The sequence below is a fragment of the Rhamphochromis sp. 'chilingali' genome (genome assembly GCF_963969265.1).
Source record: "Rhamphochromis sp. 'chilingali' genome assembly, chromosome: 21".
NCBI classification, from domain to species: Eukaryota; Metazoa; Chordata; class Actinopteri; order Cichliformes; family Cichlidae; genus Rhamphochromis; species Rhamphochromis sp. 'chilingali'.
In genome coordinates this window covers 27254588-27326676 of record NC_137949.1, presented here as the reverse complement: position 1 = coordinate 27326676, position 72089 = coordinate 27254588, and the positions used below count along the sequence as shown (strand labels likewise).

Below are 72089 nucleotides of genomic sequence, written 5' to 3'. Positions count from 1 at the left end.
GGGTTACTGCGAATTTAATATGAACCACTGCCAAAAAAAAGAAGAGAGGACTGCATTGTTTATAGGATTTATTCCTGCACTACATCACAGGTCAGTTACTTTTTAGGCCATGTTTCAAATCAGATGCTACAGGGTGAAACTAGCAAGGATATGCTAAAACGTTAAATATAAGTAAAAAAAACAGAATGCATTGAGGTAAGTTAGTTTCTACATGTTGGCATAAAACTAAAATCTAAAACAGCACAAATCAGTTTTTGCTCCAGTGCTGTCAAGTTGGCCTCAGGTTTCCACGAGGTAGGCGCACGTTAATTATCTGCATGAAAAATAAACTTTAAAGATAGACTCACAGGCTGCTGGCCAAAAGAAAGTGATCACACCACTATGAAATGAAAAAACAAAACAACATACACATCATAAAAACAGATCTCCATCACAAGTTTTAAATATTTGGTGTCGGTTTTATATGAGCTTATTTCTCAGGTACACACGTTTGAAAAAAAAATGTGTGCAGAGAGTAATTTCCTGATATGTAGATAGTCGTAGAATATTTAAGAGCAGAATCGAGAAGAGAGCACTGGGGTTATATGTGGACAATGTGGTGGCCAATGAGGTCATACGCCACTTATGTTCATCAATGGTGCCTTTGTTTAGCCATCCCCCACAACTACCTTAAAGACCACCCCCCCACACACACACTCAAGTTTTAAGCATACTTAGATATACTTAGATTGGAAGATGGGACATTTCAACATTTCTTAAAATCCTAATGGGTTTCGTGCTGGAGGGGAAGAGGGTGAAACTTAATTGGAATAGACTTTTCCACCTCTAAATTTTAATGAACTGCTAGGCTGAATGTCTCTTATTAGGTGAAATATCCCATTAGCATTTTAAATGACCAGCTATCTTCATTATAATCAGGGTGAGACGCATTTCTGTGCTGAAGATCTATTGATTGCTTGGCAATGTCAAAGTCTGCATGAAGACATAGAGGCAGACTGCATGTGACAGGTTTCGGCCACAGATGAGAGCGAGTCGGCGGAGCAGTCGGAGCAGTCAGGCGGAGGGAAAAAGGGATCCGTTTTGAACACTTTCAAATAATTACAGTCACGCAAAGATAATTACAGTGGTGGCAATGTTACTTTATCTTGAGACAAACATATCCTATACAGTGATTCAGTTTAAGCTTCCTGTGAAAACAATCAGTCATGATGATTGTGCACAGTTGAGATGACACATTTGTAACGGTGTTCTGTTCCACTGTACAAGACGCATGACTTTTAAATTCGTGTGCTATATATTTTACTTTGGCAAACGAATTCTATGCGTTATGTGAAGATTCAGCATAACGTACTTTTTATTTTGCATATTAATTACATTCTAGCAGTCTGGAGTGCTATTATTAAGCATTTTCACAAGAGAAGCTGTGATGAGAGTGGAATACGTGCATCAAAAGCTTTTTGCTAATTACTTTGAATTTATGATGATGTACTGCAGTCTGTGCCTCACGCTATACATTTAAGCTCAGTTAATATTTGACAAGGGCCCTTTATAATTGCTTCCCTTTGAAAGGAAGAAAATCTTTTAAAATTCAGCTGCGCATACACATCTGCTCTTTGAGTCCTGTTGCCACTTTCTAATAGCTATAATGGGGAAAAAGTGCGAGTTATTTCAGACAGCTTTCAAAGCACTAATGATAAGAGGATAATTATAATGTTATAATGAATAAATGTTAAACAGTAATTTCATGAAAGCCTCTGTTTAATAATCACTGATGATTTCTTATTAGGGCAGTTTGAGGTTTCCTGCTTCTCAACATTACCCAGTTTCTTTGACAGTTTTTCAATTTTTGACTGAAAGCACCCTGAGCAAATATTTGAAAGCCTTTCCAGACGAATGCAAACTTGAGACCAAAGTTGGCAAACATTTGCAGTGTATATCGCACAGACCTCATATACAGCCACAATTGCATGTGCCCTAACTCATTATCAACCTCAGAGCCCCAAATATGATCACAATAATCTCATTTTAATTTGATTTATATTGCACAAGGTTTTTTGGGGGGGTGGGGACTGAATAATCAGATTGTCCCAGCTAGGGTGGGGAGAGTTGGGCAGTCTTTGAGAATAGTTCCAGATGGTGTTGAGCTGGCAGACTGGTAGTGAGAAAAAAACTGGGGACCACTTCCCTCAACCCTCCTCATTTTCCTTCTCAATACTCAGTATCGTTGTCCCTCGGTGCCCTCCTGATTTCCTTCCCCTATCTCTCACTCCCCATCTTCTGTTCACCTCTCACCTCATTCTTTCACCCCCCAACCCACCCAGCCCCTCCCCGATGTCATTGCCTATTTCCCCAGATCGTTTTGCTTATCTAAACAGGTCTCGCAATGTGTTGGCCCAACATAAGGCCAAAGCCAATCCACCACTGCCCCTCCCTTTTCCCCAACCTCCTCATTCTCCTAAGGGGGGCGACAGAGCCCTGCCCTCCGATTACACTGTGGGCGAGGGGTTAGACTACAGCCCTGAGGGCCGGCAGCTGTCAATTAGTGATAACTGCAGAGAAAGAGACACACACGCGTGTGTGCGCACACACCCTCCCTTTCTTACCCTCTTGCTCCTTCGTTAATCGGGGGCCCATCACCTAGCAACCAAGCTGAGGAAGTCCTCAATGGGAATGCCTGGTGAGAGGCACACACAAAAAATGAAGATGGGGTGGAGAAAGAGGGATGGAGGGAACAGGAGGGACAGAGTGTGATGAAAAATAGAGGGGGGTAGATGGAAGGAGGTTAATGAAACCTTTCCAGAGGACATTTTAACATGAGACAGCCGTTGTCCACAAGATATATCCACAGGTGTGGGTTATTGTTCCAATAAACTTTGAATGCTTTTTGTTTTCCCTCCCCCTTGTTATTTCCACACATGATGTGTAGTAAAATAAAAATTGGACGTGACTCAATCACTGCAGACTTTTGAAGGATGCGCACATCAAAACTGCTTCACTGAAAGAAAGTGACACTCTGCTCCTTAATATATTCACTTCATCAGCCAACCTCATTGCCTCGTTCCTCCAGGCGAGTTTGGTGCTCTTGCAAACACATTAATATGAGGTGAATATGACTGCTGCATGCCAGAGCTCTCCACCCCCCCCCCCCCCCCCCCCCCCCCCCCCCGCCACACACACACGTACAACCTCTGTCTGACAGAGTGGCAGCACATTGAGCCGTGAACAGGTGATAAATCCTTGTCAGCTTTTATTAAAACCTAGCCAGGCCAAACAGAACACCTCATATTGAGCTGTAACACCCAAGGAGACACTGTATGAGAGAAAAGAAGGGGCTTCCTGTTTGGTATGCTCTCCAGCAGTGAACAACTGTCTGTTTTCTGATGTAATTAAGTGAATGAGTGAAAACCATCCAAAACCTTTGCACACACTCACCCACACACATCTGCCCCCTGCTGGTCTGCCAGACCACAGGGCAGGTTATCATTACCTTTTCCTAAATAGAACAGTGAATTGAAGGCTTTTCCACTGCAAAGAGAAGGAGAGGGAAGATGACAAAGCATGCACCTAAAGAGTGCTTTAAATATTTATATGCAGATATGCATACACAAAGCCAAAAACACATACACCATAAAAATTACAGGGCAATTTATTTATTTTCATATAATATTCTATTTTTTTTCCCCTCTTCCTGACAAATGTTTTTTTTACAGTTGACCTCTGAGCAGGTCAACCTGCTGACTGGACAACAATAGAAATCATTGCTTTGCTCATTATTTATTTACCTGGCACTAGAGCACTTTTGAGACAATTAATCAAGCCGGTGAAAGATTTATAAGCAGCTTCACTTGAGTGCTCAGACAGTAAATGGGGCAGGTTGTCAAATACAGGGAGTGATCTGTGCAAACCAATTACTTTGTCATGTCATGACGACCCAAATAACCCAAGCAGGAGTTGCTGAAAAATATGAAGCTGAAAGTATGTCTGTGATGGCTGCGCTGTTAGCTCAGTGTTTAAGCAGACTGGACCCTGTCATCACTCTGCAAGGAGAACAAACAACCCACTCTCCTGAAAAATGTCTTTCCTTAATGCCGACTTGCACTTGTGTACTTCTTTGTACACCTCATAGCAGTCAGATGCATAAAATCACACACTAACATTATAAGGGACAATACTTTAAGTATGCTGACAGTACATGTGTCTTCACAGCTGAGTGCACACATGTATGTAAATGCTTGTGTCATCTCAGCACATTTTAGCAGGACAGTCTGAAAGGAGACAGCCAAGCTCCTGTCCTCCCTCCCTCATTTTCTCGTTCCCTCGTTCTCCCTCCTTCACCCTCCTCCGTGTCTTTGTCCTTGATGACCAAGCTGTTGGGTGGTCCGTCTGACCGCTCTGACCCTTGCGCTTGGGCTGACGTAAATTCTCTAATGGTTAGTGTCTTGCTCCCCCTGCGACAGGCCTTTCTGTGCTCAGCTGATGTGAGCCATTACTCCTGCAGAGGTAGAGTCGACTGAGGGAAGCTGGTGTGTGTTGGCGAAGAGGTGAAATATTTGGAATATCTGGGGATATTTCTGTGCTTCCAGTGATGCCTGAAGACCAGTGGGCAGAAGTGTTGAAATTACAGGTGATCAGCAGGGGAGCAAACATGTACAGATGACACTTTAGTGCTCACTGAAAAGTGAAGTCAATGTCAAAGTGTCTTAAAGGGTAATATCGCTGAGGGATGGTAGGTGCAGGCTCCAAAACCCTGATGATTTTATTCATTTCCGCATTGCTTCTCTCATGAATTAGGAAAAAAATATCAGTAATATTCCCTGTTTTGTTTTTTTTAAATCAAGAAGCATACTTGATAAAAAACAGAGATAATACAAACTTAGTTAAAAAAGCACAGAGACAGCTAAACAATAACTAAAATGTGTCAAATCAAAGCTTTATTATTCAAACAATGAATTAAGGAAAATCTAATATCATACATAATAAAATTGTGTAAACTGAATTTGATGAGATTTCATGAATTTTATTTTTTTTTTGTTGCACATAACAAAAGTACATGGAAAATTTTACGCACAATAACTTAAATTACATAAATACTTAAAAGTCATTGTTTCGGACATGAATATCTTTTTTTCTTTTAATCTAGTGGTGAGCAGGTTGGTTTGACGCAACTGAAACTCACTAAATGTATGACTTTGGTAAAAAGATTATGGTCAAAATCACTAGTTTCAAATCTTCTTTAAAAATACATTAAGTCAATTTTGGAAATTATACTTTCACTTACATTAAAACAGACAAGAAAGTAAGGTTACGTTTTTAGGTTGTGACTGACAAGTCATTAAAATTCATCATGGTGTTCAGGATTTCAGATCACCACCACCAAGCCTTCACGAACCCACGGGTGACATCACAGCCCTGTTTTTTTTTTACTTTTATATACACCCCACGGTCACTCAATGAGCTCCACCAACTCATCTAAAAAGTTTCAGCTTCACAGCAACACTCCACAAACCCGGTGAGTTGTGGCGATGTTCAGTCAAATACAATCAGTGAATGAAACACAAAGACTATTTCTGTTTTGATTCATGGCATTTCTTATTCATGGCATCAGCCAACACAAAGAAATTGTTACTCTGTGTTATTAGTTGTCCACTAAAGCTCTCACTCACAGCTGGAAGATTTTGAAAATCTTGGAATAGCTTTGTTAGTTTGCCTTTGTTATCAGATGAGAAAACACTTTACCCTCCACCTAAAACTAACAGAGTGTAAGAGAGAGAGCAGCACTTGATTCACTTCTCCTTGTTGTAATTCAGTCAGCCATTTACTGTAAATATACAACTGGAAAATGGCAAAGCTCTGGGCAAATGATGATGTTTGGATTGCCAAATTAAAAAGAAATCTGCAATATGGTTCCTATGATAAGCCAGAGAGTATACACTCTTCATGATTACTCTTTCAAACTCTTCTTATACTTTACCCTCTCTTTATAAACACTGCAATCAGTGCATCTCTCTTCCTTGCCATGTTAACCCCACAAACCAAAAACAGATCATGTAAAACTATGGTTTAGAGCCAGGGTTCAAATACAGAAGTGTAAGCAGTGGAGCCTCCTGCCTATTTATTGGCACTAGTCAGAGAAAATGGGCTTGCTGGAGAAAGGGTAAAAAGGATCCATCAGAAATCCTGGAATGGATCAATGGTGAAGTAGATTATAAACAGGGGATCCCTAAAACCCTGGACACACCTGCCACTGTCTGCCTACTGAGGAGAGGCTGCAGAGTCTTCTTAGCCCTCTGTATACAGTAACCAGTAAGAGAAAGAAAGGAACTGAAGAGTGTCTTCAAAGACAACCTGACTCTCTGTAATCACTGCTGTTTCAGCTTTGATCTCAGGGAGAGGAGAGAGAAAATAATTACATGTTTCTGGGTGCCCTTTACAACGTATGAAAGATGATGTTTGATTTGAATCGTAGGGTAATGGGAGGTTGTCTGTGCAAATGTGATGGGGAGGTGTTGAATGCTACTTGAGGGAAATAAAACAAGGCCCAGCAAGGCGTTTTGTTCTATGAGCACTGAAAGCATTTGGCGGCCTGCCTCATTCTGCTTCCACAGAACACATAGGAGGGGTCAAAAAAATGGCGTGGGGATGACATTAGAGAGCCCCCACTGCACTGTGTGAGGTGTGGAGGACAACACAGACTAACTGACTGATGGGTCTGCATTTCAAAGTGGCTCCACTTATATGTGCCATCGTCCACTTGGGAAAATGCTTTTTATTTTGAGCCCGGCCTTTTATGAGTGTCTTCCTATGATCTAAGTGATAACAGAGCAGGCAGGCCGAGAATGGTATTAGGATTCTGTTTTGCAGGTATTTTAGTTTCCTTTCATCTTCTATCACTATGAAAGCCTCAGATTTCAAGTAGCGTGGAGCACAGAGAGAGGTATCCTTACTTTGAAATAATGAATGTGGCACAGACAAGAGAACACAAAGCCACCTTTAAGAAGATCCTGTAGTAGGAACTAAACGTTCACTGAGCTGAATATGAATCATAACATAGCGAAGTGGTACGTTATTAATGTGGTCAATTTTTCACCATGATGATATCTCAGACTTGATAAAGCATCTCTATCTGTATTGAGTTTTGAGTATATGCTTCATAATAGATGAAAAGTGATTGAATGATCTGGTCAGAAACGAGGCTTGCCTTGAGTCTTGTGCAATTACAAGCTAGATGTGAGGACGCGTAATCAATTTAGAAATCCGTGACAGTTTTTCCATTCAGAACACACAGGAAGACAGCCAGTCATCCTTCACGTCCCCTTTGAGACTGATGCATCTACGTCCCGTCTACAACATGTATGACCATATTGCACGCACGCACAAAATCACATGCAGCATAATTTATTGAGGTTGTCTAAACATGATGATGGGGAAACCATCAATAAGTATCAGTCATCTTGCTGAAGCTTGCATTTCAGGTGATTGGGCTTTGAGAAGGCAGACCATGCTTGAAGTCTTGATGGAGCCAACAGCTTTAGGTTTTGACCCTACACCCCTGGCTCTGAAGGAGGAGGGCTGATGAATAGTATACTACGCGATGTTTAGACACATCAGTGACTCAGGTTTTCCTTCTGATTCTTAGAAGCAGTTTTCATTTATTACTTCATTTTATTTGGGGGAGGGGCTAATAAACAAATGAAAAAAAGCTTGATGTTTTGGGACGTACTCGTATTTGCTGTCTTAATGGGAACAAATAGATTAACGCAATGTACACATGCTTATCAGAATCAGAATCAGAATACTTTATTGATCCCTGGGGGAAATTATTTTTTGTTACAGTGCTCCATTTTAAACCAACATTAAGACAAGACAGACAATACGCTAACTAAGAATAGTACAATATATACATATATATACATACATACATACATAAGTCACTTATAAATAAATATTTGGAAAAGAAACATGTGTAGTTGTAGCAGCAAACAGTGTGTTAAGTGGATGCGTTGTACAGGGAGATGGCCACAGGCAGGAATGATTTCCTGTGTCGTTCAGTGGTGCTTTTCGGTAATCTCAGTCTCTCACTGAACGAGCTCCTGTGACTGACCAACATGTCATGGAGTGGGTGGGAGGTGTTATCCAACATTGTCTTTATCTTGGACAGCATCCGCCTCTCCGACACCACCTTGAGGGAGTCCAGCTCCATCCCCACAACATTGCTGGCCTTACGGATCAGTTTATTAAGTCTGTTGGCATCTGCGACCCTCAGCCTGCTCCCCCAGCATGCAACAGCATAGAGGATCGCACTGGCCACCACAGACTCATAGAAAATCCTCAGCATTTTCTGGCAGATGTTGAAGGACCTCAGTCGCCTCAAAAAATAGAGACGACTCTGGCCCTTCCTGTAAAGTGCTGTGGTGTTTTTAGCCCAGTCCAGTTTATTGTCAATGTGTACTCCAAGGTATTTATAGTCCTCCACAATGTCAACACTGACCCCCTGGATTGAAACAGGGGTCAAGTGTTTCCTGGTCTTCCTGAAGTCCACGATCAGTTCCTTGGCGAAGTGGATATGACGAAGTGGATAAACATATTTATGATTTATCCCATCTATTTTTTTACAGTTGACCATAATGCTTTAGTTTAGACATTACTGGTGTAACTTTGCTCTACATACTATCCTGGGTTTGTTTGTGGTAGCATTATGTTACAGTTTACATCCATGCATATGCTTTTAAAGCAAATACTACTAAACCATCAGGCGATTTGAATCTTCTTTTGATAACAGGTACATTTCTGGTAAATTATGTGAGCTTATGTTGCTTTGGTTATACTTACCATGGTCCTATATCCAAAACAGGTGTGTGGGAGGGGCCAACTCAGCACTTCCTGTTTATATAGGGTCATGATGTCATCGACTGCATCACTGGGTACAACCAAATGAAGGGTTTTTCCTTTTTCATAGTATTGTTTATTTTCCTTAAAGTAACCTTTTGAGTAGTACTGTATGCAGTGTTTTACTTTTCAAACCATTTAGCTGTGTAAATGAGATTGTCAACTGGATGAATAATCTTATTCCTGTGTCTTTGTTTAGATTGCATTGTTTGGTCTAACCCATTTCTTAATGTTTCTTAATATGTGTAAAATTCTGTATAAAACAAGTGAGATTTCGACAGCTGTTGATGGTAGAATGGCGATGCCAGGAAAAAAAGTACACTTCCAGTCTGCTGATGCTGCCTACTTATCACTTTCCTTACCACTTGCCATACACTACCTCACAATGCTAAATATAAAAATGCACTGCAGCCAGAAAACAGGGAAAAGTCATTCTGCAGGATCTATGTAAAAAATCATCAGAGTAACTGAAAGACTACTTATTAACAACTTTTTATTATTTTATTTACTCAATAAAAAACACAAGTACAAATAGCTAACTGTGTTTTTTGTTCTGGGTGGAGACTTCCTGGAGCAGCTAGTGGTCACCTATTAATGCTACAGTCATGAGAAGACCATTGCTAATTGATGATTATGGCAAAATTAGTCTGTTAGTGTTAGATTTATGCTAAGTTGAACTGAATTAGATTCTAAAGATAATTACAGGTGACCTTAAAAGAACTTTAACTCTGTCTTTGTATATCAATCTTTTGGGCTTTTGTCTATTTTATATTTAGTTGTAGAAATATGGGAGGACTTGTTGGGATTGCTGGGATGGTAGAGATGTCTATTTCCTGTAAAAAATAAAGACTGTAAACTCAGTGTCTTCTGACAATACATGGCAGCCCAGAAGTATCCTTCTTCCTTCATCCTGTGTATTACAGAGAAGGTACATTACTGTATGTAAGGTGGACCAGCACCAGAGGGAGTGTTTGCTGAGCTTCACTCCAGTTGCACCTGTGAGTGGGCAGATAGGAGATGTAGGGAAGCAGGGATGGAGAGATGGAGGGGAGGGGTGGAAGGGAGGAGAAATAGATACAGATGAAAGAAACGGCAGTGACAGATTCAGAAGAGAGGCAGCGAGGGAGAGGTGGAGAGATGGAAGCAAGGAGAGAAGCGGAGGCAGGGAACCCAGCAGGTGTTCCCAGCACGTCTGCCTCCTCCTCTGCAGGATCTCATCCTTAGCCAGGGGAATGGGAGGAAAAAAAAGGAGCGCAGAAACAACACTCAAGTGTGCCTTTTCACATTTCCGAACATTTTATATAATAAGAGGAAGATGTAAAAAAGCTTGTGAAATAAAACTTAAACTCTCCAACGCTAACACTACAAACATACTTCAGTCTACTAAAGAGTTCAGGCAACAGCAAAAGGAAGAGGACATTTTTTTTTATCATTTTATAATTTGATTGAACAGCTTTCCTGGTTAACTGACTGATAGCAGTCAGATCTGCTGTTTTCCTCTGTAAGCCTAATCCTGTTTCTGTGTCAGCTGGTGTGTTTTTATTGTGTCTGACACCAGGTGGATTATGTTGGTTAATTCACAACGAATCAAACAAAAGCTAATACTAATCCAGCGCGAGGCTTCGGTGTGATGTCTGACGCTCTGGATTAATTCACAACATTCCCCAACCAGCCTAATCCTCAATGAACCAGGCAGGATGCTAGCCTAACTGACAGTTTCTGCCTCGTTATGGCAGGGTGATATGCTTCACTTACCTCTTCCCTTGGAAAATCCATTCTGATGAGTGAGACAAAGGGAAAGCTATTATAGAAAGAATAAACTGGGTAAAACTTTCCCAAAAGCTTTTCTCTGGCAGCCATTAAGGCCAGCTTCAAGCCTTTTGGAGTCTGTTCTGCTCCTCTTAAGATTTAAGTTTTGACATTTTGAAATCAATAGGAAGCAGGGAGATTTTTTTCTTTATTTTTTTATATATAGTTTCACGAAGACTAGGTGAAAACACTTCAATCAGGCCTGCAGAGGACCTGACACAGGAGACGGGGGGATCGATCTGTAATGAGTGGAGCCCTACCTGGGGTTCCACTCAAGCCTCGTCTCTTCTCACCAACCTCAAATTCAGCGAATCTACCAACTCTTAGTACAGTGGCTGATTACATCAACTCCCCAAAGTATGTCTTTGGAGAAAAAAACACTCCATGGAAATGTTGTTCAAGCTGATTTTGCAGTGTTACAATCATTTTTTTTTAACTTTTAGAACTGCAGAATATTTTGCACTTCACTCAGAGTACATTTATAGAATCAATTGTAACTAAATAACCAAAAAGGATGTGCAACACTTAACCTAACCCTAACAGGGATAGGAGTTTCTGGCTTCTTTACTGCAAATTTAAAACTACATGACAAGACAGGCAAGCTTTACACCTTTATGCATACTCTGTTTGTTGGCGCCAACAACAAATGTGTGTTTGAGTGTACAGTATGAGCACTGGGTATCTGACCCTTCTTTTTCTTTGTCTTTATCCTCCTCCCCTCTTTCCTCACTACTGCAGCCGGGCTGCTGCTCCAGAAATGTATTGGCCATTTCAAAAGATGCTATTGTGTCATCAAGCCAGCCTAGTTAATTAGGCAACCAGTTGGCCTTCCTCTTTTGAACACACAGTCCCTCTGGGCCCCACAGCTGCTCCCACTATGGAGGTTAAGTGCTAAAACATGTTCCCCCCCTCTACATAACTCACAGTGGTATAGCGCCAATAGATTTCTAGTTATCTTGCAGTAGTCTGCTCAACAGTTTGTCAGAGGGGAACAAAATGGAAAAGCTGAAGTGATGATCTGATAACACTGTTCATGGGTGAGTGTTTTTATTTGAAATCGGTAGAAAAAAGAGAGAGAAGCAGTAAAAGTTTAAGAGAAGTAGGTTTAGTGCATTTTTATTTAAAAACTAAAGTGATAGAACCATTTCTTTCTCCTGCTGACTTCATGTGGCTTCAGCTTACCCTCTCTCCACCTCCAAGAATTCTTGTGATGTCATCAAGACTAAATGACGCATTGCCCTAAAATATGATTTACCCATGTCAATCATGTCTCAGCAATTATGTGGGAGAGCCAAGCTCTTTCACATTCCCATAAATACTGACCCAGCAGGAAAAGTCATCGAGATACAAACATAAAAATGAATAAAATGCAATAAACAAAAAACAGTGTGGGACATTTTTGCAAAGAATAATCTGGAAATGCTGTCAAAGTGTTCCACTATGAGGCATTAAAACTCCACATAGCATTTTAGCACCCAGTAAATCTGCAGTGTAATATAGTGATGTGATGTTTCCTCTTTGATCGTGCCATTTTGTGTGTGAGTGTGCACGTGTTTGTGTGCGCTGCGCAGCGGATGTGTTATATGGCGAGTCAGTAAAGCAGTCCAATGTGAAAACCATCTTCCCAAAGTCAGAGAAATGTGATGTGGATCGACGTCGATAATAAATAGCCGCGATAACTGGGGGAGGAACCCATCATCCGGCGGTGAGATGAGACCGCGCGAGGACGAAGTAGCCATAAAAGCCTGAATGAAGAGATGTAAAACAATGAGGCCGGAGAGGATGGAGGTTGGGGAGGGGGGACTGAGGGGGGAGGCAGTGGGAGGAAGGGGTGACGACCCTGGTGAGCGGGCTGGAGATAGAGAGATAAACGGAGAGGAGCAGAATGAGAGGTGGAAAGAGAGAGAGAGGGTGAGTCAGCCATGTCTGCACTCCATCAAAAACTGTGTCAGTCACTCACTACCACCAACACATCCCCACCCCTTCTACCCTATGCCCCCTGCTACACTCTCTCTTCAACTCACATATTAATTTCACTTCTTTTAACCGCCAGCCAGGGCTGTCCTCGACTGAATGTCAATCCGCTGTTCAGGGTGACAAGAGAGTGAACGAGGGAGAAGGGAGCCGGGGCAGGCACGGAGGGAGGAGGGGTGAAAACTGCTTGGCTTGCTCAGAGGCCTTTTTTATCTGAAGGTCTAACCCAACATGACCTGCTGCTTTCCATTTTAATTGCTCTCTCTCTTCTTTTTTTTTATATTATTCCCATCTCTTTGCCTGGCATTTAGAGACATTTGAAGACAGTAGACATCTGAGGCTCAGACATCATGACAGAGACAGACAGGGAGGGTGACAAGTGCACAACTGTGGCCAAAGAAGCAGAGTATGCACCAGCCAATAAAGGAGGGGAATAGAGATGCAGGAGATGATCAAATTGGCACGCATGCAAACTATCTGCTGATGTGAATGATGGGAGTTATCCCCTGTGGTGCAAATTCCAATTAATCAATGCCAGTCTCATTCAAACCCAAATCAGATTTGGACTGAAATTTATGTGCCAGCAAGTTCTTACTGAGGGCGATGATGTTCTTTATCTGCCCACACCAACCCAGGGGAATCAGGTCACTACTGATACATATAAGTACGTGTCTCTGTGCGCATACGTGGGCGCGTGCCCCACCTTCATCCCACATGATAGGCCTGATAAATAGAACACAAGCGGTGTATATCTGGTCAACATGGCATGCGTGAAAAATAATTACACTTAGGCTGACATCCGAGGTCGACGGGCTTCAACAGCTGCCCAGTCATTTGTGGCTATTTTTCCTTCTCCTGTCTGGACTTGGCTGAGTATTAAAAAAATCCCCACAATACACAGAGTGTTTTTCATGCTGTCATATGATAGCGCATGAAGGCCTCACTCAGCGTCGAGATCTAACTCAAGAGAAATTGTGTGCTCTTTGGAGAGTGAGGGTCATACTCATAATAAGGGATAAGATGGAGATAAGAGGTGTAAGGCAATAAAAATCTTTTTTAGTACACATATATGAATTTACCCACAAGTAAAGAGAAAAAAAGAGCCATAAAACTTTATATAATCATAACAAATACAGTGACAGTGGAAACATATAGCAACTGCATAGACAAAAATGAATCCGTGTTATTTGCATTAAAAAAGCCACATGTTGGTATTCATCATCACCACTGGTTGGACTCTCTGACATAAATTGCTTGCTCTTTACACATAGGAGAGACACTGGCTCAATCATGGATATTCATTACTGGCTTGTCAGTCAGAGTGTTTCAGTGCAACAAGGTGGTTCTCTAAAAAGTCAGCCCATGGCCCCACGCTTCCAGCAGCTCGTAGAGCGCTCTCCCCTAAGAGTGAAAAATGGGCACGGGGAGATGGGGAGGCAGTCCTGGGTGAAATTCAAGGCCAAAGCACTCATGTTTCCACCATCTCCCACCTCCGGGGCAATGCATTACCTCCTGGATATAATCACACCCAGCAAGACGTGAGATTTGGCTACATTGTACTACCAGCAAGTGATGCCGTTTTTCTATTTATGTCTATGGCTGCTTGCATATAAGCTTATTTACATGTTTCTATCGGCTAGGAGCTGCTGTGCCTATGCATACAGTAAGTGTATATGATTATCAATAGACACACACTGGGAATTACACCTAAGCCTACAGTACATATCCCCTCATAAGTGTCTTTCTCCAGCTTATTCTCTTTTATTAGCACGTCCTTTTTTCATTAACTGAAAAGGTTACTAGCGCATTTGTAATACTTCCAAATGAATTCCCTGCATACCCTGCATACCCAGGGTTCAGGCAAGGCCCCAAACCATTCCTACTAACCTCCTCTAGGCACATACACACACTATTTAGTCTCCTTCAGCTCCAAAAGGGCATTTCAATGGCATTGTCCTCCCCATTGCCTCTCAAACACAGGTAGGGAAATATCACCCAGGGAATAAATATCTTGGCCAGGCTAATTATTTGGCAGACGTGTCTGCAGATTAATAACAGAATAAAAATGCAGCGGGGGATAGTGTACTCTGAAAGGCTTTTTTTTTTTTTTTGGAGATGGGGGTTGGCGTAGGAGGAATGATGGGCAATTGAGTGGAGTTATTGGAGAGCAACAGTGCATGTGGTGGTTTCAGATAGATGTAGGAGTAGGGTCTAGCCCCAAGGCTGTGAATATGCTGTCTGGGAGGAGAGAGATTAACTAAGCAGCTCAGTGACATCATGCCTGCAGAGACAGTTATGAGGAGTATCCATCACAACCATCGCCTACAAGTAATAAGAAAAATATACATATTTATATTCAGAATTATATCTGAAAATGACATGTACAAAAAAATAAAAATAAAATATGCACAAGGATATCACAGAGTGAACATTTGAAAAGAAAAGCACCTGCCCATAATATTAGAATACACTATGATTCAGGGTGCTCTCTTCAGCAAATGAATCCTGTGGCATATGGCAAATCATGGCTTCCAGCTGAGCGTGTGATTGTGTTGCTACTTTACTCCCCCAGAAGTTACACAAAAGTTTAAGCTTTTTCTGAACTCATGACCCAGAGTAAAAGGTAAATCAGCCCAAGAGTGTTGATCAATTGAGTAAAATGAGAAACAACCCCATGTGGAGTTATTATCATCACAAATGCACAAACAACCCAAATCCCCTTAATCTAGTCAAGGGGTAAAGCCTGTATTGACCTAGTCATGCTGTATGAGTGCATGTGTGTGTCTCAGATTCTGACCTAGTCTGCTGAGTGCAGTGACAAAATCCCTAAGCCATGTTCACCTGAGGAGGGCAGACTGGGGTAATTTTCCTTTCTTTAAAGAGAGTTGGGGGTTGGTGATGGTGGTAGTGGGGGGTGTCATGGAAAGAGTGGATTTCATATGGTTTTCTGTTTCTGCTTTTCTGTGAGGAAATCTCTATTTTTAATTACCAAGCAAGACTCCTTTTTTTCTCATTTACGTTGAACTGACTACTGAGATTTCCTATTTATATATTATGACAGAAAAACATTGTTTATAATTTCCATATTTATTGAAACTGTACAGACATACCAGGAAATCACACAGTGAATGTGAACTATCATATATGTTATTTGTGGATTTAACTTTAATTTAACCATATGAGCTATGGGTTTTCATAACAGGACAAGAAAACTCATTTGCCTGAAGTGACTGCAGTGTTTCTAGAGTTATTGATTAGTAGTTAGATAGGTGGTGTCATTTTTCACACGAGAAACTCTGATTTTTAAGAGACAGGAGGAGAAGCAATCGAGAGAAAACTGAGAGAACAATCATAGACTCCAGGAAGGCCAAAGACCCTGGTCATTTTCATGCACCAGTCCCTTTTTCCTTCCCCTTCCCCCATCCATCCATCTATCTGCCCTCCACCCACCCATCTCCCCTCTCACCCCTCTCACCCTGCAGGGCAGGCCCTGCCTTCCATCTGTTGTCTGTCCCAGCTAGGAGCAGCCCCATTCCCCCTCCACATGCATTTACAATTCAATTAAAAGCAACAAGCCCCTTCTTCCACCTCCCTCTCCTCTTCCTCTTCTTCTCTTCCTCCTCCTCCTCCTCCTCCTCCTCCACATCATCATCATCATCTTTTTTTTTTTTTTAGCTTTGCCTGGATGAGCACAGCAGAAAGGCCCATACCCCATGTAGTGATGCAGTCATGACACACACTTACTGGGGCACTGCTAAAGCAATACTAAGCCTACAGATGATGCAAACACACAATGACACATAAATACACAGTGTGTGCAAAAGAGCAAGGGAGAGAGACATTGGGAGATGAACACACTCACGCATACAATGATCTTTTTTTATCCTCATTTTGAATAGAAACAGAATAGAAAACAGGGTTGATGGGACTAAGCCCAGGAACAATACAACTGACGAAAGTAGGTCACACTTTGCATTAGAATAACGCATGTAAAGATGATGTAACAGCTAACAACTAATAAAGAAATTGTTGTATAAAAAATGTTAAAACATTAGAAAAAAGTGTAATATTGCTTGGAAAAAAAAGAACTCCTTGTACAACACATGTATCACCGCTTACTCATCAACGTGGTTTCCAATGATTCTTCTACATCAAGTTTTCACAAAGGAATGATGATGCATCTCCTGTGACAATTACCATGTCTTTCCTATAAACTTTTTTCATTTCTCATGATAAAAGCTTGAGCATCTTGCTTGAGTCCGCTATAAAATTCCCACTCTTTCTGCTGTAATGTGAAAGCAATATCCACAGGCATCCCTTCTCCTGGAAAAAAAAGTGGGGAAAAATGAGTCTTTAATATTTAATTACGGTGGTGCCAGCATGCAACTTTTATCACTTTCTTGTGTCATTTGCATCTCCGGCAAGCCCAGAAGATATACACAAAGAGTTGTCAGGAGAGAGAGAAATAAAGACTATAGAGTCTGATGTAAAGGGAGAGAGAGAAAGACAGAAAAGACTGAAGAATACAAGAAGAAAAAGAGGCAAAGGGAACATGCTGTCATCGGGGAAGCCATATGACTAAGAGCTCAGGAAGAAATAGGTGGGAGATACTGAAAAACAAAAAGGATAGCACGAAATAAAGATGAAAAATAAAACTGTGAAAATGCAAAAAGAAAAAAGAAAACTAATGGAGACACTACAATAGATTAAAAACAGGCTTCCTACTCCATGGGGTAAATGAGTTTGTATAATTATGGCATCATGAATTGCAAATGATGTGTCTGACTGCAACATAATTGTCTATATGCTCTACCTTAAATGTAGCCTTTCTATAGGTGCTTTGGAATTGGAATTTTTTTAAAAAACAAAAAAAGGTTTTTAGATCTTAGATTATAGTTTTGTTTTTTGTTTTTGACTTGTCTCCCGGCTCAAGATGAACCATTGAGTGATGCAGGATTTTAGCACTGTTTTTAAAAGCATGTGAATGCTAGCCTGTAACATTAGCTTAAAAAATGGAGCAAAAGACAGAGTAACAGACTGACACTCAAGTTCTCGCTTAAAATATGAAAAGATGTTGACTCATATGCCAATCACTGGTCAGTTATTACTTCAACATTCCTACTGGTGCTGGAAAAGCAAGCAAATAATAAAAGAAAGCCCTGAATTTATGTAGTTTGAAGGGGTCTCCCTCCTGGATAGTAACCCTCACTGTCCTGAGAATGGTTTGGTCCATAAGTGTTTATGAGCCCAGGCCTCTAACCCCAGTGGATAAACCCCCTCCAGCTCCATCAACCGTTTCCCCCTGCAACAAGACCAAACTCCCTGCCTGTCTGAAGGGCTGTGGCAGACTCCGTTAATGACTGATAATGTGCGTAATTACCAACCCAACTGCCACGTGGAGCTGATGAAGAACCAAACCAGTACTCCACTCCTCATCTAGGGCCCCTTGTTACCCCTCATTCACTCTGAATAGTGTTGGGCTCTAAATGAAGCCTTATTGGATGCTGCTGCACTTCCAGGGCGCAGTCATTAAGACAGCCAAATGAAAGCAAGGAGGGAAAACTGCCATTACCATAAGAATCCATGTCAAAGCAATTTTAATGTGGCTTTAATTTTGACGTACATGCTTACTTGGACTGTGCAGTCTGTGTTGTAGTATATGTAGAGCTTTGGTGTTTTCTCTTATTCACCAGACCGCCCCTGAAGACTAGAAGCATATTACTACTGTACTCATCTTTTTTCTGTATTTTTTTAAAAGTAGAGTAGCTAAACAGCTTTAAATGTTCAGTGGACAAAAAAGATTTTTCCCACTGTGGGCTGTCATGAGAGAATTTCAAAGCATGTGGGCACATCAGCAAATGGCAAAAGAAGAAAAGTACAACACACTATTTCTCCATATTTTCTCATTTCATTCCTTCGTTTAATGGTGACTGCTTTGAGCTGATTAAAATCGTTTTAACAGTGGATACAAGGGAAATGGAGCAGTGCAGTGGTAGACAGGAAAGAGAGAGCAACGCTCACTGAACTTTCAAATCACAGGGGGATTTCCTTAAACTGTGGTGGACTGACCATTGTTCCATATACTTCTCTCCACACTCCCACTGGCTCTCAGGAACAAACAATTTGCTGTGTTTCCTTTTCTACTTCTGATATGCCACAGCTGCTCTGTCAGTCTGTTGAACTTAATAATCTTCTGATGTTTTATTTTTTATGGCCCTTGGTGTTCCTACTCAGTCTTTCAGTGGCTAACCATTTCTGAGTGCTTCTTTTTTATGTCAGTCAGTATGCACAGGCTCTGGCCCAGAACTGGTGCCTGCACTCCTTTACCATGCGTGTTTGCAGTTCTGTGTTTGCATTTATATACTGGAGATTCAACGATGCCTCTCTGTTCCTGTTCACATGGTGGGTGACCATATCACAGGGATCGTAAGCATCACTACTCTTCAATCCACTTTTGGCCTGTTGCAAACACAAGTGCACATAAGTGAGGTTAGATATTGAGCTTGAAACATCAGGAAGTTTAACAAATGTAGTTTTTTTAAATTACATTTATGTGTGAGAGAGATATTGTTTGTGTGTATGCATAGAAATAGAGCATAGATATAAAACAAAAGAATTTCTTCATCAAAACTGGAGGAATCACTTCTTGTTTGGGCTGTTGGTAAAATTTTTGTAATAATATTTGTCTGTTAGTTGCATGAGCAATGTTTAAAAAGATACTGATACAACAAATGCACCTTAAGGGCCCAACTCGGTGACTTGAATTAACTGAATTTGAAGCCTAAAGGCCTTTAAACACCAAATGAGCAGCGAAACATGTTACGCAATGTATTTACACACTCAACTCGTTGCGTTTGCGTTGTTGGCTATCTTTTGGCTCTCAGAGAAATTATTTCTCTGCCTCTTCAAATATGGCCTCAATTCTGCCAACAAGAGTTCAGACTGCCCCACTGACATTCTGAAATATGTACGAAAGCGGTTGTGACACAGCTTGAACTCCTACATCAAACCATAAAACTCTCTCTGCTGCCGCCTTCTTATGAAAATCAGTGTATAATGGCCTTAATGTGAAAGAATGTAAGGAGAAGGGTGTAACTAATTACTTTACTTTGATTAAGTATAGCACTATATTTAAGAAAAGTAATGGTTTATGTCCAGTAATTTTTTTTCTCAAGTAACAACCTCCACCATTGACAATGATGGCAAGAATACAATGAAAGTCTCTTGGTCTTGAGACTATACCAGTAATGTAACACAGCACCAAGTAACCATATGACTATTTAGAGGGAGATCACCATCGCAGCAACCTGACTTCGCATCAATGGCTGGCTACGATCTCCTGGAATAGGAAACCTAAAATTGCAGCCAGTGTCACCTGATCAAAGTGCTCTCATGAAAAGATGAGACCACAGTTTTAACACCACTTTAGGCTCTTTAAACCTCAGTGACAACATCAGCTTTTTTCTATTTACTTCAACACCTCGAAACTTTAAGTGCGCGATTGTGCTACTTTGAAATACAGTCTTAGAAAACAGAAACCTGAATGTCTTTTGTAAGTCAAAAAGCATCTTTGAAGTCTGTTAGTTGTACAAATGAAAAATTCTTTTTACCTGAAAAGCACTTTTTGTCTTCAAATCAAGCGATATTCTTCAAAGGCTGGAACAGTTACAGAAAGAAACATCATAAAGCACAGAAAACACCTTGAACTAGATACGCAGGAAAAAAATGGATGGATAGAAAAACAAAAGAAAATCTTTTAAAGGTAGTGAAAGAAGACACATCGGGAAGTTCTGCTTCTTGTGCAAATCCAGTAGCTAGGACATTTTTGGAATGTTTTGCAACTCACAAATAATCACCCCATGAAATCAAACCCTACAGGATTAGCTGCCCTAAACACCAATGACAAGCTTTCCCTCTATTTCTGATTATTTGTGGTACCAGGAGAATCTGTTCAAGAAGATGGGAAATGGTTGTTAAATAATGCTTTTCTACTCTACCCGAGCACTCAAAGTGCTTTTATGCAACTTGCCTCATTCATACAAGCACTTTGTCCTATGTTTTTTCTACGTAAATGGTTTCTATCTAACATTTACACACATCCAATTGGAGAGCAACTTGGGGTTAGTATCTTGCCCAAGAATATTTGCCATGCAGACTGGAGCAGACAGCGATTGAACCAACCTTCTGATTATTAGATGTACGTCATATTTCTTCTAAAACCTGCCCAATTTAGGAATAGCTTTAATATGTACAATATTCTCTTACATACAGTTAAACATATATAGCCCTAAATACCTGTGTCATTGCAACTCTTGGTCTATTGAGCCATCCATCCTTCTTATACGGCTTATCCGGGTCAAGAAGACATTTCTGTTTACTACTCAAATCTCACATTTGAAGAGAGTACAGATGATGAGGGAAAATATATTACAACATACATGATTTATGAAAATTATGGTTATTACACTCCTAGTTTAGGTCCAATTTGTTTTATTTATCCCAAAGCAGGTACACTCCTTAGGCCATAATCTTTAGGGTATTGAAAGAGGCAAAGTGAACCCTTATTAATTCTTTAAACTCTCCTTGACTTTCACTCTCTTCTTTTCAATGTGTTTGTTATCAGTTGTATACCATCCAGTCAATTGGTCAATAGCTCAATACATAACAAATGACACTGTGGGTGTTAATGACAGCCTGGGATTAGGACAGATAATGCTGCCTCGGAAGATCAATCGGTTAGCAGCAGTCTTTGCTGCAGTACGTCGCAGACAAACACACTTGCGTGAATAGTGGTGGTGCATCATGGAGGACCAGTCGTTCATCCTGTCCCCTTTATATAAACTGCGCCATAGCACCGTTTCATCGTGGCCAACACAACCTCTTAGGATTCTGGAAAAAGTTTGCCAAAGCACCAAGATGAAAGCCCGGGCTAATGCTGAAGTCTCAAAGCATGTTAATTAACACATGGGGGCTATAACTGTGATCAAGGTTCCCTTGAGAAACAGGAGCAGTACACAATCCAATCTCTCTCCCTCAGCTTTGCTCATCCAGATCGATATCTGGATAGATTTTTTGCTTTTGCACACACCTGAATGCTGTCAGCAGGGGGACATAAATTTGGCCTTCTGTCTGTTTATGGTGGACTTGGTTTAAGTCTACTTCGCCCGCCCTCACATTGAAAGACTCTTAAAAATGAGGCCTTGCTGGTGGAGTGATTGTATCCTGCGAGCACTCTGTTCACGCTCACACTGGTGTTCAACCGTGCAAGTGCGTTGACAAACACGGGAACAGACATTGGTCTTCCTCTCTCTTTACTCAGCATAAGACTTTCACGCTTGACCTGCTTTTAAACTTTGTGATCTGGATTACTGCCAGATAATTTGGGGAGGACAGGAGCAGGGAATTCCTGTCTTCTTGAGCTGAAGAGCTTACAGGTAGTGGACTGTGATCATTCACAGTCAAACTAAAGACAGAGTTGACACAGCTGCCTCTTACCACCTCCTTTAACACCTTAATTTCTTTTGTAAAGACACTGCCACACCCACACTAATACATTTGTATCAGATATCTTTTGATATGCAGCCACCCATGCTCACTTGATTCTGTCTTTTTCAACACTTTCCGTAATTATCCTCACCTCCAACACGTGATTTTTTCCAGAAGAAATTAAAGGCATAATCATTGACAAACAGTTGTTAATATAGCACATCTGTACTACACTTTTGTTTTAAAATATGTAACTTTTGCCATGTTTATGCCTAAAACTCTGATCATTCAGAAACTCTAAAAAAATTTTTAAAAGTGTTTTATTGGAAATGAAGCTGGAGATGCCTATCTTTGTTTCCTGACTGAATCTTATCACAAGGAAGACAGGACATTATAATGATTTAGGGATATTGCTTAACAACTAGTCAGTCACAATTCATTAGCCAATGAGTGTGTGGTTTCACAGTCCAACCCTCTCCTCTGCATCACATCCATTTCTTGTTATCAATTAACTGGTGGCAGCACCAATGCCCATCTCAAAGCTGCAAAACAGAACTTCAAAAACCATGTTAGCTACATCCATGTTTTAAACTTTCTATGGTCACATCCCTTTCATGTTACCTATTTTATGAAAAACATCAGACATGATTATGTCAGAAAGGCGAATGTTGTCCAAGATAAAGACAATGTTGGAAAGTATCTCCCACCCACTCCATGACATACTGGCTAGCCACAGGAGTGTGTTCAGTGAAACTGGGATTACCAAAAAGCACCATTGAATGACACAGGAAATCATTCCTGCCTGTGGCCATCTCCCTGTACAACTCCTCCATCTAATACAATGTAAACACTACAATAGTTACATCCTTTTTGCAATCACTCTTTCTTACTCTGTAATGTTGTAGAGGCAGAGGTATGGAGGTATGGAACAAACATAACAATAACGCTGATATGTTTTGTACTTAGTTTTGCTAGGTCAAAATACACCCAGTCACAATATTAATCTTGCATTTAGTAAATAAATAATGCATCAGGCCACTCAAATATGACAAAATATGTAAGATGGTCTTATATGGACAGAGATTATTTCAGAAAGGATGAAAACACACATCCTGAAGACATGAAGATTGTCTGTGCTTTTGAAACGTAATGCTGTTATAGGGCAGTTATAGGGCAACATGCTAGTGTGGTGGTGCCTAAGAGCAAGAAGGTCTTGGTTTTGACTGCTATGTTCTCCCCGGGTACTCTGACCTCTTCCCACAATCTGAAAAGATATTGCTCATAGGTGTGAATGTGTTGTTCTGTTTTTCTGTGTTAGCCTGCATCAAATTGGCGACCTCTCCAGGGTGTACCCCGCCTCTTGCTCTGTGGTAGCAAGGTTAGGTTCTAGATCCCCGCATATCAATATGTATATAGAACAAAAATATCTGCGTAACAAATCAGTTGGCTAATTTAAAGCTCCCCTAGCAGCTGATTTTCAGAGGTCTGTATCCAACTTGTTAAAGAGCCTGCTAAGTTAGTAGACTGCCACCTCACTCAGGAGTAAAGAGTGTGGGTGGAGGATGTGGGGGTGAGGGTGTTCCAGGCGGGTGAGGGTGCTCAGTGATAAATCCATTTACATCCTCCCCTGTTTTATTTGCTCCTATGGACTCTTACTCGCATCTCCCTATTCAGGCTTGTTTACCTGGCAAGCCGAGTGTGACTAAAGAAAATTCCCACAGCCTGAGGTGGGATTGAAGTTAAGGTGAAGGGGGAAGGGGAGAAGGAAGCTGCAAGGAGACAGGGGAAGGGGCGAGGCAGTGGTTCTGGGAGGTGGGGCAGTAGTGGGGTTGGGGGCGCAGAATTACTCAAAGCTGTAACCCACCTTCCCCCTCCCAGCCCTCCGTGGGTTAATTATCATGTGCAGCCTAGTGGAGATGAAATAACGGTGACTCTCACATGAACACCCACACAGGGAGGCTTGGAAGACTCCTTACACATACACACACAAGCAGACTCACAAATCTACAAATAGGAGAAGAGAGACAACATGGTCTGCTTTTAATCGAAGCTAATCGGCTAGGAAAATAAACATGCTGGCATGGCAGACATCTATCTTTGGCTGAGGCTGAAGCTGCTAGATAAGGAGAAACAGGCCTCACAGACATGTGTTCTTCTCTTTAAAGCACTGTCTGCTTCTCGTTGGCAGAATTAAGCTTTAATATGAGTCTTAGGAGAAAGCATCACTGAGGTGAAAAGGCGATATTATGGGATGGATTTTCTCAAGACACATCAATCATCTTTAACTCGGTTCTATTTGTCAGAGTTGCCCTTCTTTAAAGGCCTCGCTTAAAAGTCCAGAGCAAGAAGTGCTTTGAAAGGCCTTACAGCATTACCCGGACCGCCTGCAACCGATCTGTTAAAATTGCTACATTGCTTTGCATGAATCTTTAATTAGCCAAAGAAAGCCCAAGAAAGGAGGTGATAGTGAGTTCTTTTCATAGCACTTCATCTTCCACATCATTACAGCCTTGTCATTGATAAACAGCAGCACTCTGAACTGCTCAAGTCTGTGGAGAGAGAGAGAGAGAGAGAGAGAGAGAAAAGTTAAACCAAGCATTGCTTTCAAAAGATCGAAAATGTTTATCTCTTGTGTTTTGGGAAAACTTATATTAGTGAAGTGGACATAAAGAAGTAAAGAAGAGGTTGAGAAAAACATCAGTGTTGGCTTAATAATTCTATAAGTAATGAGTCCAATCCCCCAAGCTTTTGCAATAGTACGACACATGTGTTTTATTGCTTTTGGCTGTTTTCTCAGTCTGATTTGCCTCATGCCTTTTTTAAAAACACCAAGATGGGAACAGTGACGATACTCTGCTTGAGCTTCGCAACAGACTGTGCCGCTGACTGCATCCATCTTTGATATACCAAAATCAGTACTATAAAATCTCATAGACAAATAAATACAGTTAAAATTCCTCAGATGACTTCATTAATTTCATATATTGTATTATGGCTCCACAGACATTACTTATCTAACAAACAGCAAGTGTGTGCAGCATAAAGAGGGAAAAACAACAGCATGTATTCACTTCACTTCTCATTTGACTGCTTTGATGTCTGACCACAAAAATCCTGACCATTCTGTTAACTGTCGAAAGCTGTGGAGCTGCAGGAAAGTCGGGTCCTGAGTTAATTTGCGGGGGATCACTGCACTGACCCTGACCAGATAAGGTGCCAGTCGACAAAACTTCCCTCATTTCCTCTTGTTTTTGCAGTATGGGAGCAGAGGCAGCCACCAACCAGCTTAAGGACAGCGAGGCTAAAAGGTGAATGCCACGCTCGGCTGAATTTTGGGCCTGATCAAAAGGAATGCGACCTAGGTTTGGGGAGTCAGCAGAGCTTATCGGACCAGCTGTGAGGCTTTGGAGAAGAAGATCCCAGGCACCAGATATCTTCAGGTAAAACCGCGTTTCCCCAGGAATGAAGTATAAAAGCCGTCCTCTTTCATCTCTTTATTCTCCCTGTCATCATTTCTTAACATCAACTGAAGCAGCATGTATCAAAAGTGATGTAAATCCTACACTGTTTTGTTTACAAGTGTAAGGGGCTTAAAATTAAATTAGTTCCACATGTGTGACATTGTGTTTAATAAAGGCAGCGAAGGTGTGTTTGGAATGAATGTATGTTTACATATACAAGTGTCCATGCATGTCCCCACTGCAGTGCAAATCGCATCTACAGTAATACATCATTCATGATTATAATGGCTAGTAATTAACTTGTGCCCAATTAGCAAAAAAGATAATCAATAATTGTTGATCAGGACACAGATAAATTATCTGTAGTGTGAGGTGTAGTGCATTTGTGAAGTGAGCTGAAGAGAAAAGCCTGTTTTCTGCAGAAGTATATGCAGCATAATGTAATCATGCCGACTCTGTTAAATGTGACACACGTCTCATAGCAGGTTATATATTGGACTCCACCCCCTCTTCACTTCTCTAACCCATATTTACTTCACATTACTGTGCAATTATGTGCTGACTAAAGACTGTATAGAGATGCAGCAGGCAAAACAGGGCATGTTCACACCCATAGCACCCACATGTTCTCAGGGAGCAAATATGGGAAAACTAGCGCATGGTAATTCAGAATGGAATAGGGTGTAGATGTAAAGGAGATGGAACTACAGAAAGGTAAGTACTGAGCACTGCTGAGTCTGACCTTTTCTCAGGATGCAATGAATGAGGGATGAGGAAAGTAAAAAAAAAGAAAAAAAGGAAAATCATTGCACGTCTTTCCCTTACTTGGCCCACTAACCGCACAGTACTACAGTGCTTTGCTGAGCTGTGGTCAATATTGACGTTGTCATTAAGCAGCTCTCTGGTAAGTGTGTCCTGGGAGAGGCATTAGACCTGCAAGGCATGTGTTTTGCATGCATATTCAGTCCACTAAGCATGCAGAATAAAACTGATGTTCTTGTTGTTTGGCACTTCAGAAAGTTTCTCACTTTTGGAATTACAAAAGACTCAGAGCTCGTAATTACAGTTTGGACTTGATGATCTATTCTGTGGCGTTTTTAGTCCTGCGTAAACACAAATTGCATGCAGAAATGGAAAGCTGTCAATAACATGATGGTTGGTCTGGAACAATTTAAACCACTTAGAGAAAGAGCGAGAGGGGACGTGTGTGTGGGTTTGTGTGTTCGTGAGAGAGAGGGAGTGCTATGTCACTGAGTGTGCAGGGGTCAGAAGGGTGTGCAACAGATCCCTCAGCGGGCCTCACTAATAGTCATGCAAACACACATTTAGCTGTGACACAAAAATCCAGGGGTGCACAACGTTTCATCATTGCATCTAAGAAGAACAGGCTTTAATCTAAAAAGCCACAGAAACACAGACACAATAAAAATTTTTTTAAAAAAAATGTAGGAAGGGCTGACAGATATATTTGAAGCCTGAAGTGTGCATCACAGAATGGACTAAGGCAAAGAATGAGACGGCATTTTGGGGTTGTGTGTTTCACATAGGCCCGCCCTGTCTCTGTCTGTGTCTGAGTAAACACTGCTGTTGCTCGGCTCAAGCAGCGGCAGCTGTGGCAGCCCATGGCCGCTACTACCGCTGAAAGCTAAGTTTACTGTGACACGTGATGGGCTGAGGACAAGCAGCCAGAGCACGCAGATAAGCTCAGGGACTTTTAAGACTCTGTAATCATCTGCAAAACTGTACACCATGACGGCTCCGGCCACAAAGGGCATTTTGTTTGTTACTGCCAAATATTTTATGTGATATACCATAACTGTGTGGGAATTGGAGATTATACAAGTGAGCCCAGTGAGAGCATATAAACAGCTCATTAATCACATGCTTTACTTACTTCAGATAATAAGCTGGTGCCAATGTTTAGGCATTCCAAAAGCAATAAATATCATAATAGAATTATATTTTTAATACACCATAACTTTACAAACTGTGCTGTCCAGGTTTGTGTCTCAGTACATACAGATATTTGCAATATAAGATTGGCAATGAGTGAGAAGAATATATATTCTTCTCACTCATATATTTTATTGTTAAAGAACTTTTTCAATAATATCACTGTTTGTCACAGAAATAGAACGTTGTGTGTTTTCAACTTTCATATTCACTAAACATTATAGTATCTCATAACAAACCAGGATTTCTGCACCCTCATATAGGGGATGGTGCTGAAAAAGTGTGACTGATTTTGTAAAGTGACAACTACACAACAAGTCTCCGGGATCAAATGTGCTGTTTACTGCTTGCCTGTGTTGCCTCTGGGTAAGAAGAAAAACAACCCCCTCCTCATTAACAGAGGCCACTTGGTGTGTCTTTTTACCCGACAGTTGGCTCAGCCAGTTCTGACAGATGTGGCACTTTCGTGCATCTGATGTTCCTTAGGATGGGAGACACAGTGGGTTTTTCAAGTATGCAGCGGCATGTATGGTATAGTGGATGTAGAAGTAGCCTATGCATATTCTTTAGATTGTTCTCCCTGCTCTGTCTGAAATACTGCCAGCAGATTACAGGTTAGCAAGAATGACAGCGGCTGCATTTCATACAAATGTTGTGAATACATAATGCATAGCATTGTCTGCATGATCCCTTTCACATGCTAATGCCAACCTTTCTACAGATGTCTCAGAGGTATGTGCCGATGACAGTAGTGAGTCAGAGAGAGGGTAAAAATAAAAAGGAATAAATAGAGAATCAGATGCGCTGAAAACTCATCACCGGCATGGCTGACATTATTCACATTTAATCATCTAGTAGAGAAAAAATATTTTAAAAAAATCTCAACTTTATGTGAAGTAGAAGAAAAAAAGCTAGTTTCAACTTAGCATTGTAGGCATTCACGAGCACTTGAGTCTTTCCAGAAAATCACCCGAAATCCTTCAGAAGTTATTTACAGCTATGAAATATCCAGACAGAATTCCTATACAAAATGCATGGCAGAGTCATTAGGATCTGTGATTAACATGTCTGAAAGTACAGTATAACCACCACTGAAGGAAGTGCTTTCGGCAGCAGGCACTAAATCCTGATCCAGTTAATTGTATGGTGGTACGGTAAAGGCTGACGGGCACTAAATGCTGTCGTGAGATGAATGAAACGTTCATTTAGTGTTTTACACAAAGTTCCCACACATAATTGTTTTCTCTTTCCAAAACAGTGTGGGTTACTGAGTTTAGATGCTAGCGGTAGATTTAACAGCAAATATCTACAAATAGATATTGAAGAAACTGGCAGTTACCGCTTTTCAAATATATACATGTTTTTTACCTTAAATTTTAGAACAGTTACAGATGTTTTAGAATAGTTACAGATGTTAATATACTCACCAAAGCACTGACTGTTGACTTATGGGAACAAGTTGTTGGAGCTGGCTGAAAGGATGGTGGTGTTTTCTCTCCTCCTTTTTCCTTCCTTACACGCACAAAGCTTGGGGTGAATTGTTGCTTCCAATGTTGACAAGCCTCTAGTGACCTTCCTCTCTGTAAGTGCTAAAAACACTGGGCAGGCTACCATAATCAGGGTCTGTGTTTACCATGTCTTTAAGACTGGAGCTGCAGATCTGAGATCAGCAATCAATTCCCATTCTCCGCAATTTTGCTCCCAGTGAAGCGACAAACAAAACTGATCTCTGACCAGAGATCCTTGACACCAGTTTAGGTGTCTGGTCTCAAGTTTCCATCACGCTGGTGTGCATTTGCTGTCCTCTTTAAGTGTTGACTTTCCAGCCTGCTACTATAGCTAAATAAACACTGGCTGGATTAAGGCTACCTCTCCCATTTATCCTGTCACAATTCCTCATCCTTATCTGATGCAGGCCACAACTGGACCTATGGGGCAAATCCCCCACACTCAGAAACCCTTCTACTTCATATTCGAGTAGGAAGCTCACATCTCCACACTTAATTTAAAAATGTTAATTGCAAAAAGGATACATGATGAAAAATAACTGAAAAACAGTGCGTTTTCTTGGGTCACCCACACACTTTGACTTCAAAGCCCACAGATTGACAAATACCTCCCTGTTCTGAATAATTATTCACAGTTAGGATAACTACATACAGGTTTTGCATTTTTGTTTCAGGTCATGCTCAAGTCCATTATCTGGCCTTGATCAAAACAATGGAAAATTGGATCTGTGCTACTATTGATTTAAAATCAACATTGAAAGACATTATTGATTGTCTGGAAAAAATGTCAATAAAGTTACTAAAGACAAATATTACCCTCTAAATTTTTCAATAACAGATAGTCTGTAACATCAAATGAGTTACTCGGACTAAGTAGCAGAGAGAGCAGAAGGAAAAAAAGCAAGAGAAGGAAAGGAGAGGAGGGATCCTCCACTGACTGCAACCAGAGGTTCTAACATACATTTTAGTGACCTATTAAGAGCATTATGGACCCCACGTCCAGCCCTCAGTTCTGGTAATCTGGCCTATCCTCTTAAAAGTGGAATTGATTGAAAGAATTGATCCTCTCTGAGTTGGCAGACACAGCCCCAATAATTACCTCACGTAAATCTCTGCAATCATGTATGAAATGTCAGAATCTTCTGCTCATATGCTCTCAATTGTTCAGCAGCTCTTCTGAGGCTCAGACAACACTTGTCCTGTGGTTGAAAGAAAAAAGATAGTGAGCTGCCAAAGCTCTGACCGACTGTGCTGTTATAGATCATATTCACATTAAAAAGAGAAAATAAAATAAATGAAAAAGTAGTTACAAACAGGATTTTCCATGAAGGAAAAAACCTAAAGGCAATGATAAAATGTGACTTTACTGAACAAAGAAAGTCGAGAATAAACTTAACTGATTGAGTTCACTAGAAACAGATGTTGGCATCAAATGCTTGGATTTTAGTGGATATAAACACATAGTAATGTCTTCAAAATTTCAACCTGTGCCTATACAAATGTAAAAATTTATGCTCTCTGAGTGATAACTCCCTATATTTACTTTTTAAAATTATAATTTATCTGTCATTTAAATCAATTCATTAAGGGCGGGTTAAGCATGTTGACAGTCTTAGACTTACCTACACATGCTGGAAACCACCAGCTAACAACCAGACCCACCACCTCTGATTGAATGTTATTCATAAGACCCCTCTCTCTCAGCTAAACAGGCAGTGAGTATGCACAGGCGGCCACGGAGCCCTAAAAAGCAGCTGCAAAGATGGGAGGGTGCAGGATTAAGGCCTGAGCCTTACTCAGATGGGGCATTTCCATGACAGTGAGCTCTGCCACGGCTTAACAGCCCGCTCCTGTTTATGCTTTTTGGAGGAGAAGCCGGATTCCCTCCCCGTGACAGATGGCCTTTCAGCCACAAAGTGCAGTGTTTAGACTTAGCTTGCTCCGGGGCAAGACAGCAAAGCTCTGATGACACAGCATTCGGCAAACAACTCCCAAATGTAGAGGTGGTGGCCGCAGAAAGCACAGAGAACTGGCTGACCCATCAAGCAAGTAACCAAATAACCAGAGAAGCTGCTCAGCTTCAGCTAAATCTGTCAACAAGGGGGAGGAAAAACAAGGGACACCAGAGATAATGATGGGGCTTAGAAAGCAAAGAAGTGGTTGGCTTAAAGATACATGACACGACTCAATTTAGATTCAGCACGGTCCGATCTAGAGCTTTTGCTTACTTCAGACCAAACGCCCCTGACTGAATCAATACACCCTGAATAGAGAAAGCACTGGTTCTGCTTTTAATTAAGAGGATTGTTAAATTTGGTCAGCTGAAGTGTAAAGAGATTTCTTTACAGGCAGGCAGGGTAAAGCAGCAGATTTTGCATTAGAGGGTAAACAGTGAGTGAAAAGGACCAGCTGCTGTGGAGAATTAGCCCAGTCTCATCTGATCCACCACAAACCTAGTGCTGCTTACTCTGAAAAAAAAAAAAAAAAAAAAAGTCTGGCCTGACCCAGTCTGACCCCTCATACAAAGCCAGAGAGGCCCTGGAGGCAGTGAATTAATTGCAGCCCACTAAGCCTGATACAACATATCTTAAATAGGAGGGTGCTGCTCATAAGTGCTGTAGCCTGAACTAGAAAAGGCCTAAAAAGGAAATTATGCTCAAAATTGTGCACAGTAAACAAAAACAAACACTCTGGGAATGTTTTGCTCATTGGACTGACCCTACTAAAAGCAGCGACTGAACTACACATGCAAGCTTTGGCACTCACTGACACAGTGCATAGATAGCTGCATGGCTTTAGCCGCAACGAGCAGCAAACAACAGAAGAAAACTACCTGGAGCCCCTCGCTTCTTCATCACACCTATCCTGGGAAAACAGCTGATGAAAAATACCATCCCTTCATGTCTCCTCACGCTGAAATTCATTTAGAGAGTGGAGGCGTTACTCGCTATGTTTACCCTGACTGCTCGCTCTTCAAACCCACACTGTTGGAGCCACCTAAATTGGCCTCTCGCACCATATAGATTTCCCATCACAGGCTAGCATCTAAAGAAGACACAGAGAGAAGAGCAGGAGAAGAGGAAAGGCAGAGCCTTCGCCAGTCTGATCACTCACCCTATTGTCTTCTTCAAATAAAATACATACTTAGATTAATAGGCCCAATAACACAGAGTGATGGCTCATTCTTGTGGGGAACGGATGCCTTATCACTCCAGTCACTTACTTGGCTGCTTTTGTTTTCCAGGGAGATGAATCATGCCGAGTAAAATCAAATGTAAGCAGAGGATGTAAGCGGACACCAACATTACCAGTGTTATAAATCCAAAGAAGTTTCTTTATTAGCAATGCTGTGGACTATTTAGCCAGGTGCCACAGAGTACGCCGAGGGTTGCCTTTAACGGCATGAACATAGATAGTCATGCAACGGTCCGGGCAGCACGGGAAATGAGAAATGTCATGTCAGGGGCTTTCTGACGTCAGTGGATCAATAGCCCCTGACAAGGAATTTTAAAAGATACTATCTGTCTGACTGCTGGTGGCAATAAACTGAAGATTAACCTTTACGTCCTTCCTAGTCCTGGGAAGTACCCTGAAGGGCATGCTCCACTGTTTACTAATCAAAAAAAGTTGCTTTTTCAATACTATAGAACCAGCAAATGGCTTAGTGGGTCTGCACTAGGCCATGAAAGTTATTGACTTCTTCTCCTACCGATATGAGCATCATAAATGTGAAAGATGAACATTCCACAGCCAAGTATTATATATTACCAGCACAGCTCCAGATATGCGTACAGTCACAGCTGGTTTATTAAAAATAAACACCATATATTATCAGCATGCTGTAGGACAAATGTAATATTTCCTGTTGCTGTGCATAGAAGTACAGAAAATGTAATCACATGACATCAGAACGCTGAGGTTGTTGTTAGGGAGAGCCTGCTCTGCCGGCTGCATAGCCGCGTCCTTTGTGAGGCGCAGAGAAACAAGAGCTCTTTTTCTCCTGCAGAAGCGTGATCCTCTTTCACCCCATACCTTTGAGCTGGGAGCCAAAGTTTTGAATGGCTGTGACCTCTGTGGCCTCTGCTGGCCCCCACTGGCCTCCAACCCTCCAGCTGTTCATCTTTCCAGTCCAGCACATTGTCCAGTACCGCTGGTTCGCGGAGGCAAGAGGACCAGCACCCCTCTGCGCCTAAGAATTGACCCCCAGGCCAAGGCCACAACACCACAGGCATAATACCGAAGTTCCCACATGAGCAATGGAGCATGACGAGAAGGAGAGAGAAAGGCAGAAAGTCGAGCAAAATTAACCAGGGTATGCGGAGGTAAGGTTGTGAGGAGTGGAAGTAAAATAAATAAATAAATGAAATACAGGAGTGGGAGATGGATGTTCTTCACATAGGATAGGAAATCGGGAAAGTGAACAGATATACGGGGAATAAATGAACAGAGGGAGGAAAGAAAAGAAAAAAAGCAGGTCGAGAGAGCTGGGAGTGCACGGAAGCGTGGTCAGAAGAAGTAAGTTGCGACAAGGCAATAAGATGGTGCTGCACAGACACAGACAGACGCCAAGGTGCAATAGAAGAGCTTGCTTCCCCTTCTGCATGGCTGGCTCCGATGACAAGACAGTATTCCCTCAGCACCAGCCGCTAACTGGATGATAGCACCAATCTCTCTCTTCTCGCTACCCTTCTCGCTTTCTGTCTAGCTTGCTGTCATTAAATCTATCTTTCTTTCCTTCTTTCTTTTTTTTTGCTGTAGCTTTCATACTTTCCTTCACCCTCAGCTGAAATCATATCCAACCTATCTCGTGAAACGACAGGATAGCGGCCATCTAAAACAAACATTATTCTATAGCTTTGTTTGTTTACCTGTGAAAAATCATTGCCCAGGGCTATCTCTCATTAGAGTAGCCAAACAAAGACAACAGCAACTTGAGAACGCTTTAAAAATGCCTATAATTTGATGATGGTGTATATGCATGTGTGTATGTGGGAGGGAAGGAGGGGGCGTTTTGTGCAATCATGCAGGGAGGGCGAATGGAAATCGCCTCTGTACAGGATGAAAGCCTCTGAGGACTATCCATTGACTATGAAATGTGATGATCCCCCTTCACCCTCAGACACCAAGAGAGTTCAGCTTAACACAGCCCTTTTTTCATATAAAACCTCATCCTTCATCCTTTTACATTGTACATAGAATATTTCTAAATTGCATTCTCTGTCACAAACTCTGTAAAGGGATGGATGACTTAGAGAAGCTGTGAGCGTATATTTCCATACATTTTACTAAGGCTCATAACTGAATGATTCACAAGCTTTCTCACTGAAAAGGAGTGCATTTGAATATGAATGCATCTGTGAAATTGCGTTGTATGTGGCTGTGCATATGGTTCTTATGTCTGCAAGAGGTGTTTGTGCACATGTGTATGTGCGTGCGTGCATATGAGCACACATGCGCCTGGCTGGTTGGTGGGTTTTTGGCAGGGTTGTGGTACCCTGCTGGGACCAACCCTGCCCAAGCAGCCTGGTGGAGGGGACAAGCTGTGGCATGTACACACACTCACACACATACACGCACATAGAGCAGCTGCTCCTTCTGCAGCTGCTGCTGTCGCCCAACCCAGGACTCCCTGTTCCAAAGGAGGGTGAGAGGGGGTGGAGGTGTATGTGTGGGGGAAGCTGGGGATGAAAAGAAAAGGAGAGGGCGGGGGGAGCAGGAATGAAGGAAAAATGGGAAGAGCAGTAGAAATGGGAATGGAGAGCGAGCTGACAAAATAAATTGGGAAGGGAGAGGTAATGGAAGTGAGAGGGGAGGAAAGAGCAAAGTAAAACAGGGAGAAAGAACAGGTTAAAGAGACACGGGCAATCGCGCACAGGCGATCGCACACTCAAATACACAACCAAGCTCGCACCCAGTAACAGGTGAAAAAATATCCATTATCACCTCTGTTGCAAACTCAGAGTAGCCTACACATGTAACTAAAGATTAGCCATCAGAAACAATTTATTTAACAGCCTAGAGAATAATCTAGTAAACAATCTCTCGGAAGAAAGAAAACTGTATCATTAACCCGCAGTTTGAAGTTCCACAAACAACAAAGCACCCTGACAACACAACTTCTACAGGTTAAACACAGATTAAACCAAATCCAGGCCTATATGCCCTGTGATGGAAAACCTCTATTTAAGATAGCATTTTACTCTCCATCCAAGCTTAATCTGTCTGGGAAATCAAGCATCCCCTACATACTCTGTGTAACTACTATCCAGTCCTCCCTTGAGACTGTGTTTGTACTCTTTCGCTTTTGGTTAAAAACAAATAGACCAGTCTGCAATGCAAATCAATAGCATGAATTTGAACTCGTGATTGCATATCAATAAGGTAATTGAAGGAAAGCTTTTTGTCACTTATGGGAATTTTTTGAATTTAAAATAATTTTACTTTTGACACACGGCTACAAAGAAGATTGGCTATGGGGGAGGCTCACTGCGTCCATGCGTCAAAGGCTGCTATCGGGCTTCAGATAAGATAGCAAGGAAGAGGTTGGCTATGGGGAAAGAGGGCCACATTGAACATGTCCAATTAGTAAAGTAATTAGTTAATTAACATGGAGGACCCTAAAGGCCTCCCAACACAGCCTTATATAGACTTTGTTCAAACCAAGTACACTTTGAAGGCTTTTACTAAGCAGTTTCATATAGACAGACCAACTAACCAGCCCCCCATCATCTGCCTCGCACACACGAGGACAACTCTGGATGATCTTCCATATACAGTATCAGTTTCCATTCAGTGTCAGTCTCACATTTTGTATTCACACATAAGCAGGAAATCTGTCCATTCTGTATCAGTGTGAAATATGCTGTCAGTTTTTTGTTTGTTTTTGGCTCACTTTCCATCAGCTTTCTACTGCAAAATCATAATCATACATGGCTATAGGCTGCCTGGATTGTCTCCCTGTGACATGCCATCTTTAGCCGGCAGTCATGTTATATCTTCTCCCACAACAAACAGCATCTGAGTGATTATGCACATTCCCATCCAGTGGGTGTTGCCCAGCCCAATGTGAGGAGTGCTCTATGGATATATCAGCTTTTCTAACGGCAACACCTGATGCAGCTTTTATGTATCTAAACCTTATAAAGACCGGATCAATTTGTATTTGAGGCAAAAGCAAAAACAGGAAAAAGAGAGAGTGTGTGTGTGTGTGTGTGTGTGAGAGAGCGAGGGAGAGAGAGTTAAAAGACCGTCTGCCCTGCATCGCTTCATAGCCACAGGCAGTTGCACAGCACAGAAGAAATGTGCTTACATCATCACATGCAGTCCAGGCATCCTGCAGAGGGCACTGCTAATGGAAGAAACACAGAGCAGAGAAGGCAACCAACCAACCCAGGAGAGACTCAGCAAGGCACTCCTACGCATCTAAGATATCTGACATTCTTGGCAGCCTTTCAGAGAGGTCAGTGGTAAAATATTCAAGCAGAACTAACCTTAAAGAGGGACCATGTTTGAGCAAGCTGAGACCAGAGGCTAAATTTGTCACTAATTAAAGTCTGCATGAGATATGGGGAAGAGTCTTTTCCAGTGAATCTCCAACTCCGCTATGCAGAATAATAGTGCTTTGATTTGGATAAGATGTTTTGCCATTTTAGGCGCTGGGTGATATCATGGAAAGTGTGCTGATTTGCTGAAATGGTTTTCCTCTAAGTGTAAACAGAGAGAAAGAGAGATTTTGCATCTCCCAGTGTGACCCAGATAAGGGCCTTGCTATAGAGATGTGGGATAGATCACACATGTAACATGTGAGTTACGAATGCTGTTCTCAGTCTAGCTCTAGGGCACAGGGTCACTTTTCTCAATTACAAGCTCAGGTGTACCAAAGTGAATATCACAACAAGTTATGAGCATGACTGCGAGGAACTAATTCCACATGTTCTTATCTTTCCTAGTCTACAGGCGTGGCTGCAGTGGATATAACAGCAGAGAGGGATCGCATAACAAACGTGAGAGCAAAAAGATGAGCAATGTGAATACACTAATTATTCCCATTAACCACAGTTGCAACTAAATCTTTGTGGTTAAGTGAGTATGTGTCTAAGTGTGTGTCTTTGCAGGTTACAAAGCGTGGGTTGCCAGCTGCAAAGCTTTTCTGGATGCTGATTGGAAGTGAACGTTGAGCACTCAGGACAATTATTGAATCATTACTGCTACCATGCCTCAGGCAAAATATGAACACCATGTTATTTGTCAACTGACCACAGCTTCCTAATCAACCTCACATGCGTTTGTATGTTTGTCTTAGTGTGCACATATGTGGCAATGTGTGTGTGTGTGTGTAGCTTGTTGGCAGAAGGACAGGAATGTCCTTCAGTATGTGGGTGCACATGGTTGCAGAGAGTAATGGATGAGTCAGGAACCCTGCCCAGTATTTTCTTATTTATATATTTGTTTAAATTGGGGGTGGTATCTAAATGAAGTATAGCACATTGACAGATGCCTATGTATATGAATATGTGTGCATGGTAGTGACTGAGGAATGCCCTGTTGAAACGCAACTGTCTAAACATGTCCCTTTCAGCTGTCTCTCCGCTCCCTTCGTGGAAAAATAACTTAACATGAGTTGTTTGGTATTTTCACCGCACCCCACACTACCATCTCACATCGACTGCTAAGAGCTTGTATGCTGAAATTTCCCTCTGAGGCTTAATACTGGAAAAGTGTCTTTCAAGTGCACCACTAGACTGGTAAGGGAGCCTAAGAAAGAAGGGATGGGGGTAGAAACCTGGGGGAGAACCCATCATATTCAACTTTAACTCTTTTCCTTCTGCCTTCAGGAAGACATGCGATTCATCTCTACATTTCTGGGTAGCAAGTGGTGGAAATGTTTCAGGAAGGTTTGATTAATTGACTTAAAGAATGATAATAGAGGTACTATTCATCACAGGTGCACTCACTTCATGGCATGAACAATCAAGTAGTGTGTCAATCTATCAAACCACGAGCAGCTAACTGTAACATTTCTGAACAACTTACAAGAATGTGAATGTAATAACATTTAGCCTCTGTATACCCAGTCTATCTCTCACTGTCTCTATGGCAATGTGCTAGTGTGCTTGGGCTTGAAGTTTTGAAGGTATCCATCAAATCAGCGACTGAGATATGAGTGTTTTAAGCACACAAGCGATTAACAACTCAAACAATGATCACTAATAAGCCACAACAAGTAGTTATACATCTTTTCACCTTATCTACAATACAGAGACGTCCTCTCAACATTCAGTTAAGTTGATCTCTGTATGTAAAGCAATACAAAAAACAGACATTTCCTGCCCTGATGAAATCCCCATTTGACATAGCTAACCATGATCCCTCTCGACAAAAACATGCCATCACTATTAGTCAAAAGAGATCAAAGACATACCCCAGCGTTTGGGGTTGCATTATCCGACAACCATCTGCGCTGGTAAGACAGGAACAATCATTAAGCATTCAGACCAAAGGAAAAAAAGTTTATTCTTAGTGTCAGCTTTGATAAATTTGTGCAAAATGCACTCTTCTCGGTATGTAGAAAACTTTAACAGGGAGGGCGAAAGAAAGGGGAAAGTGGAGAAGTTTTAAGAAGGTGTGGTAAAAAGATAAAATGGGAGAGATGATAAGAGAAGTGGAGGATTGGCAAGGAAGACAAAGGGGAAAACAGTAAGACTCTCTGTCCCTCAGTGAGATAAATTGGCAAGAAGTTCACAGTGGGTAAACATCTTCATCTGAAAGCCTGTGGAGCAATTGATGCCCAGAACAAATCAACACGTTTCACAGCTTGCCTGCATAAAACGCAAATACCATCAGCTTCAAAAAACTATGATCTTCCCTGGAGCATATGAGTAGGGGTTTGCTCCTCTGGGTTCCCTGAATTGGTCTGTGAATCGATCACAAAAACAGCATTTCAAAGGGTTTGAAAAACTATGAGGTCTTTCTCTTTCTCCTACTTTAACAAAACAGACTCTATCATAGACAGCCCTGCAGACACTTGTGGCTGTGGGGTCCCAGAAGGCTTAGAGATGTCTCTAGTCTTTCACTACCACTCAGAAGAACTTAGCGAAAACAGCAGTGCATCAGTCTAGTACTTTGCACCAAACACAAGGCAAAAAGAAGTTAGAAGTAAACTGAGAAAAACAAAGAAAATCACTTGGAAAAAAAAAGAAAAGAAGTATAATAAAATAACGGCAAAATAGATAATATAGCGCTTTTGGGCAAATTATTCAGATGGTGTGGAGAACAGGTACCATATGTGCTTTGGTCACACTGACCAAACTTACCTACATCCTGGGCCTCAGTTGGAACATGTGTTTTGACTATCAGATCCATTAAAATCCCATTATATAGTGCAACAAGAGAGATCACAAATCTTGTTCTAAGATTTTAAAAATCGTTTATCACATAAATTTACCATGAATGATATATTTACATCCAAATAAGGATGCATATTTTTGACATTTAATAGGTCTTCTACAATTTATCACTCGTATGGTTTGATAAACAAATGCAACACAAAAACATTTAACTGGTGGACAATTAGCAAAGAGGCTTTTTTTTCCCCCAAGACCACTTAGAGAAAAAAAAGTGAGAGGTCATCAGTTGTTTTTCACGTTGATTGCTATTGTCAATTGTAAAGTCATTACAAATGGTGTTGCATTCCTTACAGTGTAGGCTAATGGTGCTCTGACCTGCAGGGGAGGAATGCCAACTCTCACCACAGCTGCACACTGAGGCTAAGAGCCAGAGCTGACTTTGGGGTCAAAGGTTATCCATGATGTGACTTGAAACCACACAATCAGTGGATACTGGGTTCAGGCCTGTGGCAATCATGTTCTTAGTGGGGTATACCAACTGGACAAATGGAAAAGTAAAAAGGGATAGAAAAAAAACAGAATGAAAGAAGAGAATGAAGACAGAGAATGGACATGGACTAGAGTAATTTATCTATATTTAACATGGTTGCATTAAAAAATGGAGATTTTCTGGGTGTACATGCATGAGAATGAATTTTAAATAATGAAAATATATTGGATGGATATATGACCCAACTTTCTTATCATCCCACATGCAGAAAGTCCTAACTAAGCCGTATTTTAGAATATGAAACTGATCAATTTGTACTGATGATTTTTAGACAGGGTCACTTAGTTGATGACAAACACAACCAGCCAACTAAACAGATAATGAGCAAATTGTATTGAGTGTCTGGGTTTGGTGGGTCAATAGGATTCACAATTTTGTGTACAGACCATTTTAATTGCAGCCCCTGGACACAGGCATAAGTTCTGTAAAAAACACAGCCACTTTATAAATGTGTTCATCATTATGCCATTCCATCCTCTAAATGGAAATAGCAATTTGGTTCTGCTTTCACCCCAAGGAGGTAGATAAATAACAATTATGTGAATGAACCAACTCCTTAAATATTTTTTACTAGTAAAAATTTAAGTGCCATTGGACCCATAAATTTAAGTTTGCAAACTGGGATTCGGGGGTGTAAATGCTCATAAATGTGGAGTCACCTCCACAATGAGCAACAAACAGGGAGAGCCTTTGCATTGGTCCATTTCACACTTCATAAAGCCACGACATATTTATTCCATGCATTCATACTTACATGTCCCCTCAACCAGGTAACGGCTCTATAACTTGAAATGATTCATTTGCCCAGTCATTTTCCCCACTTAGCTTTGAGTTTAAAGGGCAGGTTTTAGGCTGCTGCATTATGCAGCAATGCTTCTGCATGCTGTTTTTATCTGAAAACAAGGAAAGCATACCTACAGTCTTAAATAAAAGCACAAATGACTATACATTGCTTAAAATGAGGCTTTAAAAATAATACCATAACCCTGAAAGGGCAATTTAATAAACCTTGTAATTATCTTAACAAATATCATAAAAAGAACTTTCTTTTGTTCCAAATTAGTGAACAAGATTTTATGATAAAGACATTCAAACTTAATCAGGAATATGATTTGTTCCTTTCACAAACATGCAGAGCTGAGGTCAAAAGGCTAAGCCTCAGGTAAATGCAAGACAGTGGGGGCATGCAGTTCTCCCTCTTATTCCTGTCTGATTTAATAGAATCCATAGGGGGGCTGTGGTAAACACAGCAGGGATGTGAACCTTCAGGAGGAGGAGAATGAGGAGCTGGTGTTCTACTTAGGCTTCGTATAATGACCAACAACTCCCCCTTTCTTCAGTCCCCACATACCACCTCCCACTCCACCTCCCACTCCACCATTTCTGTTTTAATTCTATAGGTTTGACCACTGAGACCCTCATTCAACCTGCATATAGGAGAAACCTCTTCTTTTTCTCTCTACTCTTTCCCTTCTCCAGTTCAGTGATCTCTCACTCCAATGAGAGGCAGGTCCTTTTCAGTTGGCTGGCCAAGCTCCCGCTGTTTTATGGGAAGTATTGTGATCCCACAAGCTCTCTCGGGGCAGGGGGGATCAGCTCTTATGAGGGCTGATGGAGTTGCTGATTTGATCTTCTCTTTTTTCACAGCCTTTATCTAGTTTTCATCAAAACTTCTCAGCCCACTCTCCTGAAGAAGCCTGGTACGAATGCGATTCGCCATGTCTATGAAACAGACATCATCTGTGAAAGTGCAGAGGCTGATGAGGACAGGAATACTAGAGAGAATAACGGCTAAACTTCACATCAGCCAAACTAAATGAAAGCAATAGAACTCTAAATATTCAGCAATCCTTCCTTCAAACAGCTCTTCCAATATTTAAAAGCCATTCCTTTTAGCGGGCAGCATGAATCATAAGAGTGCCCTTGCAAGAGTTCACTCGCTTTAAAGGGGAATAAATAATCAATAACTATAATTGAGCTCTTTTAAAGTCAAATGAATTACAGATCTCTTGCAGAGTATACAGTGGCCTCTTATTATCCCGCTAAAATCAGTGTTGGAGTTCAGTAAAAGACGAGTCAAACTTTGTTTTGGCAGTTTAACTGTTCCTAGTTTGTCAAAAACACTGTTTGCTATGTATACTTTTCTACTGTCATTTTTTACTTTCTTTCCTGTTTGGCAAAAAATATGTAAACATACACAGAAATGCATTATATAAGCTAAAAACAGAGTTTGTCCAATTTTCAAGAGCTTGAAGGTCAATATGTGGTATAACCACCTTTACTGTTTAACACAGCCTGAACTCTCTTAAATGTCTTTCTGTAAATAGTCTTTTGGAATACTTCTCGAGGCTTCTTGAAGGATATTTAAAGCACTTATTTGGATGCTGGCTGCTTTTTAATCCATTTTCTGTCCAGTATAAATTGACTTAACAAAAAAAAAAAAAAAAAAAAACGCCACTAAAATGGTCAGGTAAATGGACTGGACTGAAAATGAGTGAAACAGCAATCAATGTCTAAAAACTAAAAGCCTGAAGAACTATTGCTCTGAAAAAGACCGCTTCAAAAAGATTACAAGAAACCATGGATGTATTAGATTCCAAGTTACCCTAAATGAAAACTTTTTAAGTGAGATTATGTTTTGCCCTAACCCTTTCCTGAGTTCAATTCCACCATCAGGCCGGGGTCTTTCTGTGTGGAGTTTGCATGTTCTCCCCGTGTTTGCGTGGGTTCCCTCCGGGCACACGTCTATAGACATGCAGTTTGTGGGGATAGGTTAATTGATTAGTCTAAATTGCCCCATAGGTGTGAATACGGGAGTGAATGTGAGCGCGCATGGCTGTCTGCCTCTGTGTTAGCCCTGCAACAGACTGGTGACCTGTCCAGGGTGTACCCCGCCTATGACAGCTGGGATAGGCTCCAGCACCCCCGCAACCCTGAAAAGGTTAAGTGGAAGCGAATGGATAGATTATGTTTTGCATTCTAAAGTGAAATTTTGCACAAAAACTGGTTTGGACCCAATTCTAAATTTCCCATTTTTCCTGCTTAGCTAATCCAATCAAGCAAACATCTGTCACAATTAAATTACCCTAATCTTTATGGATTATATCATTGAAAAACAGGTGTGCATTCCCATTTAGTAGCAGAAGGAATTTATTAATGAAGTGATTTTTTTAGGGGATTTGATTACTTTATCTCATCCAGCCATTATCTCATGTGTGGACAGCTCAGACTCCAAGATTGGCTGTATGCAATGTTAATCTTGCACACTGCAAAATGATGCAACAGTGCCAAGTGAAAAATGTATTCTATACCATGACACTCCTGATAGTCCATGATAATCCTGCAACTGTTCATATGATAAATTTTAAGCATTTCGTTTTGTCACTGCCTACCTTCACAGTCTCAGAGCACTGCTGTTCTAGTATGTTTGACTTTGAATATCTTTCATTTAACATATGTCATCCAAGAGATCAAAGCAAATTAGATACCTAGTTCATAAAAATTGACTTTTTATCTAGAATAATCAACTTTTCAGGTCAGCAGTGCACAATGCATCAGAGGAATGAGCAAAGGAACATTGCTAGCTGTCAGGATATCCTCTGGTCTTTTGGTTCCTTGGCCCCACTACTTCCAATGTCCTTGCTTTCAATATCTATTCATTTTCTTTAGCCCTTAAATAACTACGTGTGGCGCCCTGAGTATTTTGAGCATTAAGAACAAGTCTCAGATGTGTTCCTTATGTGTTCGTGCCCACCCCCCATCATCATTTTTTTGCTATTTGTTGTGACAATAATTTGCATCATAACACAGAGCGAAAAGCTCATTTGCTCCCACCTGATGTGATGTGAGGGCGGTATTTAGTTTCGCCAGTAGGTGGCAGTGGCGGCTCAGCCAAACGGGTAACTGGCAAAATAATCCTTCACAAAAGTAACGCAGGCCAGTTATTACAATGGAAGCCGCCAGTAACACTGAATTGTTTTGCTGTGTTTCAGGTGAGAGCAATATACGAGAACTACATACATTTATGTAAAGTTGATGCTTATTTAACATGTTTGGAGTGTAATTCTTGTTTATATGGTGTTTAATGTGAGCGAATAAGGGAGTTGTTTCACGTTATCTGTGGGTAATCCTAGTAACATTTGTGCGCTAGCTAAGTCATGTTAGCCTCCTGCATTAATCTCTGTAACGTGTTGTTCCATCAGTAAGGTGAAAGGAAACTGTTAGCGGGTTTCAGTTAAAGTTATAGGAAATAGACCAGCCAGTACATGTTATGTTGTCTATTGTGTACTGGTCATTTTCTCTGTGTGTTAAGGGCTGATTAATACGTGGCCATTACACGTAATGCCACAAAAGTAACGCAGGCCAGTTATTACAATGGAAGCCGCCAGTAACACTGAATTGTTTTGCTGTGTTTCAGCGCAATAAATCTTCATGTGCACCTGAATGAACCCTGTCGTCCTTCAGTGTGTAACATAATTTGGCGAGCCAGCCAGGAGCAGATTTCCTGCTCCAGACAAGAACCTAGAACACGTTAAATCAACATCTGGTAAAGATGGAACAACTACAGGATGAGATCAGCACAGCCTTGTGGACACTTGGGAAACCCGAACTCACCAAGGTATGCCAGCATCTTAAGTGCAGCGAACCAGCAGGGGTGGGTTTTAAAGGACAGTCCCGACGTGCTCTGATTCGGCTGGCAGAAAGTACTCTGGACGAGATTGAAAAAACAGAGGAATCTGAAGTGTTTCAGCAGTTCATCCGTGATCTCCAGTCATTCATACAGTCATTACAAGAACATCCTGTAGCTGAAGTGAAGATACAACGAGCAGAGCTCAGTGAGATAGAAAAACTGAAACAAGAGTACAGTCAGCTCCAACAAGCTCAAGCAGAAGCACGACGTGTTCTGGAAGAAAAAATTGAAGCGTTGGGGACCGAGTTTAGAGGTGCAGCTGGGATAAGTGAAAAACAAGTAAGTCAGCTTGCACCCTTTACTACACCAGAAGTGACTCTGAGAAAAGACTTTCGGATCTGGGGTCAGATCGGGGAAGCAGGACAAAAAGACAAGTTATCTTTCACTAGCTTGACCAACCAAATTGATTCCGGGCTTAAGAAAGGCTACTCAGAGACTGAAATCATTGAAGCTGTGATTAAGGCAGTAAGCCCTGGCCTTCACCTTCGAGACTTGCTGGAAGTGAAGCGTGACCTCACACTTCCCACACTAAGAACTATATTACGGGGACATTACAAAGTAGACTCGTCAGCTGACCTGCTTCATCAACTCATGAGCATATCTCAAGACCCCAAAGAATCTGCTCAGTGCTTTCTGTTCAGGGCAATAGAACTCAGAGAGAAATTGCTCTGGAAGTCTGGTGATGACGATGAAGGGGAGCAGTTCAGCCCAGACTTAATTCAGCGCAAGTTCCTGCGCTCATTAGAGACTGGCCTCCTCAGTGAAGCCGTGAAGTTTCAGTTAAAGCCTTATCTTAGCAACTACCAAGTAACAGATGAGGTTCTAATTGAGAAGATAAATGAAGCAGCCAGCCTTGAATTAGAGCGACAAAATAAACTGAGGAGAAATACTACAGTAAAAACACCAAGGATAAATGAGGTACACACAGAGTCACAGCACAACCACACTCAGCCACCTTTGAACAGTGAACCAGACAGAAAGGATGAAACCCAGACAAAGGGGGGTGAAGGAGGTGCCACAAAGAAAAAGCAAGGACAGAATAAGGGCCTGGATTCAGAGACAGCTAAGCTGATTGAAGGCCTGAAAGCTGATGTGCTTGAAGTAAAGAAAATGTTTAATGAGACTTTGGAAGCAACAAAAGTAAGGTCAAGTATGGACAGTCGGTTCTCTCCTACAACAAGACGTGCTAGAGGTTGCCAAATGTGCAGAGAGGCTCAGCTTGGTGATCTGTGTAGACACTGCTATCGCTGTGGTCAGGAGGGTCACCTTTCCCGAGGGTGCAGGCAGGCTAGGATCACCCAGGGAAACGGGAGGGGGCTACTGAGCCGGGACCCACAGTAGCCCACTCATCACCCAGGTCCCAGGTAAATCCTGTCTATGGGCAAGACACCCCGCATCAACAAGCACCACAAAATGACTTCACACGCACTGAAACTGGCCCCAAAGAGCCAAACAGCTACAAATTGACAAGTGACACATCTAATGGTTATATACCCTCACAACGGCAAACCAAGCTCATCAGTCTCATTGGGAAAAGATGCACAGTTCAGTGCCACCTAGATAAGGTACCAGTAGAGGCCCTGTGGGACACTGGAGCTCAGGCAAGTCTGATTAACAATGAATGGCGAGAACAACACCTACCACACAGCACTGTCAGGCCACTTGCTGAGCTGTTGGGAACAGAACCTCTAGTGGCTTTAGCAGCTAATGGTAGTGAAATCCCATATGATGGGTGGGTAGAGACAGAATTCTATTTGGACTGTAACCCTGAAAATTGTCTTCTAGTCCCAATGCTTGTATCCAGTGACCCCAATGTTGCACAACTGCCCATTATTGGATTTAATGTAATAGAGGAAGTTGTGAGTAAATGGGGCAAGCGACAACCAAGCTCACGCAACGTTCGGAAAATCAGCCAAATCCTTTCAGTATCAGTACACACTGCTAAATCAGTACTAAAACTATTGCAGTCACCAGACCAAAACCAAAGTGTGGGCACAGTATTGGCAGGAAAGAGGGGACTATGTCTCGCTGCTGAACAGATTACCACCACATATGTCCGTGCACACATTGGAGCCCAGTTTTCAGGACAGAGTCTGTTATTTGTCCCGAATGAACCATCACAGTTGCCTGAGGGTCTTGTCATCCAAGAGGGACTGGTCACCATAATGGAGGGCAGGTCAGTGTACATCCCAGTCGCGATAGCTAATACCAACAAGCGGGATGTCAACTTAATCCCTCACACTGTTCTGGGACATCTGGAAGAAATAAAAGCAGTGTACCCCATCACCCCTGAAAAGACACAAGACTCAGTGGAGCAGATTTCATCACAGCCTCCTATACAGGTGAATGAGGTTATGAACACACCCTCCTCCAGCCATAAGCCACCTCAGTGGGACCCTCCAGTTAAGTTGGACCATCTCAGTGAAAATGAACAACAAGATGAGCAAGGAGACAGTGACTCCAACAGTGAACAAGGGTTGTCACCTGTCCTCAGACACCCCAAGAGAGAGCGACGTCAGCCCAAAATGCTGACATATGATATACTAGGACAACCCACAGTCAGACAAGCTGATATGGACAGTGTTAAGATGGGAGCTATTTGCACCCAGAGACTGTGGAGGCCTTGGTGGCCTGAAGATATACCAGCAAGGTGTGAGAGACAGTAATAAGAAACTGATCCAAAATGAAGACATTTACATGAACATTGTGACAAGCAGAATAGAGCAAATGTAGCACCAACAGACAATGGACAGAATCTAACATTCATTCTTATGGTGTGTGCTAACTTGTCACATGCTGAACGTATGATGATGATGACCATCTGTAAAAGATGCCTTGATATGTAAACAAAGTTAAGTGTGGTAACAGACTAGTGTATTGTTGGCCGAATATTGAGTCTGGTTACAGTCAGAAATTCAGAGTAACAGGATGAACTTGTTTACTAACCTTGAGGGAGAAAAATGGTTACTTGGCACAACATGATTCATGATTAGCTTCTACCATGACTTTTAATTTGCTGAATGCAAATTGTTGAATTGCAATGTTTCATTGAACAGATGTCAGAAGCATGTGTAACCATAATTGTTACCCAGGGATAGGTATACTAATAGTACACAAGAAATGTACTGACAACAGCAAACATGTTCAAAGAGTTTAGGAAAAAATTTCTTTCTTTCTTTTTTTTTATTAAGCAGGGGAGGGTGTGGCGCCCTGAGTATTTTGAGCATTAAGAACAAGTCTCAGATGTGTTCCTTATGTGTTCGTGCCCACCCCCCATCATCATTTTTTTGCTATTTGTTGTGACAATAATTTGCATCATAACACAGAGCGAAAAGCTCATTTGCTCCCACCTGATGTGATGTGAGGGCGGTATTTAGTTTCGCCAGTAGGTGGCAGTGGCGGCTCAGCCAAACGGGTAACTGGCAAAATAATCCTTCACAAAAGTAACGCAGGCCAGTTATTACAATGGAAGCCGCCAGTAACACTGAATTGTTTTGCTGTGTTTCAGGTGAGAGCAATATACGAGAACTACATACATTTATGTAAAGTTGATGCTTATTTAACATGTTTGGAGTGTAATTCTTGTTTATATGGTGTTTAATGTGAGCGAATAAGGGAGTTGTTTCACGTTATCTGTGGGTAATCCTAGTAACATTTGTGCGCTAGCTAAGTCATGTTAGCCTCCTGCATTAATCTCTGTAACGTGTTGTTCCATCAGTAAGGTGAAAGGAAACTGTTAGCGGGTTTCAGTTAAAGTTATAGGAAATAGACCAGCCAGTACATGTTATGTTGTCTATTGTGTACTGGTCATTTTCTCTGTGTGTTAAGGGCTGATTAATACGTGGCCATTACACGTAATGCCACAAAAGTAACGCAGGCCAGTTATTACAATGGAAGCCGCCAGTAACACTGAATTGTTTTGCTGTGTTTCAGCGCAATAAATCTTCATGTGCACCTGAATGAACCCTGTCGTCCTTCAGTGTGTAAGATACGGTTTCAGAGGGCCAGAACCTATCCCAGCTGACATTAGGCGAGAAGCAGGGTACAGGCCGGACATGTCACTAGCCTATCACATATCTAACACAGAGCGACAAGCTACCATCCACATTGACATCCACACCTAGAGTCTATTTAGAATCACCAATTAAACTGACATGCATTTATGTGGCTTGTAGGAAGAAACCAGAGCACACATTGGGAAACAAAACATGTAAACCTCACATATGAAGGCCCCTGCTGACCAGCATCAGCATTTATCCATTGAACATGTCGTGCTAAAGTTGTAAACTAAATACTTTAATAGATACTAATAGGTAGTACTTTAATGTTTACCCTAGCATGATGCTAATGGCTTTTATTGTTTTTAGAGTTAGCACTGGAGTTTTGTGTCCTCTGCACTTAATGTTGAGAAATGTTTTGGAAGTGTAACTTATAACTCCAAGTGTGAACAATTCTTATTTTCAATATATCACAATTTCCTGATTTCAAAATTTAATTGAATCACTGCTTGTAGCAGTGCTGCTGTATGAATATACTGGGAAGAATTCCTTTAAGAGATCATGACAGGAAGTTTTAAAACCAGAAAGTAATCCTTAACACATTAGTCAACAGTGAACAAAACTATTTCTCCACATTTATTGTTCTTTTCACTCCATTTTTACAGGATACAGACTATTTTTTTTTCCATGACTATTGCAAGATAATGTCATTGAGTGAAGCCACACAGACTTGTTGTATTGTGTTTTGATATCCTTGTGGATAACTGCAGAATGCAGAAGTTACTGTAAACTGATAGCGAAGGCTTATGTGGGGAAATCCCATTGGCATAGCCAGCATTTACTGGTATACCAAAACACAAAGCCAATAATCTCTGTGTCATTAAGAGTGATTTTCCTCCACTCAACCTAATGTGATGACAGAGATAAAAACATGTTGGTCTAACTGTACATGAGAACGAGAGGTGCTATTATCCAGAAAAATGTTCACAGCAACACAATGAACTGACTCATAGTTGTGTTTCTCAAAAGCAGCACTGATGGTTGATTAGTTTCTCACTTACATCTGTAATTAATATGGACAGTTTAATATGGATAATATAATTTAGAAATCAAAGGTTTAACTGAGAATATTTAATGCTTTTAAAAAGTTGAATTTTAAACAGTGAAACACAACATCTAACGTGAAGAACCCTTGACAGCACAAAGGTATTGCCCTCACTATATTTTCTTTTAGGGAAATTTTATGGGGTCATCTAAATCATGTAAGTCCATAATGATGTGTTCCAAAGCACCTCCAACCAGAGGGAAAGAGCTCTTAGACAGCACTTTTCACAAAGATAGCTTTTAGCACAGCAATCAGTGGTTAGCTACATGGAGAGGTGGCGTGCAGGTCATGCATTCATTTCAGAAACAAGTGAAAAGTTGTCACACAGAAGCCCTAGCTTAATTACCACTGGCAGATAACCCTTGCAATCTCTGCAGATACGAAGACTTCCGCTGCAGCTCACACAGGCTCGCACAATTGTCTCCAGTCCTTTGAGGGCCTTGTTATACATGTTTGTTTTGGTTTTGACAGGTTTCTGTCAGACAGACAGAGACAGGCTTCTCCAAAGGCCGACTATTTTCCCAGTTGTTCCACGCTTTGTTTAGTTAGTCACTGTGTTTCAGGAGCTTAATAGCTTCCTCTATTTTCCATCGCCTCCAGCTGAAGCTCAGAGCCTACATGCCTGCACAAAAATGTCTCCAGGATTATCACGCATCTGTGTTTAAGCAAAACCTGATTATTTTTCCAAGTGCATTTCTTTGCGGTGCTCTGTGTTAGCGCGTCTTAATAACGCTGGAATGAGCCGCCGCTACCCCATGGTGCAACAGTCGCTTGCTTCATAAACATCATTTGGAAGTAATTCAGTAAGCACCCTCATGAAAAAGAGATGAAAAACAGATTGCCATTGGGTATATTAACACCTGTCACATCAGACCAATATCATATTGCACTGTTGTAGTTACGCAGCTTTCTATTATTTTTCTCAACTCCCAAAACGTCACCTTGCCTTCTCAATCTACCGGCGTAATTACCTCATCAAACAGACCATCAGCAAAGCCGCTAAAATAGGATATGTGGAAGTGGAGGAAACAAAAGAAAATAAAAAATAAATAAAAGGAGAAGCATATCATCACACCCAACATTTGAGTCGTATGACGTTGAGAAGTCAGGGGAGCAAAGCCTTGAGGGCATACAATCAATATTACATTTTCCATTGCCACCTTCATAGCTATTGTAAATGGCTTGTGTCAAAAATAATAACAGGTTGTATCAGGAACCTTGGGTTTGCAATTTCGCTCCTAGTGCTCGGAGGCCCCGTCTGCTCTCCCTCCCTTACTCCAACACCACTGGGTGTTAATGATGCTGTGGTGGCAGACACTTCTCACACCACAACTGACTTCCCCCACCACCACCACCACCACCCCTCCACCCCTTCTGCCCATTCTTTATCTCTTTACTCCTGACAGTTCTGAGAACAGCGGGGAAAATGTGTATGTGTAAGAAAATGCTTACTACTAGAGATGATTAGCCCTTTGTGCTTTTTTCGGCATTCAGCCAGTAGCTTAGTATTATTAGCAGGGCTGGAGAGATTAAATATATTCTCACTTCTGTTGTCATAGCACTCTAGGCAGCAATGAGCGAGATGAGATGCAGTAATATGCACAATAGAGGGACAGACTCCTCTTTACTAGAAGCAGAGCTACTTTAAGTTTTATTTTATTTTTTTTAGAGGGGAGAGAGGGGTACTTAAGTGATTTTTTTAGGGGATTTGATTACTTTATCTCATCCAGCCATTATCTCATGTGTGGACAGCTCAGACTCCAAAATTCTTAACAAAGAGAACGTGAGACAGATGTAGCCCTTAGCCCTCATTTAAAAGCCATCATTCTTTTAGATACCTACTCGGTTTTGTGCTTAACTTAAACAACTTTTCCACTGAAAACAGATGCTACCAACACAAGGAATAACTCACAAAGGTCACATTGAACTAAGTCTGTAAAACAAAGTGAAATTTTATTTCAATATTTATTTTTAATTGAAATGCATGCCAAACCCTGCAATATTTTTCTTAGTTATCTGCTATTGTGATCACTTCTGTTGCAGGCACTCAAAACAGAGCACTTTCAAAAGCAGATTGTCACGCTTTCAGAAAAGGCCCCTGTGATATATTACAGTAGTGTCCATTCCCTGCAATGTGATAAACGAGTTTCAGCAAAGAGTGCAATTGAGGTGTGCAAAAACCAAAACTAATATAGTATGACAGGATGATGTTGTGACCAGTCATCATGTCAGCAGCCAAGAGCCTGGTTGCATTGACTTTTGTTGTATTTTTTTTCTCTTGTAGCCTTCCAGAAAGGTTCTTTTATACTCGTGTCTTTTTCTATGCAGGGCTTTTAAATTGTTCTCCCTTATCAGAGGAAGAATCTGCAGGAAGTCACAGAATCCCAGCTTATCTCAGCTAATTGTGGATGTGTTTGTGTGTGTGAGTGTGTGTCTGTATAGCAAAGGAGGAGGTGACTTGAGAGGGTGCCAAATGCCGCAGGATGCAGCAGAGCACGTCGGGACAGGAGAAGCAGAGACACCAACAAGACTGACAGACACAACACTAACATCTCGTGGAAACAAACATCAAAATTGCTTACAAAATATCCTCCATACATAAACTGATTAAAATACCCAGTGCTAAGGTGACATTTAATCTGTCCATTATACTTGAGCCAAAAGGCAGATGTCAAGGATGTCCACATGCTGGATGTGCACTGTTTGGGTGGTAAATGTTAACACTATAAACAGTGTAAACAATGAGTTGATTGCTGACATGAAACAATTTGAAAGCACAGAATATTCTCCAAGGTTGCTTACATACAGTTCATTGGCAAAACTGGATATACAGATTACAGATTGCCCCATTTTACCAACAATTGGAGATACAGAGAAGGGATGTCCAGTCGTGCGATACAAGAGGTTCCTTGAATGAGTGTTTAAGGAGGTGATAAAAAGGTCTTTGACCCTCCTCAAATGAAAACTCCTCCATGATTTGAGAGCAACAGCCATGAAACATGTTTTTGAGGAAAAGGAAGGTGGGTGGTCTGTTGCTGAGATCATGCACTTGTTTCTCTATGACACAGCTAAAATGTACATCTTTTTATTGCCTGTGTCCACCGCTTGCTTAAAATTAAGAGAGCACGTTAACCTCGAGGCACCAGCAGGGGTTAGTACTGAGGGCGAGGTGTTTTGGCCTTGGAGTGAGAAAATGAAAATCTTGAAAAGAACATGCTTCAGACTGGCATATATGGATTTTACATTTCTTTTAGCTTATATGTAGTATTGTTATTACTAGCTCGTAGGCCACAACAATAGAGTTACACCACCAACTGAATATGAATAACCAAATAATGATTTAACTTGATAATGATGTTTATGAAAGGCCTGATCTTTTTAGTGCCTATAGAGGGACCTATAAGTGGCCGATGCCATTGCTGATATTGATGCTTACACTTGTGCATCATGTGTTAATTAGCCTGTGGTCGGGTCGCATTGTTTTATTTACAGTGCTAGCTCACAGAAACAAATCTAATGATGTGACTTTTTCTCTCCTGTTCTTTGTTGTAGTAAAGCAAACATATGTGTCCCTGCACATCAGGTTACAGCAGGTTACAGAGTTTCAGAGGTGTTTGCAGTTACAACATGGCTACAGTGTAAATTTCATGCTGAAGCATAAACAACATAGGTTGGCAAGTATGTGTGACTTAACGAGCAAATTAAGATAACTTATACGAAAGAACCAAAGTGGGGCATAGAGGCATCGAGACAATGCAGACACCATGAAAGGACTGGAGCAGACCAGTAACAGTAGAGACCAGCAGGCCTAGAGTTTTAAATATCCAAGGAAAATACAGGCCAGGTGTTGTGCATTTCCTCCTGAATCTCCACCCATGAAACTTCTGCAACACAGAACACCAGCACACACCAGAGCCTAAGGCCATAACAGCGCATTAAATAAAAAATATACTGAAGACAACAAAGGACAAAAATAAAAATAATATTACATATGCGAGTCACTTACAAATATGGGGTGTCTTAAATCTATAGTAGTTTATGATCTAATCAGCAACTTGTACACTTTAAAAAAACATGTCATGTCACTGTGTCACTTCATAATGAAAGTCATGAATGAAATCCAGGAAGAGCTTGCGCTTGTTTTACCCTTTCAATTCCATATTGACGAACAGTACTTTTCCCACTGGCATTTAAATCATAAAGGGCATTCATATATAGTGATCTCTCCCAGGCACAAATGAGCAATCAGTATATGAGCCACACACCTGGTAATACTCTGAAAGGCCATTGACGCACCAGGAGAATTGGCTTCCTCGTAATAGAGATCCTGGCAGATTATTCTCATTTGATTGTCTAATGACCATCTGAATGAGATCCCTACTCCAATAAGCATCCTATTTGACCAGACGCTGCAGGTGTGCAAGTGTCTGTTAAATCCTTGTGTATTTGGATTAATACAATTCAAATTATGCATGGGATTTGGAAAAGTGGATTTTTATCCTTAAAATAATATGTATGTTGTTTAATCAGTCTAAAAGTGAAAACAATGAATGAAACATCACAGTTCACACAGCAAAATGAAGGGAATAGAGATTGATTAAAAATTTTCAAGTGGCAGTTTTTGACCTGTCATACCATAATCCCCATTTGTCATTGCTTTATCAATGTTCACAGGGCTATTTTCAAACAGTTCTCCAAGGGGGAGAAACACTGCGGTCCCCACTACCACGATTCTCAGTCCACACATATCGGTGCTCAAATGAAGTTATTGATTATGCCCTTGCAAATATGGTGAGGTGAAGTAATGACACTCCACTTAGAAACCATTGCACAAATGTGCCCTAAATCACAAAAATGGAGAGGGGGAATCTGCTTGCATGGGCGTCAGTCTTTGCAAGGGTGAGTACTTGCGCATTCACTCAGTGTTTAATCAATGGATAAAACTGTCTATCCATTCAAGTATTGATGTTTCATATGAAAACTGCTTATCCACATAGAGCAGGGGGGACACCGGAGGCCTTTCAATCATCTGCCAGCTGAATGTAACACAGAAAAGGAGAGGTGGGGTGAGACACATGAATCTCTAATACTGGATTCATGGTGGATGCTCAATTATCCCATTGCCACAGTGCAAGGGAAAGCAAAGGAGGAGTCAATCATCATGTACATAGCGCAAATTCTGCCAGTGTGTGAGAGCTCGACTCGGTTAATCAATATGGATTCACTCTTTTTGATCTGTTGCCTCTGACTGGCAACAATCGCTAATAACAGTATAACTGCAGTGACCATAACAGTGCGCGTTGTGATCACTTCACACCGGTGGTGGAGGAAGAATGAGGGAGAAAGCACTAAAGCTGTAGACTATCTCTGTCACTCTGTTACATGTGCACAGATTTCTCTGTTTCCCACATTTTGTGGTATTGCAGTAGTGTCTGTGCAGTCACCTTATTAAAGTCATGTTTAGACACATATTGACCTGACTGCAGCTCTGATCAATCTGTGGTAGGAAAGACAATAATGCACAGTTCATCAACACGTTGCGCAGCGTCTCTAGGCACATAGCATATGTCGTACACTTGTAAAAAACAGCAATTATTTCCCAGTCCCAACAGTAAACGACTGAATCTATAACAGTCAGAAGCCCATTACTGACTATTAATTAACTATTTTGGAAATGTTGCCCATGACAGTATATCAAAAGCACAAAATGAATGTAGACTTAGATTTACTGAGTTGCTAAAAGGAGTCTTGTATGATGATGACAGCCTCTACCGCGTCTAATAGGACCAGGCTCACTTAACATTTGATGAGTAATATGGCTTCTTAATCTGACTGATGCTGTGAACCTAAGACAAATCTATGAGATGATGAAGCAGACTGGTAACATAATAAAGGCACCCTTCTTCTCACTCAGCATCTCTCATATTAATATTTTCATCCTGTAATAACTAAAAGCTATTTCATTACTCATTAATCAGTATCTGAAGCCGCCGCTTTGCAGTACACATAGAAATATGATCCTGCGCGTTCGCAGGAAGAGCGATATACAATGACCGTGCAGCTGGCAGGGTAATAAAACACAGTATGCAAGTTGTCTGTCAAGAAATCTTACCTAGGCATGCCAAAACAACAGACAGGCCAATGTGATCTACTGCGCTAATTCCATACAGCAACATATAGATATTGCAGTGTAGTTGTACTTTTTCCAGGCAGTAAAAAAACTGTAAAAAAAAAAAAGTGGAATCAGCATTTTTGTCATAAAAGAGTGACAAAATTGATTTGCGGGAGGTTCATTCAAGCTTTCAAGGGAATTTCAGCAGCTCTCGATGTTGCCAGTCAGATCACTTATGAAATCCATATCAATTCTGAGCTTATGAGTTTTGGGTGTTTATTAAAGCGAACGAAGGATAAATAAGATAGGTCAGCATAAAACAGCAGATCCTGAAATATAAGGATGCTGAGTCTGATTTATGTGTCTGGTCATCTGTTTCAGAAGTGGTGCGCGTGTGTGCATGTGTCCATGCGTAAATGTGTGTTTTCTTTGTGTGTTTAAATCAATGGTCATCCCCTGATACGAGATGGTCTCATAAATCATTATTTGTTGATCACTTGTCAGGTGGTAGGGCCCTTATGGCATTCTCCTAATTATTCCAGCTCACAGCCCCACTGGATGAATAAGGACAGGAATGCCAAAGCAAATCAAAGCAGCACACTTTGCAGAAATGTGGCCATAAAGGTGGTTTGGCTTGGATGGATGATGCAGAGGGTTGCAGAAGTTTTAGGAAAGGGAGAGCCAAGGATGTGGTGGTGTAATAGGCTTGGACTATTTGGGTTTTAGGCTGAACTGATTTGAGAAATCTACAGTATGAGGTTTCAGTCATGCAATACGATAGGGGACCCTATCACGACTGAAATGAGCCAGGTGCCTCATTGAAAATGGATTAAATCAACAAAATCTGATATTGTGACTGTTCAGCCAGCCTTGTATCTCTATTTAAACACAATTTAGGTCTCTATAATCCACGATTGAGCCCTGTGCACTAATAATCCTGTAGTTTTCCGTCCGGGCATACTGGTAAGAGGCTTTTTTTTTCTCTTTTGCCGTTTTTGTAAAATTAGAGTTAAGTGCAAAGAAGATAAACATGAAATTCATCAGTTTCTTTTTGAAAATAAGGAACTGTGTTATGACAAATTCTGTCAAATGGCAGAGCTAAGTGGTCAGGATACAGTATTGGCTTTCAGTGTCATTAACTTTTCACCAGTAAGCAGGTTTCTGTCACCACTGACCAAATTGCTTTAAAAACACAGCCATTACATAGTTGAGGCTGGCAGTTAAAAGATGAGTAGAGTATTTCTATAACGAAGCCTAATGGGATTATTAGTGAGGTGGAGTTTTTTTTTTTCTTATTGTGAGCTGCAAGGGAAATTTGCAGCTCACAGTAATACTGGTAGAGGGATTAGACAGTACGTTTCAGTGATATACTGTACCAGCCGGCTGGTCCTTGGGTTAATTACTGGATTACCCCTTCTAATTGGGAAATCTGTAACAGGGAGTTTAATAATTCATTGGATAGCAGCCTCAGATTTATTTATTTATTTTGGTTACTCTCTCTTTCCCCCTCCATACCAATTTTGATTTTCTCTTTATTTTTTTCATGTCTTTTTAACTCTCCCAGACTTCTATATGAAGACACAGAGGCAGCAACACCTTGTTATTCTGTTAAAATATGTTCGCTTGAGGCTTAAACATGGTCATAGCATGTTTAAATCATTTTGGACATATCACACAGACCCATGCAGCCTGTTCCCTTTGATATATATTTGCACTATAACGTGTGGTTTTGAAAATCAGCCGGTAGCCCTCTTTTGATCACAGCGGTGTCCCTAATCATACCACTCTGTAAAAATGGAAAATGACAGTCCCGCCACAGAGGTGAGTAACATAGAGACCTTACATGTAAAGAAGCCGAGATTCAGTGCGTGAGTCATGTCCGAACAGCAAAACTCAGTTTATTTACCAGCAGTCTGGAATGTATGAATAAATATGTATACTCAGTGAAGTATTCAGTGTTGCATACATAAGGTATATATGGACGAGTCAGTTGCATACATGAAAAAGGAACATAAGCATGTAATTGTGGGTGATTTTAGTGTGTTAAATAGAACTAGTGATGGTACAGTATGTTTGTCATTTTCAGTCTTTTGATATATGACACAAAATAAGTATTCTGTGGTGTCATGGTTTTGTGAGGTATGAATTATCCGAAAGGGGGAACTAGGTCATTCAGAACACCAGCAAACAGCAGCAGTCAGGCAGTGGTATGCAGGCCCACATCTCTCTCTCTGTCCTGTATCTGTGAGGACATTCGCAACTGCTTGTGGGTATTTGTAATAACCCAGTGACAGCGTTTCTCCGCTGGCGGCTGAGGTGCTCAACAAAATGAATAACTCTGACCACAGAAATAAGGTGTGTGTGTGTGTATACATGTGTGTGTGAGTGTATTTGTGCGTATCACTGGCGGGGTTACTTGTCACATCTCTTCAGACACTACTTCTCCACTCCCCACTGGCTACAACAACAATCTATGGCCACACATAACCTCCCACAGAGGTTGTGTGCACTGCGATTGTGCCATTAGCCCAAACAGTGCATTTCTACACGGTCTCGCTTGTCATCTTGAGGAGACCGCATGCTTCTAAGCCTCAAAGTCTGCGTTGTGATGGGAGCGTCGCAGAGCCAACAAAATCAAACTACAAATCCTGTTACAAGAGGTGGGAGCTGCCAAATTTGTGCTTAATTCACAGAAGTAAATCTCAGGGAACTAGATTTATTAGCTCGTTCCCCGACAGTCTTCGAGAGGTAGCTTATGGTGTGCTGTATTTTTTATGAACGCAGCCATTTCTCCATAATGGATATAGACTACTGTACATTCAGCTTGATGCATATGAATTGTTCATACACATATGTATTAATTATTCAGCAACATGATTGGTTTTGCCCTTTCTGGGGTTCAACATGCACAGGAGGACATGGAGGGAGGAAAGTTTTCAAGTCCCACTCAGGTATGGGCACACTGATCTCTTGAAATAACATCTAAAGTTGTCGCTGCATCTATAGTTGGACAGAACCATTAAAATCTATATGCGGTTAATGGATTTTTTGGCAGGAGTTGTCATTTTTTTAAATAGAGGCAATCCTGATGGGGAATTACTTTGCGTGAGTATCTGCTCTGCAAATCATTGAGGTTAAGCATCCATCTAGCAATTGTTTGATATTTCTAGTTTGGTAAAATATGCTTTGCTTTACCACAATGATGAGATTATTGAAAGTAATAGAGCTCAAGTAGCTGCTGTCATTTGGAACGAAAGTTTATGTTGAACTTCGCAGCACGGTGGTGTTGTTTCCACCATCTCAGTGAAGTGACGTGTACATCAGCATATTAATTTGACTGATTTGTTAACATAATGACATTTAATTCCGCAAAGTTCCCAAAAACATCTGTTTTCAAGAAAATTCTTCTGCTTAAGCAGACCTAAAAAGGTAAGCAGAGTATTTCCCAATATAGGCAAAAGATTTAAAATAATCGTATAGCCTTCATTCAGATTCACATTTAGAATTAATATTTGGTGGGTATATTCTGTTTCTTGTTGTCCACACAGCAGCATGATGCTTGCTATCAGAAACCTTGTAGGAAAGCAGTCATTAGAACCTTAGGCCCCCTGTTAAGCAAGCCATGCTTCCTGTGTAGGGCCCCCAGAGGATTCAGTGGCTAATTATTTACTGAAGCAGCAAAGACTATCAAATGAAACCCTGTGTTGAGTCTAACTATTGGGGTGGGGGTGCACGGGTGGGGTTGGGTGGGGGTGGGGGTGTACCCTGACAGTGTAACCTGGGCAACATGCAAATAGACTCAGACAGGGGGAGGGCAAGAACGAAAGACAGGGAGGGTGTATAATGGTCAGAGTGCGCTGGAGGAGTCGAGGTTCACTGGTGAGTCAGGAAAGGTGGGGCCGCTGTGGGGCACAGCAGCAGGGTATTAGATTTCAGATGCATATGAATGACCAACTGCTGGCTGTGCTCTAGCTTTAGGGGGAAATTGCATGGGCTAACCTTGGGCTGCAGTTTAGAATCTAGATGACTGCCTGACTTAATCCTGTGGTGGGAAGGTAGGCGGTCATGAATGTCTGTTGTTGGTATCATTAAAATGAAGAGTTCCAGGAGAGCAGGGTACCTTTCTTAAACTCAGTTTTATTACAGCCAGAGAACCAAGTGCCATAAATAAAATCTTCCTCATTGTGCTCACCGGTAATTGCATTTCAAGTTTTATCTTTATTGCTAATCCAAAAAAAAAACAAGGAAAAAAATAATGCATTGCAAGATCACTTACAGCCAAATGCTCACGCTTAAAAGCAATCACCAACACCAAAAACAATGAAAGAGGCAATACTGCAGTCTTAGTCCAGGCATTTGGGCAGAAAGCCCATGTGGACTTTCCTCTTCAGGCACACACATGTAATAGAGGAGCGCTGAGCTTTAATAATACAAGATTCAGTTCATCTGATTAGCAACAGCACCAGCGGCTTGACGGCAACTTTTACAGCAAACATGTATGGACTACTGAATTATCCAAAGCAATAAAGACTACACCAAATGTATGTGCTTAATAAAAAACACACCAATACAACCCAATCTCGATTAAAGTATGATTTCAATTTAAAAATTCTGCATATATTATGAGTCCTTTAGACTGTAGGGGGTTTATGACCTTTTTCTTAATGGAAGTGCAAGGGGCTCCTGCAGCTGCCGTAAAGCCGTAAGATAAATATCTAGCGTGGAGTCACAATTAATTCCAAACAAGATTATGTAAATCCTGAACTGACCACAATCAGGCCAACAGACTTGTGTGATTGCACTCTAAACAGAGCTAGATGTCATTACGAGTTGACTGTAATTACACCGGGCCCATTATTGTGGCATTTTTTTTCCTTTTTCTTTTTTAAATGAAAAACGGCTCCATTTATTTTCCCTCACACGCTGAGTGATGCAAACAGAATGTTTGCCCGCCATCTAAATCTGCAAAGCCCACATCCAGAAAAGTCCATTCATTTAGAGCAATACTCACGGGCTTTGGGTTTAAAAAAAAAAGAAAGAAGAAGAAGCAGGTGTGCGGCTGAGTTCCTGCCCTCTCACCAGATAATTCAAGTGAGTGATGTGTGACCTCCAGCAGCTCCACACAAAACATGCGACCTCCTCGCGATGAGATCTTACCAGGTGTCAGAGCAGATTCTGGGAGGAGTGATTGAACTGTTTGTTTTTTTGTAGCGCCGGGACAATAGTGCTGCCAGCTTAAACTGCTCATGGCAACCTGCTGTGTCTGCTTTCAGTGCAGCGCCTCCCTCAAACTTCTTTTCAGTGTCTCTTCGCCTCTTGCTAAATCGTGAAAAACTGCATGCAATGATGCTGTGAATGGAATGCCGAGCAGGTTTCTTGTTTCTGTTTACACTCATCCATTATGTCGTCTTTTTTGCATCCAAGCCACATCAGGTTAAATCAGAATTTAACTCTGTTTTATATGAACAGCACTTCTTTTTTTTAAACTCTTTCCATTTGCCTCTGATCTCTCTCTTCCTGTATGCACATGTGTGTATCTGCCAGAGTGCTAAAACACCATGAGGGAATTGGGCCTTTGCCACCCCCACTTCTCACAAATGTGAGGGGATAGTAAATATCAGCGTGGCAGATGGGGCCGATGCTCCCTCTCTGCCTCCCTCCCATCCTTAGAGAGGGCAGAGCAAATGGATAGCCATCAACAGCAGCAGGAGTCGCCCCAGGCCAAGACTGGAGCAGAGGACACAGGGACTACACTGTTGCTCAGGCAGGCAATTTTACAGACACATTTTCCCTGACTATCAGCAAGGGAACCACACAACATTAGGAATAAGTACTCATAAGGTCATTGCGTCTAAGATTTCATGGTATATAGACATCTGAGTAATAAACATCTTGTTTTCTCATATATATTCACAAGATGATTAATGCTATTTATGGTTCAAATAGCTTTATTTTGTTATTTATTTTTTTCCCCATTTTGGGTTATATTGCAGTTACACAAGAGACCGACTGCTGGTGTGTCATTTCAGTGCTCTGTCACACACCTCGCAGGACCTGTAAAGCACTGGCAGTGTGAAACAGCATGACATGCTTGTATAACATAGCAGGGGGAGGTGTGCGGGGGGGGGGGGCTTACTTGGCCAAAACTGGTGTCAACACAATCTTGATCACAAAACAGGAGATCTTCAGCTGATAGAATAAATCCTGCCCACTTAACAATCAACAATCAGTAAACTGGTTTAAATTTGGGCGAGCTGAGATGTTATTGTTGTGATGAAACCTCCAGCTAGGAGAGCATATATCAGTATTCCCACAGCAATATCAGCTAGCCTCCCGCTGGGGCTAGAGGAGCACATGTGGATCAACGATGACACAACATGGAATCTTACTGAGCGGCGGCACAGACTAAGTAGTGATGTAATGCCTCTGAGCTCACTGGCGAGAGGAAGAGAGAGAGAGAGAGAGAAAGGGGGAAAAAAAGATGTGAAGAAATCATAACATGCCTTATTGTTGCTGGATTTAACATGATTAGGATGAAATAGAGAGCAGAGTTTCATCCTTGAGCACTGTGACATTGCAGACATATATTAGATGATCATTCGCAAACTAAGAGCTTTACCTCCAGCCCCCTCCCCAAGCTCTGCAGCAGGGACTTTATATAGGTGTCACGTACTGTGTGTGTCTGTGATATTGCAGGTTATATGAATGATTTCAGCACTCGTGGGATTGGAAATTACTTTTTCGTCACCACAATAGGACCATCTGGGGCGGAGTGTAGAGCTGAATTCCTTGGAAGACAGTATTTCACTCAGTGTCTCCCAAACAATTTCGATTTCCATTTATTTATTTAAGGAGGAAATAGAAGGAAATTTCCGCGGGTCGCTAATTTCATTTCAACGTGTACCAGTGGCTTTAGCCTTGAGCAGATATTTCAGAGGAACACAAAATCAATGTGGAGATTCTATTGGGAATAGCTCTGAAACCCATTAGCAACTTTGACCAATAGGTCAGGTAAAGTAATAGCCAGATAAATGTTTTATTACAGATTTGCAAACTGACCTAATGGAGGAGGCTAGTACCTGGGCAGCAGTGCAAGGCAAATATTCATCATGAGATGCTATTGCTTTAATGAACACAAATTTCTCAGTGGCCAAGGCCTTTGGTTCTTTATATATAATGCGTGAAAGATTGGTCGCTCTAATCTGGCCCCAGACAAGACAAAAGGCAGCATCTGTTGTCCTCGCACAACACTGGAGCGATGCAATCACTCTAAAAGATTTGTTGTTATAGGGCTAATGCTTCATTTATATTACATCATACATAGCTGAGATCTATTGTTCAGAGAAAAGAAAATACAGCGGAATCAAGGACTAAGATTTTGTATTTAATCTGCTCTGGTGATAAACAGTTAAATAATTAAAATCAGTGATATAAGTGTGTGCTACATACAGATCTGTGCCAGTTTTAAAGAAATCATCTCATTCTATTTTTTCCCCTTTTTGTTTTGTCCCATGAATTTTATTTATTTACTGTCCAAACAGGAAATCAGACAATAAGTGGGTAGAAAGAAAACCCTCCACTGACAACCACTGGGATTATTTTTTTTAACCATCTTTACTATTCACAGTGATCTGCTAACTGTGTGCCCCTTATGCACATTTAACTAGTGACAAAATGAAGAATTTGTGGTCTTAGTTGCCCTTTAAAGTTTTCTTTTACATAAGATTTATATTCTTCCTGATTTTTTCCAAAGATTAAACACTAAGTGCAAGTGCCATTGTTTATCCCTGAGCTGCATATGCCACAGATCCTTCCTTTCATACACTTTTCATGCTGCTCTTTGCTGGGCAGTATGCTAGTTTTCTGAATGAAAGCCAGACAGACTGAGAGCTCCCACATACAGAGAGGAGCCGCTCCTGTTTCCAGCTCAGTTTCCAAGGGGACCACCAAGCCCACCAATCACATCGCTCGGCGCAAGCACGCGGGCAATTCAATTTCTTAAAGCCGCAGTGTCCATTATCAGGGAGGTGTAGAGAAAGAAAGTACAGCCAAAAAAAATCCAAAAAACAACACATTTGAAAAAGAAGACGAATAGAAAAGCACCTCAACGCTGCAGTTTAAAAGTGTTTTTCCTTTTTTCTTTTTATTAAATGTGAATTCACATGGTAGTTTGAGCCCATCCATTTAAAGAATCCGCCTAAATACAAAATAGGCATCATTCCGTCATCACATCCTTTTCAAACGCAACAAATAACACATCTGTGTACATATATTCACAAACTGAAAGGACAGTCGATGGTGGTAGGTACTTATTTATTAAAAGATGAGTCAGAGACAGATTCACACTTGGAATGTGAAGTAACTACTGCCTAGAACTTCCCAACAAAATGTTTTGGCATATAATTAGGTCATATTCCAAAACTTTTTTTTTTTTATCAAACAAACTTCATATGTAAGACCCACATAAAAATAAACAATATCTGCTTTTTTTAAGTGCAAGAAATAAAAAATACAGGTTTATGGTTAATGTTTTAAAAAAAGAAGGCAGTCTTCAGTTTTAAAATAAAGTTTCATTTCATGAAACAGGACTATGGAATGTTCTTTTTTTTGCTTGCTTGTTAAAAATGCCAGACCACCACTGTATGAGACTATGCCCTTTTGGAGTTAGTATGATTTTTTTTCCCTAATTTGCAGTCAGGTTTAAGATGTTTGGTGTCAGATATGCCCATTATCTGATATCATGCGTCAAATAACATTCAAATTGCGATATCAATGTGTTTCAATAGCATGTATCACACCATGAGGCCATATTAAATTGTTTTGTATCAGTTCCAGCTGATTTGTTTATTTTCCTGCCTGGACAGGCTTCAGCATCATAACATGAAATGATGTCGACAGTGCACAAGTCTGTTTTTCCATCACTTGCTACAATTGTTGATGGTCTGTATCTTAAGAGTATATATTGCACAAAAAAATGAGAAGGGGGGAAAAACAGTATGTGCCATAAAAAATACCAAAATCCAGTTTCACACCTGCGATTGGGACCCATCCACATATCACGAGTATGATATACATAAACTCCTAACTTTACTATATTACAGTACATATACAATCTTGAAACTAGTTCCAGCTCTGAGGTATGTGTTCCCCATGATGCCATTGTATCGTCTACAAATACTCAACAAATCTGCTCTACAACTGTACAAAACCTAGTTTAAAATCACAAGGCATTTTTGATGCAAGTTTTAATTTAACTTAATCCTTAAAACCAGGACTCCCTTGCATGCTAAAAACAAATGATAAAGGGAAGAAGTGCCTGAAACTCACTGAAAGCACAGTAAGAACATTCCCTTTGCAACTGTACAAAAATATGCCTGAAAATATCTTACTTTTCTTTTAAAAAGATGAGGTCTGTTATGTATCAAAATGTTTCCTCCACACTTGTATTCTGCAGAGGTTTAGGCTGCTTAATTTTTCCAAACCAGGAGGTAAAACGGAATCAGTTACAAAACAAACAAACATTTGCGGCATTAAGAAAAAATTACATAAACCGTTGTAAAGTAACATCCTGAACAATTTGTCAGTTCACAGATTTGCTTTGAGACAGTCCACACAGTCCGTGTTCAGCTCCCTGCAGTTTTTGTTGTTGTTGTCGATGTTGTTTTAAGAGGAAAAGATGCATAGAAGTTCATGTATTTTCCCTTTGTGGTCCGTTTTAAGCTGAACAGTAAATGCAGACCTACGAGGGAAAACAATCCATAAAACCCTGTCATGCTGCCAGATAAAAAAGTCTGCAGACTTTGCTTTTTTTTTTTTTTTTGCTACCAGCTTCATAAGCATCTCATTCCTCAAACCTCACCTCGCCTCCTGGTCCTCCACCTCCCTCCAGGACCCTTAAGAAAAAAGAAAAAAAACCCACAGGAGGCAGGGCTGGGGACAATTTGACCAGGACATATATAATTTCATATCTCCCTTCTCTGTTATTACTAGCTCAACTGTTTTTTTCGGTTTTGTTTTTTGTTTTTTTTTCAGTATGTGAAGACGAGGTCGGAAAAGTTCGCCTCCAGCCAGTCCCCGGCAATCATCTCACTGAGTTCTGGCGTGCAGTAGTCTGGGAATTCAAAGTGAGAGCCCAGGCTGCCCTCACTGAACGAGTCCAGGTCCTTATCCACAAGAGACAGGGAGAGGTTTCCTGAATTGGGGTTGCCCAGCTCAGAGCCCGGGGCGCTGGGAGCGAAATTTAAACTAAAGTCAAACAGCAAATCGTCCGCGTCGTCGCCGGAAGAGGAGCTGATGCTGGACGAGGAGGAGGATGTGGAGACCGACCTGGAGGATGCTGGTGAGACGGAAGCAGCGTGCAATGTGCTTTGCTTGGTAATGTTTTTGATGCTGTAAAACAGTCTGTTGTTGTTCCGCACCTCTTCGTACATACTCGTCCCCTCGGACTCTGCCGAGGAGCTCAAAGTTGGACTAGCGGGAACTTTGGCTACATTGTACGGCCTCAGGCGCTCCTCCTCACCCGGCTTAATCCCCATCCGGTAGTCCTCTTCGTACTCGTCGTCATCGTCCTCATCGGTGAGCTCACTCTTTACAGTCTTTGCAACTTTTAAGCTGGGAAACACGCAATCCTCCGCGTAGCCGTGCGTGGATTTCGAGCCGCTCTTAGTTTTTATCTTTGAACTCTTCTTGTTGGGAGTCTTTGCAATCTTGCCGCACTTCTCCGGAGACGGTGCTGATGATTTTGAACTGTCGAGCTTTGGTTTTTTCTTCGGTCTGTACTTGTAGTCGGGGTAGTCAGCCATGTGTTTTAGCCGCAGCCTCTCGGCTTCTCTGATAAACGGGATCTTTTCGCTGTCCTTGAGCATCTTCCACCTCTTCCCCAGGCGCTTGGAAATCTCTGCGTTGTGCATGTCCGGTGACTGCTCCATTATCTTTCTCCTCTCGATTTTGGACCACACCATAAATGCATTCATGGGTCTCTTGATGTGACCGGTGGCTGTTTTGCACCAGTCCGGGTTTATCGCTACCGGACTGCATGCCATAAATTCACTCTCCTCCGAATCGGTAGCCTCCCTGGACATGCTCCCATCCGTCTCGCTGTTGTCCGTGTGCTGCACCATTGTCCTGTTTCAAAGTCACTTTGTTTCCGGACGCTGCAGTGTCTTAACGGCCCCACACTGCCAAGACGGCTCAGCTCTCTGTGTTTTGCGCCGGTTCGTTCACGTCCTCTGCGTATTGTGTCTCAAGCTCTGCACTCTTTTTCCAGAGTTACAAACTGCCTTCTTAACTAGTTATCAGCTTTTTCATGTCCCCTGCGTCACAGTCACTCATCCAATCACGTCCCTTCCACTCCGCCCAGCAGACTCCATCCAAGACTCCCCGTAACCCTATTCCTCCCTCCCGAAGCTCTCATTGGAGTGGAGGTGGGGATTTGTGGTACACAGCGTCTGGGGCAACACGCCGGCCGAGACAGGCATATTAAACACACAGTTAACGAAATGCGCTCTTGAGATGAGCGTCATGCGCCAAAGCGCACATATGCACATAAGATATATGTCTGTTTCCTTACTTTAACTTTAAAAAATGTGAGAAGTTGCTCTTAAAACAAATACAATTTTGCATATGTATCTTGAGGAAAAAGATGTAGGCTGTATGATTGTTTTTTCCCCTTCTTCTTCCTTAGGTTGAGTACTGAAGGTGGCGCTTGGACACAGTTGCAGGCGCCTGGATGCGTCGGTACGTCTGCTTGTCTGTTGTAAAAGGATGCATTTTAGTAGCCGTTAATGGCTTTTGAGGAAGACTTTGTTTTTTTGTAGTTTTGTTTTTTAAATTTATTTTTTATGTATAACATTGTACGTTTGACACTTTTTTGTGTGTGTTTTGAGTGGCCACGTGTTATCACATGTTTTGGCGTGGCTCGTTCCTGCGCGTTTCCATGTCTGTGCTTGAATTAAGAAAATAGGTCAGTAGAACACTCTGCCTCACAGATCCTGTTTATAGTGTGTGAGCGCTTTAAACACCTGCAGCATCACATAGACCCCACCGGATAAAAATACAGCTATAAGAGAAAAACACGTCATGCGTATAAATAGTAATTAATGTAATTGTGCTGACACTATGTAAAACTGGGTTTCTGTAATCTGGACGGTAAAACACAAAAGCATGCTGTATATATATATATATATATATATATATATATATATATATATATATATATATATATATATATATATATATTAAAACCTTTCAATAGATGCTCATATAAAACATGCGATTGAATCAATAACCCTTATTCAGATGGTAACATTAGTGTATACAGCTTTGAATCGAGCCCATACAGCCAGGGATAGATGGAAGGCTCCCCGCTGAGTTTGCTGTGTCAAGAAGCAGAGTAGCATCTAGCTGGCGTCTCCTGCACACCCTCCACCCTCTTCCTCCCCCTTGGCGCTAGGTGCTAGCCAGCAGTGCTATTGGAGGCTGGGGCGATAAGGCGTCCTGCTTTTCTCTCTCTCTCTGCTTCGTCCCCTAGAGGGCAATCACTTACCCTTTTGAAACCCTCCCCCCACCCAGCCACCGTATTTTCCCCAGCTGGGGTTTAAGAAGTGTCTCTCCTGATACAGAGAAAGGGAGCTAGAAAGGCAGACAGAAGGTAGTGGAGAGAGGGAGAGAAATAGGGAAAAAGAGGCACACAGGGGGAAAAGAGACAAGGCTAAGAAGAGAAATGCTAAGATAGAGGGCGTCTTGCCTTTCCATCCTTGGAACACTGAGGCAAACCCTGTGTCTGTCTACCCAGACAGAGATAGGACTGAAATGCTTTATCATGACCACCCCTTGCTGATTAAGCCTTATCAGATATATGTGTCAGAGCCAGAGTCTCATGGGGTTGGCACACGCACATGCATGTTTTATTGTCAGCCTGTTTTTTTCTGTTGAATTAATTTGAGCAGTATTTGATCTTCTGATTAGTTCACATGTGGGGAAGGAGGTTATGTCAAATTAACCGATGGCATTGCCTCAAATGTAGGTGTGATTTATTTGTGCCAGTTACTGCAAATATTTGAATGAAATTGTATATATATATATATCTATATATATATATAAAAACACCCAGCACGCCCCTGCGGGCGGTTTATCCTTCAAGCTCGGGTCCTCTACCAGAGGCCTGGGAGCTTGAGGGTATATATATATATATATATATATATATATATATATATATATATATATATATATATATATATATATGCTGGACGTGAATCACAAGACTGCTTAATGATGAGCGTGCAGGGCGGCTGTCCTGCTCATTAGCATGGCTCATTATTGGCTGTGAATGAGGTGCTGGTGTCAGCTCATACCGCCTGTGAGTCATCTTAGGGAGGGTCTCATCGCCATGCCTGTCTCACACAGATGCACCAGTGGTATTCCCCCCCCCACACAAACCCATTCCAGCTGCCTCATTCAGTGACTGGGACTGTCATCAGAATGAAGAGAGTTGTGGGACACTGAAATTTGCCGTGTTTTTTTTTTTTCATTTTCACTCTAGAGATTACATATAATTAAACAGTAAAAGCTGCATTATCATGTTTGCTTTCTAATACCCTTTCCAATACCCCAAAGGCAAATGCTTTAATGCTTATTTGCTGATTTTTGTGCGTGCGTGTCAAGGGAGAGGACATTTTATTCCAAAGCGATGGAGTGTTGAATTAAGTGATGGTTTTCATGTATGAACATTGAAAGAGGGTTTCAGGAGAAACAATTCCCTTTGCATTGCTTATCTAAAAGCCCCCCAAAGCAGCTGCTGCTCTCACAAAGGGCCAGTGAAGTGTTAGATCAATACTAACCCTTGCTAGAGGCTATCTGATGCTCAAAATGCATGGATCCATCTCCTCTGCATAGCCCTGAGACAGGTGTGGAGTCCTGGAAGCCACTATCTGATGGCTTCACAATGGGGTAAAGAAGTGGTGGGGGCCTGAAAGCGGGCGGTGGGGCAGCTGGGCTTGCTTTCATAGCACAGGAAAACGCAAATTAACTGTTCACTTGACAAATGTACTCTTGGATATCCTATAAAATCAGGTTATAATGCTTATTGGTGTGCAGTAAATTGGTATTTTCAGGCCCGTGCAGCGGAGTCACTTAATGTTGCTCTGATGTTATGCATAGAAATAATGTAACAAGTTCCAGCAGTGTGCAAGTGAATATACTTCACCCACAGACACAGAGTCATCTCTAGCCATGCATTATCCAGCTTATGAGTCTGACGATTTATTGTTTGTAAGTTTATACCACTTACCGCAACCCAGTTTGTTATCTTAACTTGTGAGATGATACTAAAACAAGTTGTATCAGCTGCCTGTGTGCATTTTACTGGCTGTCTGTCGCTGTGGTCTCATTCCTTAAAGATCATGCTGTCTTTCTCTCTCAAGATAAGAAAAGCTTTGACAATGAGGGTAATCTCACAGCAGTTTGTGGGTAGTTGTTTTACCACTGGAGTGTTTGGTTCCTCCAAGGCCATTTTATGCCTTGTTGTTGCTTTACATTCTCGACTCAATGCAAATGTATCTCCAGGGTGTCAGGTTCTTTGTTGACCTCCTTGATGTGGCCTCTGTCTTTCAAGGTCTGATACTTGGCGGATACTTGAAACTTGAGTATCATGTCGTGAATGTAAACAGCTGACGTTTGAGCACTCTGCTGGAAATGTTTGTCACAGGGATACACAAATACAGTCAGAGGCCAAAGCTGTAGGTACCCTTCGTACAGTTATTTTGCAACAGCTCCCAAGTTACGGAAGCATGTCAGTGCGTCTTGTTAAGTAAATTTATATTCCTGCACAAGAACCTGTGCACAAACGAGTTTTACGAGAATTAAAGTGCCCCAAATTGCATTTGACGTGTATGTTTGATGTATGGTGGATATTACCTAAGGAATAACTTTACAGAGTCATATACATTACCATAAGGTAAACACCAGCCAAAATGGCATTTTACATTTGTAATAATAATAATTATTATAATCATACTTAATTATGATGTATAATGACTTTGTAGTTATTGCCACTTATCCTTAAATAAAAAATGCACATGCTACATTCATCAGTGATGATATAACCAAATTCAACAACCACGTCTTTAAATACTCGACCACTCCAGCATGCAATAATTCCACAGGGAGACTATAATCTTTCAGTGCAGCCAGAGAGAGACACGAGGAACAGTGTGGGTGTAGAACACAAGTATGGTAACTGAATACTATGTGACTAAGGCAATTCTTTCACTTAGGAATGTGGGATATCTGAATTAGACTTTTATTAGCTTGCTACGTATACGCAGCCTCTATGGAGATGACAACTGTTTGAATTCTGTGAAAGAATTTTTTAAAAAAAGCATAAAAGCTCTCTTGTCTCAGCTCACAGTGCAGATCTGATCCCCAAAGCAGAGGGAACCCAAAATGACCTGAAAGGGATTACATCATCCTGGAGCAACACTGGCTTACACAGTGCAGTACGTTCTACAGTAATCATATTGCCATGCCATTCCCCATGCCATGCCAAGCTCCGTCTATTTAAATCCTTTAATTATGTACCAGCAGCACCGAAGCAGTGTTTACTGTAAGAGTCCCGGGTACCTAGTTTTGTATTGTACTTGTGCCTTGTGTTAATAAACTTGGGTGGAGGAAGAGCCCTCCAGGCACTCACAGCAACTGTAATGAGAGTGTGTTTAGTCTAGAGTCCGTGTAAGACTAATACTGATGGATTGTATGGCTCCAGGTCAGGTCTTGCACTCTTACATATTGGTGGAGGCTTATAAAAGAATCAAGGAAACGTTTCATGAGGTCATGCTCTCTCCATTTATTCATTTGAGAAGAAATGGCGATAATGTGTAGTTTTGAAAAACTACATGTTGTCACCAGAAATAATAAAGAGATTGTTTATAGTTTCTAGCTGTCTGGAGTGGTCACAAGAATTCATCAATAAAATGCAGCTGCTCTAGTTAAACAAGTAGCAAAACATCAGGATAAGATACCTAGATATGTTGATCGTGTTTCACTCAGAAGTTCATTTTCTAAGAATTAGCGAACTTTTCCCACTGAAGCCACGCGGCTCTGCTTCCCTACTAGCCAGCCCAGACTTGCCCTCTCACGAGATAAGATAGTGTTGACTACAGGCTAGTGTGTAGAGACTAGTGTGGGGCCTCCAGTGCGCTTAGTCACCCTCATTC

General features: G+C 41.4%; 1 protein-coding gene and 2 long non-coding RNA genes across 4 annotated transcripts; 1 reads left to right on the top strand and 2 right to left on the bottom strand.

Moving 5' to 3' along the window:
- Positions 1-15760: 15760 nt before the first annotated feature.
- On the bottom strand, positions 15761-30904 carry LOC308390161. Of its 2 annotated transcripts, XR_013970403.1 has the most exons (4): positions 30700-30895; positions 28997-30276; positions 20280-24704; positions 15761-19128 (listed from the first exon to the last, which is right to left on the bottom strand). It is a non-coding gene; the product is annotated as an uncharacterized lncRNA (long non-coding RNA). The 2 variants fall into 2 exon arrangements; XR_013970402.1 differs by having other exon boundaries at positions 15761-24704; positions 30700-30904.
- Positions 30905-36233: 5329 nt separating this feature from the next.
- Positions 36234-37786, top strand: LOC308389120. The gene is made up of 3 exons (XR_013970222.1): positions 36234-36536; positions 37027-37103; positions 37192-37786. It is a non-coding gene; the product is annotated as an uncharacterized lncRNA (long non-coding RNA).
- Positions 37787-63994: 26208 nt separating this feature from the next.
- sox11a (SRY-box transcription factor 11a) lies at positions 63995-67150 on the bottom strand. The gene has a single exon (XM_080870402.1). The coding sequence runs from the start codon at positions 66996-66998 to the stop codon at positions 65907-65909; it is 1092 nt and encodes a 363-aa protein (XP_080726528.1). The 5' UTR covers positions 66999-67150; the 3' UTR covers positions 63995-65906.
- Between the last annotated feature and the right edge of the window lie 4939 nt (positions 67151-72089).

Bases quoted from the DNA above. Each gene is read 5' to 3' on its own strand.
- sox11a (XM_080870402.1), bottom strand. From the start codon at position 66,998: ATGGTGCAGCACACGGACAACAGCGAGACGGATGGGAGCATGTCCAGG.